Source organism: Coenobita brevimanus, chromosome 100, assembly GCF_032717465.1.
Source record: "Coenobita brevimanus isolate Jiangsu-jjx chromosome 100, ASM3271746v2, whole genome shotgun sequence".
NCBI classification, from domain to species: Eukaryota; Metazoa; Arthropoda; class Malacostraca; order Decapoda; family Coenobitidae; genus Coenobita; species Coenobita brevimanus.
In genome coordinates this window covers 11,779,517-11,851,605 of record NC_137053.1, presented here as the reverse complement: position 1 = coordinate 11,851,605, position 72,089 = coordinate 11,779,517, and positions in this window count along the sequence as shown.

Genomic DNA, 72,089 nt, shown 5'->3' with positions numbered 1-72,089 from the left:
TCTATTTAACAGTCTGTGTGTCTGCTCCTACGACTGTCTGTGTACCTACCTAAATGTCTGCCGGGTGGCTTTCTGCTTCGCCAGTCTTTCTTCCTGCCCATCTTTCCCTTTTGCATCAGACTGGGAAACGCATTTCCTGGTGCTTGGTAAAACTATGCACGAAATACTGTAGTTATACAGTCGAAGCCATTAGTTCCTATACACCGTATCGAACTGTGTCAAAATCTTATGATATGTTCTATCTATCTATCTATCTATAGCCCGACGCCCTAATCCCGCAAAGGGTGGTCGGAGACAAAACGCCTCCAAGTCATTCTGTCACCCACCATTTGACTCCCCTCCCCCCAACTCCCCTCCCCCTCCCTCATATACCTCTCAACTCCATCCCTCCACCTCATCCTCGGTCTACCCCTCCCTCTCCCTCCCTCCACCTCACCTACATACACCCTCTTAGTCAGTCTTTCATTCTCCATTCTCTCCACATGTCCAAACCACCTCAGTGTATTTCTCCTAATCTTTTCAACCACATCCACATCTACCCCACAACGTTCCTTCACTTCTTCATTCGTCAACCTGTCCCTCCAAGTCACTCCACATGCTCCTCTCAAGTAACTCATTTCCACTGCTCTCACTCTTGACTTGTTCCCCTCTTGCAATGTCCACGCCTCGCTTCCATACGTCAGGGTAGGGATCACAATACCATCATGCAGTGACTTCTTAACTTCCATACTCACCTCCCTATTTCTCATCACTGTTTTCAGTGTACCAACAACCTTCCTTCCCTGCTGTACCCTTTCACGTACTTCATCCCCCAAAGTTCCATCCTTACTCATCACACTACCCAAGTACTTGAATGCACTCACATTCTCCATATCCTCACCATCCAACCTCACTGCACACTCTGTGACTTCATTCCTCTCAAACACCATAACTTTACTTTTGTTTACATTAACTTTCAGCTTCCTCCTCCTACACACTGTCCCAAATTCATTCACCAAACCTTGCAACTCCCATTCATCTTCACTCAACAATACTGTATCATCAGCAAACAGCAACACCGGAAGCTTCCAAATCTCACCCTCATTCATTAGGGCCACCCCCACATCCACTGCCCTACCCTGTACCTCCTTTACAACCCCATCCATATATATATTAAACAGCCATGGATATGTTGATATGTTGCTGAAATAATAATATTCAGTGGATATGACATCCTGCTTCTATAAGTTAAAGCGTCAGATCTGTAAAAGAAATAACGAATGTGGCTTTACCACACACCGTCATACATTACCAATTAAACACATCTTTCGGAAAATAATGCACCATTTTTAGTGACATATATGTCAGGTCGCCTACTTAGAAACTGTTGTTATGATGGAACATATGAAGGACCAATGAAAACTGTTTTGATGCCTAAATCCTCACATTCCGTCCAGTACCTGGAATTAATTTCAATCTCCCTGCAGACCACAGTCAGTACCTCCAACCACCTTCGCAGCTTGGCCACCACCTCCGTATGCATTTTTTTTTTTTCGCCAGTGCGTATGCGTCTTATAATTGATCATATTGTTGCCTGTTTGATTGTTTGTAGACCTGCGTGTTTAGCGTTATATTCAATACTGCTTTACTTATACTTGTGCTGTTCTAAGTTTCCTTCATCCTTTTCTTGCTGTGTCTTTTCTGCTTACATTCCTGCCAGCTGGTATGTCTGTCAGTATAACCATCTCTTTGGCATATTATAGCTGCCTACCTTAACACTGACTTTCCAGGCTACTGAATGTTTCTCTTATTGCATGCATACTCTTCTGTTCTCTACATCTTTCTATCTCCATACATATTTCTTCATTTTACATGTTCTTCACTGCCTAACACTCCTCCCTCTGTCCTCATACCTCTACATTTTTTTTTTAATTTTTTGATCTACCAACGTGCACCTTTTTCTGCATACATTTTACATACCGGCATGTCTAATTTGCTTTTTTATCTACTTCATATTTTTCAGCTCACCTGGATGTCTCTTTACCAATACACTCATGTGCATACCTTATGACAGTCAATGTCCATGCTTGTTTTCATTCAGTGTGACTAATTGCCAGTCTTCCTACCTCTCTCATCATTTCCTTACCGTCCCCCATAATGTATTCATTTTGTTTTCCCTTTTTGTTAACACTTCGATCAAGCTACTTATTTCCTATCTTTAGTGTCCACCTACATGTCTGCCAGCTAACCTCATGCTTCCCTATTCATTCCCTGTGTACCATCCAATGTTCGACTTTTTCCGCTTTATCAGTTTATGTGTCCTACATGCCAGACTTCGTACATGGTGCTCTGTCAATAACCTTCCGACAGAATCTCCTTGTTTCTCTAAATGACTGCTCTACTATTTTTCTTCTCACTTAGGGTAGCTATATCCCTTCCATTCCTGATTACTCAAGTTCCCTATTTTCTTATTGTTTACCAACGTGTCTCTTCCAGCCTGTAATTATCCCCAGCATTGTTTCATCTGGTGGGGATATAGGAATCGCCTCTGTCCTCCGTCTGTCCATCTGTCCGTCTTTTTGTCCGGGCCTGTATCTCCGAAATTATCAGGTGGATTGGCTTCATAGCACACAGAAAGATAGAGTATGTGTCGTAGATGATGCCCATATATGTAAAATTGCCATTTTTATTTTTTTATATGTCCGACTCTGGGCATAGGCTTCACAGCCTGTTCCCAAGGCCCAGTAGTCCTTCTACATACCATACACCTCTACATGTCACCACTTCGGCGATAACACCCACCGTCCATATTGAATGCATGCTAGGGCTGTCTTATACAGGACTGGTGTATTGGTATTAGCGGGGGTATTTTTACGACATGTCGGCGGGTTTTCTGGTAGATTGGTAACGTCTGCTTTTATGAAATTCAAATCCATAAACTGTTCCCTGCCCTAGCGGGGATTTGAACCTGGGTCCGGTAGGACTGCACGCCACTTTTCTACCGATCGAGACACCGCCTCCCTCCTTTACTAGCTGTGATCATATAAGGAAAATTGTCTTGAGTTGTCCATCTGTCCGTCTTTCCGTCCGGGCCTCTGTCTCGGAAACTACCGGGTGGATTGGCTTCATACCATACAGAAAGAGTATGTGTTGTAACTGATGCCCATATATGTGGAATTGCCATATTTTCTATACTTTACGTGCTATGGCCATATAGGGGAAAAAGCTGTCTTGTGAATCCGTTTGTTAATCTTTCCATTCGGACCTGTATCTTGGAAACTACCAGGTGGATTGGCTACATGTAAAACAGTAACATGGAATATGTGTCGTATTTGAGGCCCGTATATGTAAAATTGCCATATTGTGTGTACTTTACGGGCTATGACCATAGAAGGAAAAATCTGTGTGTCCATCTATTCGCCTTTCCGTCCGGGCCTGTATCTCGAAAAGTACCAAGTAGATTGGTTTCATATGAAACAGAAAGATAGAGTATGTATCGTAGTTGATGCCCATATATGTAAAATTGCCACACTGTATTTTCTGAACTATGACTATACAAGGAAAAATCTGTTTTGAAAAGTTGGTTGTGTCTACCGGAGATTTCAATCCAACCTGTAAATGGAATCTGAAGATGAAACTTGGTGGACCAATTCCTATGCGTTTATTATTATTATTATTATTATTATTATTATTATTATTATTATTATCATCATTATTATTCTTTATTATTATTATTATTATTATTATTTTTATCATCATTATTATTATTATTATTATTATTATTATTATTATCCCCATCATTGGTGCACGAATCCAAGTTTATGCCCATTTATATGAAATTGCCATTCTAATTAGTACGTGTCTATATATTCTTTTCCACATGGTGGGGAATACGTCTTTGAAAAAGGCTTGTTTACCTCAAACCTACCCCCTACCTTCGTAGCCCTCCACCTTCTGCCATCTTTGCTACCAATGCCCCACGCTCTACCTAATATTTCACTGCCTTTCTTGTTGCCTCAAGAGTCCCCTGCTTCTTCATCTACGTGAATGCCTACCTGTATAATTGCCTACCTGACTCTCTCCAGTTTTCTACTAACTTTCTTCCTGGCTGCCTTTCCAGCTTTCTGCATTTGTCTGCCAAGGCATCTGTTTCCTTTCTTTCCTAGGTGCCCTGTTTCCTAACCTTTCTATATACCAGACCTGTACATCCACGAGCAAAAGTTCGCCGACAATCCCTGCCAGGCATATGTTTCCAAAAATAGCCCGTAGAGGGAGCAGTGCTCGTCCACCAGAGTATGGGAGAAGGTAGGAGACCAAGAGCGGAATGGGGAGCGAGGCAACGAGACAGGAGAGAGAAGGAGGCAAAAAGACAGGGGAGGGGGAGAGCCTATGGTGAGAGTAGATGCCATATATCTGATGTTTTATTATTATTATTATTATTATTATTATTATTATTATTATTATATGGGATAAATATAATAAAGAAGGACGTAATCCACCGTCAGCTTTTAGAAAACGGCCGACATTTTTTGTATTTTCTGTCTAATTCTGGACGATTTTTCTTGTGTGACGGAAGCACACAAAGGCTACAGGTTCAATAAAGTCTAGCAACCCGTAAACAACCGTTTAAATTTGATCCAGACTATCAAAGACGCCACAAAAAAAAAAAAAAAAGTCCGTCCAAGGGTTAAGGAAGTAAAAAATATTTTAATCGCGTCAGGTAATATGAAGGTGGACAGCGAGGTAGAGGGACGTAATCTAAGAGGCAGAGAGAGAGAGAGAGAGAGAGAGAGAGAGAGAGAGAGAGAGAGAGAGAACAAACAAGGACCTAGCAGGTTAAACAAATAAAGGGCAATCCTTTCTTAGTGGTATTTTAATTACATACTTCAGAAATGGGAGGTTGAAATGCGGTAGAATAATTTTATTGTTGATAGTATGAATTATTGCCGCTCCGATTGAACGGGATTGGTTCATCACTTTGAGGCGTGGCAACGCCATTGGTCGAATTGAGATGGTATATATGTGTGTAACATCAGTAATGTAAAAATGCAGCACTGACCCTGCCTTTACGTCATCAAAAGAATAAAGATTATTATGTTTAATACCATGTAAAGTTATCATAACAGTGAATTTATCAGCTTCTTTCATTTCCGAAGTATGTAATTATCTATCTATCTGTCTATCTATCTTTCTATTGCCAGACGCCTTAATCCCGTAAGGGATGGCCACAAACAAGTCGCCTCCACTCCGCCCTGTCCAATGCCACCTCACTGCCACGCTCCCAGTTCACACCCCGCTCTCTTTCATATACCTCTCCACTCCATCCTTCCATCTCATTCTTGGCCTCCCCTTCCCTCTCCCCCCCTCTAGCCCACTCACATACACTCCCCTTGTTAGTCTCTCGCTCTCCATCCCCTCCATATGGCCAAACTACCTCAGTGTATTTCTCCAAACGCTTTCTACCACATCCATATCCAAACCACAGCGCTGCTTCACTTCAGTCATATGTAATTATATGATTCTCAAATGCTTACCACCATGCTAGGCGTTGTCTTTAGGTGTTTCACTTGCTAACTCCTTGTTCTCTCTCTCTCTCTCTCTCTCTCTCTCTCTCATAGTTTACGTCCGTCTACCTCGCTGTCCATCTTCAAATTACCTGACGCGATTAAAATAATTTTTTACTTCCTTAACCCTTAGACGAGGATTTTTTGTAGTTTGTGGCGTCTTTGATCGTCAGGATCAAATTCAAACGGTTGTTTACGGGTTGCTAGACTTTATCGAACCTGTAGCCTTTGGACATCATTAGTGCTTCCGTCACACAAGAAAAATCATATAGAATTTGTCAGAAAAATACAAAAAATGTCAGCCGTTTTCTAAAGGCTAACGCTGGAATACGTCCTTCTTTATTATACTTATCTCATACATAATGCTAATAATAATAACAGTATAATAATTAGTAATAATAATAATAATAATAATAATTAACAGTAATAATAATAAAACATCAGATACGTGGCATCTACTATCACCACAGGCTCCCTCCCTCCCCTGTCATCTTGCCTCCTTTTCCCTCCCGTCTTGTTGCCTCCCTCCTCCTCCCACTCTCCTTCTCTCCCTTCTCCCTTACTCTGGTGGAGGAGCGCCGCGCCCTCTATGGGCTATGTTTGGAAACATATGCCTGGCAGGGACTTTTGGCGAACTTTTGCTCGTGGGTGGTACCTCTCTTCCATCTTTCCTCCCATTTCACCTTTCTACCTGCCCGGTTCGATGGTTCTTTGCCTCCTCCAGTCCTTGTCTCTCTTCCTTGTTGCTTATATATAATTCTGTAACGGGACACAAGTGGGCCACAACAACAGACAGTAAGTGAGAGTTGTGTGAACGTTAGCTGCTGATAAGATTACATAGATTAAGGAAAGAGACGGCACAGAGGGACAAAGATGGTCCACAGAGATAGAGATGGAGCGGAAGGAAGTGGTGGTTATCGTATATCTTCCACTTTCTTTTTTTTCTCTCTCTCTCTCCAAGTTGTTTTTAAGTTATCCTAAAAGCTGCCTTATTTTTCTTCTTTAATTGGTTTTTAATTGACTAATTTTAGCTTTACTTTTCTCTTCGTACATATGCCTATAGTATATGTTCCATGTCTGGTTCTGTGCTTATATGCGTTTGTCTCTCGATGCTTTACACCTGGCTAAGGACACGAATTGACTGCTATACACAGTGTAGTTAAATAGGAGGGTCGTCAGATGAGGAGAAAAATAGACAGATAACCAAATAAATGATGGATAATCAGTTATTGAAGATGTAATGACATGTCTAATCTTTATCATTCACCTTTCCCCTTAATTTTCATATGCATCCAAAATATAAATATTTCATTATTTATTAATGTTTTGTTAATTGAACTGTGGATTAAGTAGCCTAGTTTACTGACATAGGCTTAAGACACACACACACACACACACACAAGCTGGTGACAGGGAGAGGTGGAGCTCCCGTTTCACTAGCCCTCAGGAGCTGATCCTGACCATCTCCCTTTGCTGAAAATTTTCTTTGTTTTCATTTACTCACAGGGTAGGTCAGCATACTCTCTTAGTACCTCTACCATCAGTTGTCTACACCAGAGTTCATGCACATATCACACCTATTTCCGTTCCCTTTAGCAAAGGCTGCTGCATTAATATTAGCAAATGGGGTGGGGGAGGCGGTGGCTGAATCGGTGGAGAAGCGGCCTGCAGTCCTGATGGACCAAGGATCGAATCCCGGCTAGGGCAGGGAACAGTTTAAGGATTTGAATTTCCTAAAGCAGATTTTCCTGATCTACCAGGTGACCCGCCGACATGTCGTAAAAATACCCCCGCTAATACCAATACACCAGTCCTGTATGAGACAGCCCTAGCATGTATTCAATATGGAGGGTGGGTTTTTATCGCCGAAGTCGTGACATGTGGAGGTGTGGGAGGACTACTGGGCCTTGGGACAGGTCACTGCCCCCGGACACGTAAATAAAAATAAAAAAAATCTCGGATTGCCACCACCTGCAGGGTAGGGTTGGCTGCACAGGGTCCTCCTGGTCGCCATCAAGCAACTGTGCTGGCAGCGACTGTTGGAAGTTCTGTTCATGCTCTTCAGTGGAGAAGTGCAGGAACGACCTTATTCTTCACCAATATCCGTGGTCTTAATACCAATTTGAGTTTAGTTCATTTTTTCCTACAATCCGTAACCCTCTAATCCTATACCTCACAGAATCCCAAATCTCCCCCTCTACCGAAATATCCCCATTTTGTTTTCCTGGTTACCTTCTCTTCGCAAGCTTCAGTAACAAGGGTGGCACCTGTTGTTATATCAAATCTTAATTTGCAGTTGACACTGTTTTAAACTTCAATTCAACTAATTACGATTACTCATTGTATATACGGTACTACATTATCTAAATATTACCAGTCTGTTCAGTTTATTGCTCTCCCAATGCTTCTTCAGAACCCAGTATATATGACTCCATATCCACACAGTTGAGTAACCTTAACCTTACCCTAAGCACCAATATTACCATTTTGGGCTATTTTAACATACAAAATGTGGAGTGGTTATCGCATTTTGCAGGGACTGACGATACTGGACTAGAGTGCGAGCTGTTTGTAGAACCGTTTAATCTCGTGCAGTTGGTAACATAACCAACCATAGTACCAGATAATCCTAACCATAACTCCCATCTCTTGGATCTATTCCTGACAAATAATCCAGATCAGTACAGAATAGAAGTACTTCCACTGATTGGATCCTCCGACCACAATCTCATCAAAGCCTCATTAGTCGGCTCCCCCAAACCTCCCCATTCTGAACCTGTCATGGTGACCCGATGGTACTTTGATAGGGCAACCTGGGATGGATTTAGAAATTATCTTGCTGACATTCCATGGCAGTCTTCTCTAGCAGGGCTCTTGTTAACTGCCGATGGTTGCGAGCCACTTGGCTCCAAAGGTTTCAGATTTACGAGCCAAATAAATATTTAGTAGCCAAACTGAGAATGAGCCGCAATTTTGGTAAACAAACCATCTCGGGAACGTTCAGGCTTTAGTTTGGGTACGCTCAGCAGTGTTCGTCGGTCTATTTTTAAACATTCACAGTGGCGACAAGGAAAGACTTAATAATCGATCAAAACTTGTTTTATTGTTCATCTAAGCGAGATTTACTTATTCTGTAGTTTACTGGGTTTTGAAGTGGATGTATTTTCTCCTCGCCAAAAGGCGACTTGCATTTAAATTTGTCCGCCGAAGGGAAAAAATACTCGCATTTGCGATCTGTGGCTCACCAAAACAAGAGCCCTGTCTAGTGATGTCAATTCTACCCAGTCCCACATTAACCTCTTAACCGCGGGGATGTCTGTAGCACGCCGTGCCCCTCCTGCAGGGATAATCGCACTCTGACTAACTTTAAAAATATTTGCCAAAAATCAGTTATTAGTCCTAAAATATTATAATTACTCGTATATATGCATATGGTACATACCTTCAGCTTTCTCCTGGGATGTTTGTTGAGCCTTCGTCAACTACCGTAGGACTTGTGGAGACTTCTGAAGTTGGGTAACGAAGTCTCCACTTTATACTTCCCGATACCCCATAATATGGTTACCACTGCCTGACATTATCAGTATAAACACTATTCTATGAATTTCAAGTAGTTTGGAATCCATATTCTGAAAAAAAAAGAAAATCACTGTGAAAGCAATGTAAATTTCGAGCACGTACGAGCTTTCCACCTGCGCTCATTCCCCGCTGGTATTCTGAGGTGGAGCTGCCATTCATTGTTCATGAACACACACTTTATATTCCTAGTACTTTATACACTTATCTATATATATATAATATTTATCCATAAGTTTCCTTCGGTACTAGTAGTTTATTTTCACTCCAGGCATTCACTTTCTCGTTCGGTAAACTAGCGCAGAGAGCGAAGCTTTCACTTTCACTGTCATTACTCCAAGTATTTATATTCATATTCTTATATTACTAATTATTTACATTTCTATTAACATTTTCTATTTAATTTACATTATTTCTATTTTATTTACACTATGTTTTGCACTGTCACATGCAGTAACTTATAAAACTATTTTCCACTGTACAATTATATTTACATTCATTGCTTTCACTTGCTATTTACACGTTCTTTACCCTTTCCCACACAAGGTTTAGTTGGGGTAGAGGTCACAGGGCCCTTTGCAGTGGCCTCAGAAGCAGCGGAAGTGGACGGGCACGAATCAGACATGGTTTCACCTAAAAAGACGACAGTAAACTGAATGGTGTGGCATATATGGGCAGGGGAAGGGTTGACAATGTCAGTGTGGTGACAGCTGCTAATTTATATGCTATGGAATGATTGGCAGGAAATCTAGACAATGCATAATAAATTAGGTAGTTCCAGGTGAATGTAAATATCACTTAGGTTTCTCTCTTCCTTTCTTATATATATATATAGATAGATAGATAGATATAGATACATATATATATATATATATATATATATATATATATATATATATATATATATATATATATATATATATTTATTACGAGAATAGGTCATACTGCATATTTGAAGGGGAAATAAGCAGGGAAAATTAGCGAACGAGTGCACGTGGGGTGTTGCCAGATGATAATTAGCTAATTCCAGGTGTATGGCACTATCAATTACCTTTTTCCTTTTTTATATAGCCTATACTATTTTGTATAAGAATAGGGCATAGGGCACATTTCAATGGATGAAATCAGTGGAAAAATCTGGGCAGTATTTGCGTAGTGCGGCGCGGCTGGGCAGGCGGGAGCAGAGGGTAATGGAGGGGAGGTAAGGAGAGGGAGTCAAGGACAGGGAAAAATGGCTAAATTGTCAACAATCGAATGGGAATACAGATGACATTAGCAGCACTGACTATAGCTGGACACTGGCAGTACTGACAGATGATACAAGCCACCACATGAAAGCTCGGGTGAATTCACATTAACACAGAATCACAAAAGTGACGCCCCACTGTATGATCACTTGCGCCCGAGCATCACGAAAGTGATGCCCTTGCGGTTAAGGGGTTAATTACTTAATATTAGCTGGCATGGATTTATTCATACCAAGTCAACAGTTCACTAGGATCAAAATCTCCAAAATGGTTTGATAGCTGTTGTGCCAGGGCAGCGGCCCAAAAGTCATTAGCATATAACTCTTAAAATCAAAAACATCTGAATTACTCTGTCAGTTTAAAACTGCAAGGAACCATGCAAATGAATTCTCGCTAAATCTTTCTTCAAAACCAAGCGTCAAAAATTCACTAATTCATCTTCTTTCACTAATTTATGGAGAGGTGCCAATTTCCACATAATTTCCAAAAAAGGAAGTTCCCCTGACCCTTCTAATTACAGAACAGTAGTTATCACGTCTTCTCTTGGTAAAGTATTCAAAAGTGTAATCAATAAGCACATAGTTAAACACCTTGAATCCAACAACTTAATTCGTGAAAGCCAATATGGTTTTCACCACGAATGATCCACCACTGATATACTCAGTCTCCTGACTCATACCATCCATCAATCAATTGACCAAAATGGAGAAACTCATGCAGTAGTCCTCGATATTTCTAAATCTTTTGACTGTGTGTGGCACCATTCCCTGCAACCCAAACTCTCTTGCTATGAACTAACTTCATTTGTTCCTCTGATTTCCTCATATGTCAACAACAGAGAAATAGGATTAAAAGTAGATGATGTATTACCAATTTCCACTTAATTAACACTGGCGTGCCAGAAGGATCAGTTCTGGTGCCAACCCTATTCCTAGTTCATATTAATAATCTCTTATCTGTCACTCACAGTCCAATTCATTCATATAAAGATGACTCAATATTTCACAGCTCATTCACAATCAAACACCCACTTAGAAAGTTTAATATCTCTAACTCTCAACTCAGTGCAGCCTTCTCGCTATATCAACTCTGAACTAAGATCAATGGGGACAAAATAACCTCGTCTCATTTAATGCTAGTAAAACTACATATATACAATTTACTAATAGACAAATATTGCCAGATTCGAATTCAATGCCCCTATTATTCCTATATCCTAATATATTGAAATTCTCTGTGTTTCACTTAACAATGCCCTCAGCTGGACCTCTCATGTCAGATCACTTGCTAAAATTGCCTAATAGAAACTTGGATTATTGTACACTTCTTCACTGACGAGCAGTTAGCTATAATTTATAAGATTCATGTGTGCTGTCACCTAGAATATTGCTCACCCTTGTGGAATGGATGTGAAGAGGTTGCACAAAATCAACTACAAAAAATTCAGAACAAAGCTGTTGGAATTATTCCTAACCCTGCTATTAAAAATAAACTACCTCCCTTACAAGTAATAAGGAATGTGGCCTCCCTTGCATTATTTTACAGATACGTTTATAGCAAATGCTCAGACGTAGTTGCGTCCATTGTGCCACCTCTCCATGTCTTCCCTCGTGCTACAGGGCATCTGGTAGCGCTCATAACTGGAATTTCACACGGCCATATTGCAGAACTTTTGCTTATCAGAATTCTTTTATTCCCCGAACTTCATCTCCCTGGAACTTGCTTCCCTAGAGTTGTTTCCCCCCAGACTTCAACCTACAGCTGTTCAAATCCAACTGTTACTGTTTTTTTTTTTTTTAATGAATGGTGGATGCCAGTAATCTGGTGTATGAATTAATTATTTTTATTCATTTGTTTTTCCTTAGTTTGTTCTGTTATTATATATATATATATATATATATATATATACTGTATCTCTATCTATCTATCTATCTATATATATATACTGTATCTATCTATCTATCTATATATATATATATATATATATATATATATATATACTGTATCTATCTATCTATCTATCTATATATACCGGGTGTTTCAAAAAATTTGAAATCATTTCACAATCTAATAACGTTGCCAATTCTCGTTCAAATGACCGCAAATTTTAACAGCATGTGTAGAAACAGGTCAAAATTTTATGTTTTATGTTTTATGTTTTTATCTTTTCAAGTATAGGAATGCCATTCAGAAAAGGCATTTTGTGTGTTAGAGTATGCTCGAACACAATCGAACAAGACTGTGCAGCGTGCATTTGTGAGAGAATTCTCTAAATATCCACCAACTGCAATGCAGATTTGGACATTGCACGAAAAGTCCAGAGAAGAAGGGTGTCTGTGTAGGGCAAAAGGATCTGGACTATCATCAGCATTGGAAGAGACAGTCGAGCGGGCTCACGAAAAACTCTTGTAAAGCCCCAAGAAGTCCATAAGAAGAGCAAGTCTGGAAACCAAGATCCTACAATGACAGTTTGGCGTGTCCTAAGGAAACACTTGCGAATGAAGCCCTACAAGCTGCAGCTCGTTCAGGCCTATAACCCCTTAACCGCGGGGCGTCACTTTCGTGACACTTGGGAGCAGGGGATCATACCGCGGGGCGTCACTTTTGTGATTCTGTGTTATTTTGAATTCACCCGGGCTTTCAAGTGGTGGTTTGTATCATCTATCAGTACTGACTATGTTCAGCACTAGTCAGCACTCCTAATCTCATCTGTACTCCCATCCATTGTTGACAATTTAGCCATTTCTCCCCGTTCTTGACTCCCCTCCCTACCTCCCCTCCATTACCCTATCCTCTCGCCTGCCCGGCCATGCTACGCTAAGTAAATCTTCCCTGGAATTTTTCACTGATTTCATCCATTGAAATAAGCCCTATGCCCTATTCTTATACCAAATAATATATACAAGATAGAAATAAGGTAAGTGAGATTGCCATACACTTAGAATTGGCTAATTATTACCTGACAACACCTCAAGTGCACTCGTTCGATAATTTTCGCTGTTTATTTCCCCTTGAAATATGCTGTGTAATCTATTTTCATAATAAAAATATATATAAGAAAGGAAGAGAGAAGCCTAAGTGATATTTACATTCACCTGGAACTACCTAATTATTGCAGGCCACCACACTGTATTCTACGCTAAGTAATACTTCCCTGGAATTTTCCACTGATTTCATCCATTGAAATAAGCCCTATGCCCTATTCTTATACCAAATAATATATACAAAAAAGAAATAAGGTAAGTGATAGTGCCATACACCTGGAATTGGCTAATTATCACCTGACAACACCTCACATGCACTCATTCGCTAATTTTCGCTGTTTATTTCCCCTTGAAATATGCCGTATAATCTATTTTCATAATAAATATACATATAAGGAGGGAAGGGAGAAGCGTAAGTGATATTTACATTCACCTGGAACTACCTAATTTATTAGGTATTGTCTTGGTTTCCTGCCAATCATTTCATTGCTACATATTAGCAGGTCTCACAAGGCTAAAGTTGGTAGTATTGCACTCACCCAAGCCAGGCGGCAGGAGGCCACCACTATCAGTTCACTGTCGTCTTTCAGAGTGAAGGTATGTCTGTTTGCTCCTGCAAACTACTGCCGTTTTTCAGTCCCATGCAAAGGGCCCTGTGACCTTTACCCCCTACTAAACCTCGTTTGGAAAGAGGTAAAGGGCTGACAATTGATAAAAGAGTGACTACGATCTTTCTATTGAGTAAAACAGTGCAAGTGGATTGTAAATAATGTGTAAAGAGCAAGTGAAAGCAATGAATGTACGTAAACGTGAACAGTGTAAAATAGTTTTATAAGTTACTTCAAGTGACAGTGCATAACACAGAAATGTAAATAACGTAAATAAAATAGAGAACGTAAATAGATGTGTAAATGAGTAGTATTATAAGAATACGAGTATATACCCTAGGAGTAATGAAAGTGAAAGTATCACTCTAGCATGCATGAATACTATGAGTTATGAGAGTGAAGGTGAAAGTGACATTCGTTCTCAATGCTAGTATACAGGATGAGAAAGTGAATGCTACGTATTTTACTGAAAGAAATTGAATGCCTACAGTGACAATAAACTACTATTACTGAAGGAAACTTATGGATAAAGACTGTAGATATATATAAATGTTATATAGTAATAGAAATATAAACTGTGAGTGTTTTTATGAGTAATAAATGACAGAACACCAGCGGCGAACTAGCGCAAGTGGAAAGGTCACACGCCCTCGTAATTTTCATTGCTTACACAGTGTTTTTTTTTTTTTTTGGAGTATGGATTCCAAACTATTTGAGAATCATAGAATAGTGTTTCTAGTGATAATATCAGACTGTGGTAATCATATTACGGGTTGTCGGGAAGTGTAAAGTGAAGACTTTGTTACCCAACTTCAGAGGTCTCCACAAGTCCTATGGTACTCGACGAAGGCTCAACAAACACCCCAGGAGAAAGCTGAAGGTATGTGCCATTATGATTTTAATATGCTAGGACTAATAACTGATTTTTGGCAAATATTTTTAGAGTCTATCGAAGCGCGAATATGCCCGCGGGAGCCGCAAGAAAAAACAAAACAAGCCCGTGGTGTTAGGGTTAAGGCAGATGACAAGAGAAAGCACAAACAATTCTGCATTGATATGCAAGAGAAACTTGAAGAAGACGAGTCCGATGAACGTCTTGTTTTCAATGATGAGGCCACATTTCATACGAATGGCAAAGTCAACAGGCAAAATGTTCGCATTTGGGGCGAAGAAAATCCCCATGCCACAGTTGAACACGAGAGGGACTCACCAAAAATGAATGTGTTCTGCGCCAACTCTAAGAATCATCTTCATGGCCCGTTTTTCTTTGAGGGAAATGTGACTGGCGATGTTTATCTGCAAACGCTTCAGAACTGGCTAATAGATGAGCTCATTGCAAATGAACATGAAGACTTCATTTTTCAACAGGACGGGGCTCCATCTTACTGGAAGCTCACTGTGCAGGGAGATGGATCGGGCGTGCTGGCGATGGAGACAATATGCTATTGAAATGGCCGCCACGTTCACCTGACCTGACACCTTGCGATTTTTTTCTTTGGACCTATGTGAAAGGATTGGTCTTTGTCCCCCCTCTTCCTGCAAACCTAGAGGAACTCAAACAGAGAATCACTGCCACACTGGAGACTGTTACCCGATATATGTTGCGGCGTGTTTAGCAGGAGCTAGACTACTGACTTGACATGTGCTGTGTCAAAGGCGGCGCCTATATTGAAAATTTGTGAAATCGCTCATAGAATCCACATACCTTTGAATTTCTCATTCGCATTTTGATGAATAAATCTTATGTTGCTCAACATTAAGCCTGTTCAGTTTCACATGCCTAGACTATGTAGTTTCTATGATATTTACATCTCAAATGATATCAATTGTTTTGAAACACTGTATATATATACGTCTCTCTCTCTCTCTCTCTCTCTTTCTCTCTCTATCTGTATCTATCTATCTATCTACCTCTATCTCTCTCTGTCTCTCTACCTATCAATCTATATATCTATATCTATCTATCTGTCTATCTATATTTATTTATTTATCTATCTATCTATCTATATACCTATCTATCTATCTATCTCTACCTATCTATCTATCTTTCTCTCTATCTATCTATGTCTATGTATGTATGTATCTAATTATCTATATATATATATATATATATATATATATATATATATATACAGTATATTCGTATACACCCATGGCAGGATCCAACTGCTACCTGGCACGTCCCCGGGTCAGGGGAAGGCCTTGCATATATATTGGACTCCACCAATTATACTGAATAAGGAGGCGCAACAATTACATCTCATCATAAATTATGTGGCAGGGAGGTGAGATTTATATATATATATTTATTTTTTTTTTTCATGTGTCCGACTCTGGGCATAGGCTTCACAGCCTGCTACCAAGGCCCAGTAGTCCTCCTACATATCATACATCTCTACATGTCACCATTTCGGCGCTAATACCCACCGTCCATATTAATGACGTGCTAAGGCTGTTTCATACAGGACTGGTGTATTGGTATTAGAGGGAGTATTTTTACGGCATTTCTGCGGGTCTTCTGGTAGATCAGTAAAGTCAGACTTTATGAAATTCAGATCCTTGAACCGTTCCCTGCCGTAGCGGGGATTTGAACCTGGGTCCGGTTGGACTGCAGGCCATCTCACTACAAATTGTGCCACCTTCTCTCCCACAACTCCCCCACACCAAACCTGACTTCTACTTGTAATGGTTATTCGGGAGTTCCTGTCAGATTGTTGTCTACTAATGGTCCAACTGCACTTCCTCCAGTGCTTATGGGCAGCATGCCACCGAAAGTAAGTGGTTACTGTCTCGGAAAATCATAGACCCGGACATTAAACAAACTGAAATACATGAAGATCTACACATGCAATGTACTAAGCCATGCAGAATATTATAATTAAGATGCCTTAATTACTGAATTAGAAAATATTAGTTGGAGTATTGTAAGTCTGAGTGAGACCCACAAAAAAGAAGAAAAATAAATTCAGCTCCAAGACAGAAGAGGAAAAGAAAATGAAAGAGTTAGTGGTGTAGGATTTCTAATTAACAGAAATCTTACAGAGAACATTGTTAAATTCAGCAGTGTATCTGACAGAGTACCAAGGATTGTATTTTGACTAGGCAAAAGATACACCCTGAAAGTATTACAAGTATGTGCACCTACTTCTCAAAGCTCAGATGTAGCAACAGAAACATTCTATGACAACATCTCGCAGATTATGGAAGAATTAAAAACAGATATACTTATTGGAACTTAAATGCAAAAGTTGGGAGACCTAAAAACGGAGAAGCATGTATGGGAAATTTTGGAGTGGGAGAAAGGAATGAGAGAGGTGATATGGTGGTAAATTTTGCTGAAATGTATGAGGACAATGAACACATTCTTTCACAAAAGAACAGGGAGAAATTGAATCTAGAGAAGTCCAAATGCAAAAGCAAAGAATGAAATTGACTTCATTGTTGTGGATAATAATAACACCGTCATTAATGTTAGTTACCAACAAAGTAAATATTGGAAGTGACCATAGAATGGTGGATTGCGCAGCTAGATTGAATTTCAGAAAAAAAAAGAAAAAAATACATAAATAAATAGAAGCTGATAAAAAATTAAAATATATGCCTAATAAAAGTAAACGAAAATAAAGCATCCTTTCAGTTACAAATAACGAACAGATTTCATGCTCTAAGTTATGCTGAGTGTGACACTGATGAACTGAATGACATACTAAAAAAATAAGAGGATCGGTGGAGGTAGCAGGGAAAGCCAATACCTACACAACCGAAGCCATAAATCATCGAAAAAAGACACTCGAGCTCATGAAAAGAAGAAAGTTGATGAAAGTAAAAGCAAGGACAGATGAAAGAGAAAGTGCAGAATTAAATAAGCTTATCAACAGGAGACGAAGAGAAGAACAATGAAAGTGAAACAGATTGAAGAAACCATCAAAAAAGGAAAACAATCTGAAGCAGGTTCAAAGTAAAATAACACTAGGAAAGCAACAAAATATATCACTGAATGACAAAAACAGTGAAGTCATTAACTGCAGATATGGGATGTAATGAGAGTTAAAGAATTTTACAAAGAACTGTAGGCATCTAAGACAATAATATCAATTGCAAACTTTTCATAAATTTCACACAAGTGAAATGCCAGATGTACCATAAGACGAAGTCCTGGATGGATGTCGCAGTTGCGTCTCTCCATCCAGGTAACAGAGACACCATTGCAACCTCCACACCAAACCATTTTCTGTTTATGTGGTTGCCACCCAGCGTTTAAATTGTTTTCTGGGTTGCAGGAAATAATTAGGCTTGTCACTCAGTGTGGAGCAACCTCAAATGGAAAGAAGGATAATAAAAAATTACAGGAAAGGAAGAGTGAAGTAGGAAGAGAGGAGGAGTTCACAGTCGTGAACTCGTGTCGCAAAAATTTATATCTCGCACTTCTTTCTTGATTCTTTTTTCATGAGTCACTACTCCAAAATAGAAAGGCATTCAGGAATCAAGAGCATGCAAAACACCAACAAACTTCGTAGCAACAGGGGATGTGACTTTTCATATATACGAGGTGCTACCCAAAAGTTCCAGAAATTTAACTAAATTAGAAAAAAAAAAAAAAAACTCGTTAAGTCCTCATCACCACAGTCCCCTTCAAAGTAGTCTTCTTGGGCGTGCAGACATTAGTCCCGGTGCTTCTTCCACTATCGGAACAGCTTCTGAAAGTCCTTGAATATCGGTTAGTTCAGGACCACCTGCAATTTTCTCATGGATCTCCTCAGTGGTCTCAAATCTTAGTCCTTTCAGCTGGATTTTCATTTTTGAAAAGAGGAAAAATTCACAGGGGGACAACTTTGGTGAATACGGGGGTGGAGGACAACTGGCATGATTTTGATGACAAAATCAACTAAACAACAAAGGCAGTGTCCGCAGGTGCATTGCCATGGTAAAGCACCCATGTGTTTGTGCGGCACTTGTCTGGACGTTTTTGCCTCACTTCACCAGACAAAATGCGTTGGCATTTTCCATGCAATAGCCTAACAATGTCTCGAACATTGTGGATTGTCGTCCTGCCATCTTCGAGGATGATTGCATGATCTTTGGCCACATTGTCTGGAGATGAACTGGAAGGGCGACAAGAACATTCATCGTTATCTGCTGTCGTTCGTCCATTTTCAGAACACTTAAACCAGTCTTAGGTTTTGTGTAGCTCCCAAAACAATGTCACAAAACGTTTGTTTGAACAATTTATGAGTTTATACACCTTTCTTCCCGAGTTTCACACAAAACTTGATGCACACACGTTTCTCTTTCACATCCTCCATTTTTGAGATCACAAAATTCCCAAACTAACCCAAACTCAACAATAAAAAAAAAAAAAACACACACACAAACACATGCAGCGAAAGAATCCACCCTGCAAAACGCTACTTGACACACTAACAAAGGGTGCGTGCACTTCCACTAGCATCCACACACCGTACAGCAAGTGATTTCCACCCTGATTTCAAATTTCGGGAGCGTTTGAGTAGCACCTAATATATATATATATATATATATATATATATACACGGTCAGCCTTTAGGTGTACAGTACATGAGATCAGCTGAAACACTGGAAATAAACACTGGCTTCTCAAGTTCACTGTCTTTACTTTCCAAATATACACTTAATGCTTTCCAGTTTCACTTTACTATCCTCACAGGCACTGGAGCTATGCAAACTTTATTAACTGCAATAACATTTCACTGTTTGCCAACAACACTTTACTATTTTCACAAGTACCGAAGACAATCATCTCTAACTACAATAATATTGCACTTAATGCTTCCCAGCAGCACTTCACAAACTTCATTAACTGCACTGACACTGCACTATACTCAAACTGAACTGAAAACTAACTGAATTTGCTCTAGTCTCTTCCCCATCCATATATAACCTTCCTTGCTTCTCCAGCATTCTAGGGCACGGTGGTTTTGTACCTGCCCCTAGCAGTAACAGTTACCAATTCGGAGACATCCAAAACATTCCAGAGTTTTCTTACATTACATATCACTAAGTTATTCTGCATAGAAATCTTAATTAAATTACATAATTTAACAAGCAATCACATAAATAAAACATTATAAAGAAAAAGAGCACAACAATTAATGCATAAACTACGAAACAACTACGCTCACAAACAGCAGGCAAACTAGAAACTCTGACTCGTACAAGAACCTACGGTAAACACTGGGAAACTTTGAGAAGCTAATCGACTACCCAACTGGCAAATCTCACTTCTTAACATTACCCACTACCTAGTTCTTTGTTGTCATGACTAAACTACACAGTATATACAAACATTTACCTTAATCCTAATGAAGCATTTGACTATACACAAAATAATCCTTCAACTTATCAGGTCTTCTTCTACCCCGCTTCCGACGACGTCCTTGCTCTTTCGTACAGTCCACTCCTCCAGGAAGGTCTTGATCCTCTTCCTGCTTCACTTCTTCCCTCGGGAAACTGTCACCATCCTATTGCACTGCAGCTCCGTCGTCCTACTTAACATCCTCAGCTGCGGTAGAGCACGATTCTTCGGAGATGGTCTCAGCTGTACTGTCCTGGCCCATGGTACTGCCTCAGACCTTTGGGAGAGACTGTCTGCCTCCCCAAATCCGATACATTACATCTGATAGGAGGTCCAACACAGTGTAAGGCCCGTCTCATGGGCTCTGCAGCTTCGGTGACTGTCCCTTCTTTCGCTGAGGAGTATATAACAAAACTTGGTCACCATCCTTGAAGCTCACCTCACTTGCCTTGGCATCATACTTGCACTTCATCACCTCTCCTGAAAACTTGAGGGTTCCTCGCACTTGATTATGTACCTCAGCCAGCCTTTCCTGAAGGTGTTTCAAATAGCCAGTGGTGTCTGTAGGCAGCTCTTCACCGGGTGGTCTTCCCATTAAAATGATTCCCATTCCTACTACACTGCTTGCCGTTTGCTCTTCCATCTTCTCACACACTATTCATCAAGGTTCTCCTGCATTTCCTCAGTGGTGGGGCTTCTTGGGAAAAACTGGCTGGATGTTTCCTCTCATCACCAGCTTTCACTAATTTAACCTCATCCTTCTCATTTGGACACTCACAGCTGAAGTGTCCCTCCTCACCACATGTCCAACACCCGTTTGTTGCAGTCGTTGGTGTCCTTGCACTGTTCCATTCTTGCTCCTTCTTCCATTTGTAACAACCCACCTTCTTGTGTCCTGGCTTCCCACAGAACCAGCAACCCGCTCTGATCTCCTATCCTCTCTTCCACTTGTTGCAGTCCACTTACTGATGTCCTGGCTTTTCACAGTACCAGCAACTCCCTTCAAAATTTTCCACTTCACATATCTGCGCCTTTCTTGCCTTGAATCCTGAACTACGACCTGCCTGAAAAGTGGATATACTGGACCTGACATAGGACTCAAAATCTAGAGCCCTGGCAAGTGCTTCTTGCATGCATCTGGGTTGTGCCTGCATCACTTGCATTCACAATTCTGCACTATCAAGAGCATTAATGAACTGGTCCCTCAGCAGAATACTGTTAATAAGCGGGATTTCCTATTTAGGTGGTCTGGACTTTTCTCAGTGTTCCTGGTTTTTTACTGCTACAAGTCAGAGTTGCCAGTTAGCCTGGTATTGTGAGTGTAGTTATTTCATAAGTTATACATTAATTTTTCCTGCTCTTTATAATGTTGTATGTGATTGCTTGTCAAGTTATGTAATTTAACTTAAGTTTGTATGGTAAATGACTAACAGTGTTATGTAATGTAAGAAAACTCTGGCATGTTAGGATATCTCCGAGTTGGTAACTGTTGTACCCGATGCTCTCTCTTTCTCTCTCTCTCTCTCTCTGGAATACACGAGAACTATGGAGAAGCAGATAATTCTAGAACAATGCAACCTTATATAAGAATGAGGAAGAGACTAGTTCAGGTTGACTCAGTTTTCAGTTCAGCGTAAGTGTCAGTGCAGTGTCAGTGAAGTTTGTATATTTGACGGTACTTGTGAAAACAGTAAAGTGTTACTGAAGTTCATACATCATCGGTTCTTTTGAAAATAGTGAAGTGTTGTCAAGCATTAAGTCTAATTGCAGTTAGTAAAGTTTGTTTAGTTCCAGTGCTTGTGAGAGTAGTGAAGTGAAGTTGGGAAGCATTAAGTGGAATTGCATGGAAATTAAAGACAGTAAATTTTAAGAAGCCAGTGTTTATTTTCGGCTCAGTTGATCTTATGTGCTGTACACCGAAAGGCTGACCATAAGGAGAACAACTCACTGGGCAAGGTCCTTCCTGTACTTACTTACTGCTGTTGGAGCATGTGGCACTGTGGGGTGGGGATGTACCAATAGCCAACAGGTTAGGTACTGCTCCATGGTATGCCTTGTATGCCATACTCTCCAGGTCATGAGCAAGCTGCTGTAGGGATTCTTCTCGAGCCCGTACACGGCTCCAGAATCTTGCTCTGTAAACCTCAGACTGCTATATGGTCCCATATCTGCGCTCCAGCACGTCTACTAGGGACTGATAACTGTTCCTCTCCATCACTGACATCAGGCCCAGAATTTCCATTGTGGCACCCTTGAGGCTAGTAGCAAGCTGCACTGCCGTCTACCTATCATCCCAACCATTCTGATCAGCAAGTAACTCAAACTGTGCATGGTAAGCTTCCGAAGATACTCCACCATCAAATTCCTGAGGTTTCTTTTTAATTGGACTCCCATTATAGCCATGCACTTCACTGGTTTGGGGCCTAAGACTGGGACATCATTAATTATTGCCAGGACTTATAACTTCTGCATTCTTATTATTGAACCCTGTAATGCTGCCTTTGATGTCTGGGATCCATCAAGATTCACCATACACTGTCCATTTCTTTCATATGCTCCCTGTACACTAACCTTAGATTCAGCAGTGCAATATTTCTCTACAGCCTCAATTTTCTCGCTAAATATCTTCACATGGTCGACTACATGCTTCAGCTGGTTTTCTACATGCTGTCTGCACTCCATCACAATTCCCTCTCTAATCTTCAGCTGGTTGTCCACATGCTGTTTGCTCTCCATCACTATTTCCTCACTAATTGACTTCAACTGGTTGTCTACATGCTGTTTGCACTCAGTCACACTATTGCATACCTCACACTTCTGCTGCCATAGCTCAGCGTATATCTTCCTCAAGTGTTCATGTTCTTTCTTCATTTCCCCCATAAATGCATCCAGTTGTCCTTGCATCCAGAGTTGTAATTCCCTCTGTTGCTCCCGTAATGCCCCTTGAAGTTGTTCCTGTCATTCTTTTTGTTCTTCACATTGTGCCTGTAGTTGTTCACTCCGTGCTTGCAATTGTTTTTTTTATTTTTTTCTATCCTTCAATCTGTGCCTGTAATTGTTCTTTGAGTTCTTTCTGTCCTTCATTCTGTGCCTGTAATTGTTCCCTGAGTTCCTTCTGTCCTTCATTCTGTTCGTAGTTGTACACTTTGTGCTTGTAATTGTTCTTTAAGTTCTTTCTGTCCTTCGTTTTGTCCTTATAATTCTTCTGTGAGTTTTTTCTTTGAAGCTTGTAATAGCCTCATAATTGCAGCCAGGGACACCCCCTCCTTATGCTCATCTCGAGACTTTCTCTGCACACCTGCTTTCATGTCGAAGGTTAGACTCAGCACTTAAATTATCCACACTCCTAACACTAATGTTACATCCCCATCCCACACTGCCATAGGCTCCAACAGCAGTAGTATAGAATAGGAAGCCTGTTGCCCAGTGAGCTGTTCTTCCTATGGTCAGCCTTTAAGTGTACAGTACACGAGATCAGCTGAGGTATTGTAAATAAACACTGGCTTTTCCAGTTCACTGTCTTTACTTTCCAAATAAGTACACCTAATGCTTTCGAACTTCACTTTACTATTCTCACAAGCACTATAGCTATACAAACTTTACTAACTGGAATAGCACTTCACTTTTTGCCAACAACACTTCACTATTTTCACAAGTACTGAAGGTAATCGTCTCTAATTACAATAATATTACAGTTAATGCTTCCTAGCAACACTTCACAAACTTCACTGACTGCACTGACACTGCACTATACTCGAACTGAATTGAAAACTAACTGAACTTGCTCTAGTCTCTTACCCATCCATATTTAACCTTCCTAGCTTCTCCAACATTCTAGGACATGATGGTCCTGTACCTGCCCCTAGCAACAACAGTTACCACTTTGGAGATATCCAAAACATTCCAGAGTTTTCTTACATAACATACCACTGTCAATTACTTTGCATAAAAGCTTACATTACATAATATAACAAACAGTCACATAAATACAATATTATTAAGAAACAGAGCACACACACAAAAAAAATGCATAACATAAGAAACAACTAGTTTCACAAACAGCAGGCAAACTGGAAACTCTGACTCATACCAGAACCTATGGTAAACATCGGGAAACATCGAGAAGCTGCTCGACTAAAACTGGCAAATCTCGCTTCTTAACTGTATATATATATATATATATATATATATATATATATATATATATATATATATATATATATATATATATATATATATATATCTCCATCACCCAATCCTACATTGCCCCATGAGGAACGTAGGAGCCCGGGGCTAGGCAGTTGGTCCCGACATTTAAGATGATAGTGACCAGCCTCACTCAGCCCTGTGGCATTACATGAGCAATCAACCCCAATCATCCCTTGGATATAAACCTTCACCGGCTGAATCTGATTGGAGCGCAATAATTACCCACTAAACCACCAGGCACAAATATTTGCTTATATGGTTACCATCCAACATAGTGAATCATTTCCTGGTGTACAGGAAACCATTTGGCTTGTCACTCAGTGTAGAGTCACCCACAGGCAGAAGGAAGAGGAAAGAATGAAGGAAAGAGAGACTGAAGAGGGAGTGTAAAGTTACTCATTGGCAGATGGAAGGAAAGTATATATATATATATATATATATATATATATATATATATATATATATATATATATATATATATATATATATATATACACAGTATATGTCCTCAAGAACTGTGCTTCTGTGCTTACCCCAGCCTAGGTAAACTCTTTCGCCTTTGTCTATCAGCTTGTACCTTTCCTTCTTGCTGGAAGTTTGCTCTCATTCAGCCAGTCCCAAAGAAGGGTGACCATTCCCAACCCGCTAACTATCGTCCAATTGCTTTAACATCCTCTGTCTTAAAACTTTTCAAGTCAATTGTAAACAGAAAAATTTTAGCATCTTTCCTAACACAGCCCTCTTTCTGAACGTCAGTATGGGTTCCATCAGGGACGCTCCACTGGCGATCTTCTCATCAACCTTTCAGAATCCTGGTCATACACATTTTAGGACTTTGGCGAAAGCTTTGCCATTGCACCTGACATCTCAATGGCTTTCGATCGAGTCTGGCATAAATCTTTAATTTCCAAACTGCGCTCTGGTGGTTTCTGTCCTTGAGTCTATGCCTTCATCTATAGCATCCTTTCTGGTTGTTCTATAGCTGCTGTTGTGGACGGTCATCGTTCTTCTCCTAGATCTATCAACAGTGGTGTTCCTCAGGGCTCTGTCCTATCACCAACTCTCTTCCTTTTATTCATCAACGACCTGCTAAGCTGTACATCTAACCGTATCCACTCATAGATTAATGATTTCACCCTTTACGTTTCCATTCGGTTCCTGCAACGTGCATCTCAGTAGTTACTTCAACAAACAAGGGACGAGGCTATGGTACACCTAATGTCTGACTTGGCTCATACTTCTGACTGAGATAAAAGTAATCTCGTTTTTAATGCAACAAAGACTCAGTTCTTACACCTATCAACCCGACAAAATCTGCCACAGGAGTATCCACTTATACTTGATAAGATCCAGCTCAATCCTGCATCATCCTTGAAAATACTTAGGGTTTCATTCTCTCCGGACTCATCTTGGAAAGATCATATTGCATGTCTTGTAAAATCTGCTTCCAAGAGATTGGGTATGCTAAGCCGATTTCATACCTTCTTGTCCTCAGCGCGGTTGTCTTTATACATGGGTTTTATTCGCCCTTGTGTAGAGTACAACTTTCATGTCTGGCGAGTCTCCCCACATACAGCTCCTCTCAATAGGGTGGAGTCAAAGGTTATTCGTCTCATTAACTCTCTTCTTCTTATTGGCTCCCTTCAACCTCTGTCTCATCGCCGCACTGTTGCATCTTTATCTCTTATCTATTGCTACTTCAAATGGTCACTGCTCCTCTGAACCGTCTGCTTGCATCCCACAACCACCACGACGGGTGCGTAGCACCCGTCTAGCAACCAACTCTCATCCCTTTTCTGTCCAAGTATCTAATGCAAGATTTAACCGTTACTCCCAGTCCTTCATTTATGCAACAGGTCAGCTCTGGAATGTCTCCTCTGTCTATATTTCCTACTTCCTATGATCTCCAGTCTTTCAAACACAGTGTGTCCAGGCATATCGAAATGAATAGATCTTGAATTTGGCTGTCTTTTGTACTTTTTTGTTTTCTTGAAAGGAACGCTCTACGGGATCCTGGCCTTTGGTTCATTTTTCCTTATAAAAAAAATGTATATAAGAATATATTTAACCCACTGGATCCCAGGGGTGCTGGGCGAGGCATGGCACTGGGTGGGTACTAAGTGTACCGCCCTCCGCCTATCGGCTCATAGTCGCGAAGCTCATAGGTCCCTACCCGGGGGTTCCCTACTTTATAAAGACTTGAAAAATCCCAGTTCTGTCCAATATTCCGGACACCAGGCTCCAATAGGATATATATATATATATATATATATATATATATATATATATATATATATATATATATATATATATATATATATATCTTGCCAGACGCCATAATCCCGTAAGGAGTGGCCGTTTGATTTTGAGTTGTTTTACGGGGAGGGGCACTAACCCTCCACCAACCCAATTGTTGACACGCAGGGAGCACGTATGGTTTGGTTATATGGTTACCACCCAGCTTTGGAAATGGTTTCTTGGCTTACAGGAAACCATTTGGCTTGTCACTCAATGTAAAGCCACCTGTAAAGGAAAGAAAAGTAATAAGAAGTGACAAGAAAGATGGGAGAAATAGGAAGAGAGGAGGGCAGGCACAGAAAAAAAATGAAAAAGGCTAAGGATGAAGTAGGCAGCACTACATCAAGTGAATGGATGATGGTCGCCACCACCTACCACTATGTATATATATATATATATATATATATATATATATATATATATATATATATATATAAGTATGTGTGTGTGTGTGTGTGTGTGTGTGTGTGTGTGTGTGTGTGTGTGTGTATCATAATCATCATCTAATCCTGTGTTGCCCCAGGCTAGGCAAGTTAGTCCTGATATTTAAGATATAGAGTGACCAGCCTCACTCATCCCTGAGTGGCATTACATGAGTAATAAACCCCAACCACACCTTGAATATTAACCTGCACTGGCTCAATCCTATTGGATCGCCTTAATTATTCACTAAACCAAAGCCGCCATAATTTGTTTATATGGTTACCACGCAGCATAGCAAATGGTTTCATTGTGTACATGAGACCATTTCGCATGTCATTCAATGCAGAAAGAGTGAAGGAGAAAAAAAAAAAAGATAGAAGTGAGAGTGCAGAGTGACCCGCTGGCATAAGGAAGACGAAAGAATGAAGGAAAGAAAGATAGAAGAGGATGGATGGAAAGAAGGCAGGAAGAATGGTAAGAGTCATATTTCTGTTTGATATAGATCCTCATCATATTTTATTTTGATATAATCCCCAGTTTGAAGAGTAATTTGTATATCAGTTCTTAATACTTAGTAAATCTTAGGTTAAGTCATTTTGAGTTTGAATTATGCTATCCTCCTAGGAGTGGTACAGACGAGGTTGAGTGGCTCGCAAGGTGTGCTGATATCTAATTACTCATGTGTTCTCTAATAAGATCACGCTACCTCATTTCTCATAAAGCCATATATTCTCAAATAAGATCACGCTACCCTATTTCTCTAAAGTGTCTAAAATTCTCGGCGTTACACTGGAGGTATCTAAATTCTGATAATTACACTGGTGACTAATCCTCAACATCATATTGGTGGCATTAGAAGTATCCAAATTTTTCTTGCAATACATGTGTGTGTGTGTGTGTGTGTGTGTGTGTGTGTGTGTGTGTGTGTGTGTGTGTGTGTGTGTGTGTAGATGGCAGTAAGCTCACATTTATCCGTCGTCACACTATCCAGTCCAATGCAATATCCAGCGCTTTTTTCTAGGCCCTATTAAAACCATATCCCGCAGACTTCGACAGCATCCAGGGCCCATAACAGATGCAATCGACGGTGCTATGCATTTTTTGGCGGCAATGTGCATTTTTTGCTTTAGACACCAGTCCCAATCGGCCCACAGGCAGACCCCCAGCACAGCTACACACGCCAGCCAATCAGAGTGCATTGTAGAGCTGCCATCCCGACGTGTCAAGCCAACCATCCCCCTCCCCCTCGTTCTTCGTCCGTTGCTGTAGTGCTATGAAATGTACTCAAGTTCTGCATGGTGGCTGAGTTTATGATTTTTGTGGCAGTGCCAACATTAAGTGGGTATGATAATGATTTTATAGGTACAGTATTGCTGTACTATATGTACACTCACGAGCACTAATTTCTGCTCAGGACTGCCTCCTTCCTATCCCTGTATATCCACGGAAAAGGAGAGGGGGGCATGAAATGAGCTGCACCTACCTCTACCCTATCTCCCCGCCCTCTCCCATACCTCTACCCAAACCCACTTACCAGTTATTCATAACTGGCAGTTTCCTCTCAAACTGACAGCTTACTAAAAATTCTTGGTCACGCTACCATTACAAAAATATAAAACACTAGGATATATAAAAGGTATTTTAACTATCAACACGCTGCAACAAAAAAATAATGCATTACAATGTTGACACTGAAACAACATCGCAAACAATGGTCACGCCAGGCCTCATTAGTTGGGCTTGCTGTTTATTTTGTTCACACACACACACACACACACACACACACACACACACACACACACACACACACACGTGCTCACATGTTAGCTCAGCCACACATGCATACGCATGCGCAGCGAGGCACACATGCACGCAGTCATACAGATGCACTGTCTGTCTGTCTGTCTGTCTGTCTGTCTGTCTGTCTCTCTCTCTCTCTCTCTCTCTCTCTCTCTCTCTCTCTCTCTCTCTCTCTCTCTCTCTTTCTCCCTGTGTGTGTGTGTGTGTGTGTGTGTGTGTGTGTGTGTGTGTTTGTGTGTGTGTGTGTGTGTGTGTGTGTGTGTGTGTGTGTGTGTGTGTGTGTGTGTGTGTGTGTGTGTTTACATATGCTTGTGTGCTTGTATGTGTGTGTGTATTTGTGTGTCTGGGTATGTGTGTGCATGTCTGTGTGTGTGTGTGTATGTCTGAACATAATAAAGTGCGAGTCTAACGCATGAAGCCTGAGGTGTCTGTTGTTTACGGTACTGTTATAGTCTCAACATTACAATGCATTAATTTCTTGCGCATCGTGTTGATGGTTATATATTTTTACATGTCTTAGTCCTTATGTTTGTATATTAGTAGTGTGAGCAAGAGTTTTAAGTATGAAATCAGCTTGAGACGTAACTGTAAGTTAAGAATGACAGGTGGGGAGTTGGATAGGGGTAGCGGGAGGGTCGGGAGCTCGAGAAGTGGTGGGTGTGGGCTCGTTTCGTCCACGCCTCTCCTCTCTTCCCTCGGTATACACGGATGGGAAGGGGGCACCCCTGAGCAAGAAGTTAGTGCTCGTCAGTGTACTGTATCAATATTCTACTGTATTTTATGCCTGGTTTCAATGTTTTACTCATAAGTAATATAGCAGTTAAAATTTTAGGATTTGAGTTGAGAGAGTTGCTGTTGGAGTGATGTCTCCTAATACTGGAGAAGAAAATGTTACTGCACTGACGAGCATTTTGGGGGCGCCGCGACACTGAAGGTAAAGATAATATAGTATTATCCTGATGCTTTTATTTTTTTGGAAGATGGTGCGAAACGAGAGGAAATTGGAGAAAGAAGAACTAATATGAGATGAATGGAAGCTCAGCACGAAATCAAACAGCAATAGACTTTTTGGTCCTTTCAAATATGTTAGTTAAGGAGTATATTTTTATTGCATCTTTTCCACGATTCGATAATAAGGACTGTAAAATAAAATTCTCCCGGTTACCAGTCTCTCCAGGTAAGGCAGAGAGGAAAATGTGTGATCTATTCTCCATCACTGACACATTATCACCAATATTTTCATGGGTAAAGAACTGAGTAAAAAACATCTACACTACCTTAACTGTAAGAGAAAGATTCATTAACGCTGTTGCCGTTTTTTTATGGATAAGAGTCAATGTACAGTAAGAGGGTAGCAGCTGCTACATTCATTTGCAATTGGTTCCTTATGTTACAACCTTGCTGATGAAATGTTTGTTTTATATAATTGCCAGCATTTCCAGATGATTCTATAATCTTAATGATTATCTCTAAAATAACGGGACCAATCCACTGGTAAATAACTATGAACTGTAATACTTATGGCCACTTGAAAATCTTAAACTTAGGGATTTCACACTCACACTGTGACTGACGTCGTTAAACAAATTGGCCAGTGTGTGTGTGTGTGTGTGTGTGTGTGTGTGTGTGTGTGTGTGTGTGTGTGTGTGTGTGTGTGTGTGTGTGTGTGTGTGTGTGTGTGTGTGTGGATGGATGTGTCTGTTCCTTTAATGATATATTTATCCGATGAAACATTGCTGATGGTGATTATTAATCAATTCCAACTCTACTCCCGTATATTCACTTAAAATTTATAACTTCCCCCATCTCTCAACGCTTCCATCGTTTCACTCACCTCACATCAAACTTGCCTTCTCTTTCAATCTCATCTCCTCCCCATTCTTTTCTTCCCATCCTCTTCTCTCTCAGTATCACTCCCCTTCACTTCTCTCTTTTCCATTTTTCCTTGTTTTGCTCTTTTGCGTTTCTTCTTTACTGTTTTACATTTCTTTTCATTGTTTTTTTTATCTCATCTCTCTCTCTCCCTCTCTCTCTCTCTCTCTCTCTCTCTCTCTCTCTCTCTCTCTCTCTCTCTCTCTCTCTCTCTCTCGTTATCGAGCTTGTTTTTCCTCTATAGTCCACCCCCAGCTTCTCCTCCTTCTACTCTCGCTTTTCCCTCCTCCGTCATATCATAAACTTCCTCGACATGCTGACTTAATATCTTCTGAAAAGAGAAATACTGAGAACCAGCGGTGAGTGAAAGGACCAATTACCTCCATGAAGCAAAAGTTTGTGTGTGTGTGTGTGTGTGTGTGTGTGTGAGAGAGAGAGAGAGAGAGAGAGAGAGAGAGAGAGAATCAGACAGGACGACAGAACAGTGGAAAAGAATAATTGGAGCTCAATATACACACAATGAATGAGTAGGAACGAAGCAAGAAGGAAGAAGAAAAACTAAGAATACAGTTTAGGAAAGGGCGTGATAAAGTAACTAAAAAGAAAGAGATTTTTGAATGGAGAGGAGAAGTAGAAGATAATTACAAAGAGTGATATAAACAGAAAGAGTCTGGCAGGGACGGAAAAAGAGAAGAGTAGGAATGATTGTGAAAGAAAGAAAAGGTTGAGAGAGAGAGAGAGAGAGAGAGCGAAACGCTCAAGTAAAGTGTAATGGAGATGGACGTCGTATCTGTATCTATGTGGATTTTAATAAATTTGTCTGGATATAACTAAAATTATGGCTGTTAATTACTTAGCTATAAATGTACAAAGAATCTGTGAGAGGATGAAGAGTGGATGACAAGAACGTGATTAGAAAAGAAAATACATGACAATAAAACGAATAAGACTGGTGGGAGGAAATGGAGATGAAAAACAAAACAGGGTTGATCACTACCGATTTCAGGTTTCTGACTTCAACCCCGGGTGTACAAGCTGAACTCTGGATAAGGAAGCAAGTAATCAATATACAAGTAGAGTGCACAGGAAAACATTATAACCCGTCAGTGTGATGACTTTCATGCATTTTACTTACACTTCTCATGTTGATTTACTATTCAAATTAGGATGGGTCTTCATTAGTGAAGGATTTAATCAGGGCCATATCTGATGCATCCAGATATAAAAGCCTCTCCTATCATAAATTAACTGTTGTGGAAAGGCGCCATTCGGAGGAAAGTGGCGAATCCTTTCTAGCATGTGGGAATGGAAAAGCAAAGCAAAATATGAGAGGAAAAATACCACACGTCTTCCTCATCATATCCCTTACGTACTTTCACCAATATGATATATAGTCAAACAAACGATTATTTATGTTTAAACAGGATATTTTCCTGCAAGAATATCAGGAGGAGAACAAGAGCGAGCGCTATGATAATGAGTAGTTTGGAAACATCACCAGCAATATCATGTTACTTTTCAACATTATGTGACTAGTTGAGGAATGAAAAACGGTCGAAAAGAGTAGGATGTGTAGAACACAATTCCATTTGGTAGACCAACCCTTTTTGACGACACTCGTCAATCCCTCCCACTGTATCATCCTTGAGCAAGTCATACGCTAAATATGTCTCAGCATCTATCAAGGATCACATAGGTTGAAAGACTCTCCTCCCGTCTTTGCCTTCACCCGATTTTCCTCCAGCATTACAATTTGTCCTTTCATACTCCTGTAGCAAATCCTTATTTAACGTCATCTCTCTCATCCATTTCTTCCGGTCGTTCTTCCTAAGCTAATACTCTGTTTCATGTTCCTCGTCAATTCTTCCTCTTTTCCCTGTCATTCCTCTCCCCTCCATATATCCGTCTCTCTTCCAATAACTTTCTCCCATTATATCACCCTTTGCCTTATTCCACCTCATCTCTCCTCCTGGTGTTCCACCTCTTCGTCCCTATTCCGTTTCCTCTCGTCCTCCATCCCACTTTCTCCTCTCGTCATTGCTCTCCTTCACTTCCTGTCCAATATTTCATCTCGTCCCCTCGCATTTCCTCCTTTTCATTCTTCTGATTCTTCTTCAGTTCCCTCTCTACCGACTGTCTCTTTCCTTCACTTCTCATTTTTTTTTGTCTTTCCATTATTCGTTTTCTTTTTCTTTCCTTCTTTCTTTTCATTTTATAGTTCATAGCTTGAAAGATTCAAGTACAGAATAACATCATTACGTCATTGACTTATGTCACGATCCTTTAAAATTAGATATTGTAATATATCATTTTCTTTCACTTTTACCAATTAAATTTTCAAGAGATCTTTTCAGTGGTGCATCGTCGTCCTTCTCACCGTTCCCTGCCAGCTTCGACTGGAGGAGCAGGTGGGCGGAGGGAAGCCTTCCTGTTCTTCTATCCACGTCTTTAAATCAGAATAGTTGTTTTAATTGTTAACGTCCCTATTAAAACATCCACGAAAGGACCAACAGTACTTTCATTGTTTGCATTCATATGTACACCACTGTACTCCTTTACATTCTCATTCTCTTCTCACCTTTGTTTCCTCCACTTTTCTCTGTCCCTTTCCATTTCTACCTCCCGTCTTTCCTTTCCCTACTCCTACACTTCTTTTCCTCCGGGCCCCCTTTCTTCCTAACCATTCCCTCTTCTTCCTTTCTTCCTCCCTCCATCATCCCTTGTCTTTCCATTATCGTCCTCTTTTAACTCCCCCTTTTTTTTTCCCCTTTTCCCTCATTTTAACCTTCCTCCCACCATCCCTCCATTTCTATCACCATGTCCCTATTCCTTCATGTTGTACATTTCATGCTTTTCTCTTCTACATTTTCCTCCTCAATTAACCTTTAATTCCTTTTACTTTTCATTTCACTTTCACGTCTCTCAACTTTCTTTTCTTTCTCCTACTAACCTTCCTCACCCCCCGCACTTGTTACCTAATTCTTTTCTTTTACTTTGCCTTCTCTCCCCTCGCTGCATACTTTGTTTCTCTCCTTCCTCCCCCACCATCCACCTTCTCATCATTCCTAATCCGTTCCTTTCTAGTAAAGTTTGTGAGTAATTTGCTCACGTGTTGTTCCCTCCCCTTCCCTTTTGTCTCCCTACACCCTATAGCAGCCCCCTCTCATCGTCTTTCATACCCTCACACGGGCACATACTGTCCCCTTCTCCTTTGCCACCTACACACCTTTCCTTACCCGTACCCACACCCATTTATACAAACCCCACTCACGTACTCTTGTCCCACCTCCCATCCGTTCATCTTCACCTATCGTGACGCAGATACCTTTCCTTTTCAAACTTAACCACATACACATGTCCCATCTTCTTCATTTAACTTCAACTTCATCCATAGACTTTTTTACCTCCCTTCTCGTTACTTTCGTCCTCGCAGTTACAACCACACATTACCAACCCATCCCTACCTGTCCCCATCCACGCATCTTCCACACATCTCTCTCATACACAATTAACCTTTACACTTCTAATATTCAAACTCTTAATCCCCAATCTTCTCACTCTCTGCCCTATTGCACCTTCACTCCTGCCAACTGTATCTCACTCAGCATCACCCACACGCCTTCCAGCATTCACACCCTCCTACATGTACCTCATCCTCCCTTTCTTGCTCTTTTAACACCTATAAGCCCACTCTCACCGTAATAAAACAAATCAACCTATTCTCACCTACTGACCTTACCACAACATAAGTGCATAAGCTCTCATCTCACCCTTCTTAACTTCTGTCTTTTCTTCACCTACCATCATATTCTCCTATTCCCACTCCTTCACACCTTCACTTATACAGTAGCCCTTCCCACTTCGTTTTTTCTCACTTTCACCCCCCCCCCCCTTCCAACCCCAACTTCTCCCCTTCACCCTCACCCACACTTTATCTAAGCTCCACATCCATTCCCATCCTCTTTCACCTTAATGGACACCCCGTTCAGCCCCTCATTCCGTTTTATTATGGTGATGTAGTAATTTGAAAAGTTGGTTGCAAACCAAAAGAATTGAGTTTGAGAGAAGGTAGTGGCAGGAAACAGTTCCATTATCTGAACTGCGTTAAAACAGATTTTACTTTATTTCTCATAAAACCCATCGACATAAATTAAAAACGACCGTGTTGATGCCATTACTCTCAGTCTGAATGGGGTTGCCCTAGTATATATGGACGGCAATTATACCGCCGTCGTGAAAACACTTAAAATAGTGTGGCATGAAGGACTACTGGGCCTTAGAGAAACATATATCAAATTTATACCTAGAACTGGAAAAACGTTAAAAAAAAACTCTCATTCAAACGCATTCTAATCCCTCACACACTCTCACCTTCCCACGGTCTCTCTCTCACGTCCTGCACACCAAGCAACTCTCATCCACTCTTCCCCATCTAACACATCACCCATTCTCACTCTGTCTTGCTGTTATGCCCGTACCACACACACACACACACACACACACACACACACACACACACACACACACTTTCTCGCTCCACCGATCCAAACTTACGTGTGTGAAACTAGGTGCTTGTTTGTCAGCAAGATATTATCAGCCAGACTGTCTTTTGTCTGCCTGCCTGGATGGAAAGGCTAGGTAGAAAGGGACTGACGCCGTAGGTAGAGGGGAGGAGAAGAAGAAAAAGAAGATGAAGAAGAAGAAGAGAACAAGGAGAAGGTGGAGAAGACAAGAAAATGAGAAGAAGAAGAAGAAGAACAACAACAACAACAACAACTACAACAACAACAAACAATCTTGATCCACAGCATATTAGAAAACTACGAAAAAATTCTCTCTTTCTCTCTCTCTCTCTCTCTCTCTCTCTCTCTCTCTTAATACGTACAACCACTGAAAGTCTACTTTGCCTAAAGCAATATGAGATACGGAGTTAGCGGAAGGAGTTGTTATGAGAACGTAGAAAAGAAAAAATGAAGAGAAAGAGATTACGAAATATTTCTTAAATGATAGAAAAGCATTCGGAAGCCGAATGCTAATCGCCCGCCAGAACATGCTGTTGGCCAAGTCCAATATTCTGGCCGTATCTTGATACCCTGAAAGTTTCATGTTGATAGCTCAAGCCGTTCATTAGATATAAAGGTGCTAAAGGTGGACAGTAAAAACTAGTTAACCTTTGGCAGCCATTTTGGTGATCTTGACCTTGACCCCGAGTACTCATTTTCAAATAAGGCCAAAATTTTGGCCATATCTTGATATCCTGAAGGTTTCATGTTGACAGCTCAAGCCGTTCATGAGATACAATGGGAACACACACACACACACACACACACACACACACACACACACACACACACACACACACACACACACACACACACACACACACACACACACACAGAGGAGGGCAAATACATTATCGCTACGCCTAGTAAAGGCAGGCGATAAAAACGGGGAACTGAATGAAATAAGAGAAGTGCAAAAGCAGTGACAGAAAAGACCAACAACAGGATAAGGTGGACAGAATAGACACGAATATATTGATTTGAGAGAGAGAGAGAGAGAGAGAGAGAGAGAGAGGAAGGGGGAAATATATAAGATAGTTCATCCTAATGAAGCCACAGCAATTCTGGGTTTCATTCAGTAATGCATTATTATTAGTTTGATTTTGCGTAAACCTGTAATTATAAGAGAGTTTTTAGTGCGTAGTTCGAGTTCATATGATTATGTGCTTAACGGTGGTTGTTGAACTTTGAAGTTTCTGTGTGTGTGTGTGTGTGTGTGTGTGTGTGTGTGTGTGTGTGTGTGTGTGTGTGGTTACCATCCCCTCCTTTATCTCGCTTTCTCTTTTCTGTTATCTCATTTTCTCTGCCTTTCTCATCATGGCACTCTTCCCTCTACCTTTCTTCCTGCCTTTCTTGTTTCTGTTTCCCTCCATTTCTCCAGCTCTTTCTACCTGTTCCTTCAACCCCTCTCCCTAAGTGCTGGTATGAAATATAGGCCAGTAAGAGCGAGCCGGGAGTTTGGTCGCTGGGAAGCTTATGTTAAAGCGAAAATTCCCTGTTAAACTACAGTAGGTGTCGCGTGTGGATGGGGAAGCGTTGGTGATGGAACAAATTGCAGGCCCGTATTTCTGCAAAATGGTGGGCAGGTGGATGGGTAGGTTGTGTTGGGTAGGTATATAGGTAGGTGGGTAAGTAACCTGATCGCCAGGGAGGCAGGCAGGTTTGGAGGTAGGCAGGAATGAAGGAAGGGAAGCAAGTTGGCAGAGTGGTCGAGAGGGAGGGAGAGAGGGAGTTGGGGATGTAGCTCTGTAGGATGGCAGACAGGAATGTTACTGGTAATTTATACTATTTTACACCGTTTATCATACAAACACTCGATATATACGAGCATATACGAACACATCTACTTATGTGGAGTGCGGTGGCGGTGGTGTGCGCTGCTAGCCTGTGGCATTCCGCTAACGATATACTGACTAGTTGCCAAAGTAACTTCCACAGGCAGCTGTTGGTACATTAATGCCCCACTGGGCAGTGGTTGCTGCCTTTCTCTAGTAAGTCAAGAGCAGAACTTCCACATATCCTAATGACTTCTTCACAAACAAAAAAGCAAACAGGATGAAGACCTTCTTCTCCAAATCCATGTGACAATACGACTTACAATTACTGAACGGGAAGTAAGAGAGGGAGGGAGGGAGGGACGCAGTTAAGAAAGCAGGTTGGCACTAGTACAGTTGTTGACAGGGAGATAAGCACGTATGGAGAGAGTCAGGTGGGTAAGGTAGGTAACCAGGGTTATAAATAGGATGGGAAGGAGAGACCTGGTTAAGGAAGAGTCGGTGCAGTGGTAGACAGGGTGCTAATTAAGTAAGGAAGGAGAACGATGGGCAGATGACCAAGACGGTAGCCGGGAAGTAGGCAACATGTACGCTCAGTACTTCACATATTTGGAGCGTCAGCAGTGTTGTCACTCACCGTTCACTTAGGATTTTATGCCTTATACTTGAACACTGGTTACAGCATTTCTTGAGATGGGGAAATGTTATGCAGTACTGTGTATTGACCACAACAGGGATATTTTATTGAATGTTGATTCTGTTTTAGAAATGAACTGAAATTACTGCACAGTTTCAGCATCAATAGTTGATGAGTGGGGTGTGCCTGCTGAGATAGATGAGAATGGAAGTGCGTTAGTGGACATTTGTGCTGGGAGGGGGTTGGTGATAGCCAATACCCTCTTCAGGCATAAAATGATCCACAGGTATACATGGCGAGTGATGAGAAGGGTGGGTAGTGAACTGAATGAAACGAAGGCAATGATTGATTATGTGTGTGTGGATGAAAGGATGCGAAGATGTGTAATGGATGCAAGAGTTTATAGAGGTTGGGAGAGTGGACTTTCTGACCACTACTTGGTGGTGGCCAGAATTAAAATTCAAGTAAGATGGAGGAATAGAAGAAGGGAAAGACGAGAGGAAGTAGTTGCAAGGAGAGTGGAAAGGTTACAAGAGGATGAGAAAAAGGCAGAGTATAAGAGAGAAGTGGAGGAACGATTGGGCAAATATGAATTGGAGCAGATGGGAGACGTGGAAGGTGTGTGTAGGATATTTACAGAAGAAATATGTGCAGCATGTGATGTGGTGTGTGGAAGGAAGAGAAGACGGAGGGGGGTGCAAGGAACAGCGTGGTGGACTGAAGAGGTGAAACAGGCTGTGGCACAAAAGAAGAAAGCATACAATGAATGGATGAGAAATAGGGGCGTGGAAGAAGATGAGAGGTGGAAGAGAGCGTTATATGCAGAAAGAAAGAGAGAGGTGAAAAGATTAGCAAGAGAGAGTAAGAAGAGAGTGGATGTGGAATTTGGAAGGAATTTGAGTGTAAAGTGGAGGGACTGTAAGAAAATGTTCTGGAGAGAAGTGAAAAGAGTAAGACAGGGTGGAAGTGAAGTTAGCAGGGGAGTGAAAGATAAAAATGGTAGATTACTAGTGGAGAAGGGAGAAGAAGTGATCAGATGGAGAGAACACTTTAAGGAATTGTTGAACATACAGGATGGAAGTAATGCGAGTATAAGTGGCTGGGGAATGGCTGGGAGAAGGAAGGAGGTGAGAACACAGGAAGAAATCAGTAGGATAGAAATTGTGGAAGCAATGAAGAAAGTTAAATCGGGGAAAGCCCCAGGAATTGATGGAGTGTGTGGTGAAATGCTGAAGCATGGGGGAGAGATAGTAGTAGAATGGATATGGAAGATGTGCAGATTGGCCTGGGAGAAAGGTAGAGTCCCGGAGGATTGGAGGTCAGGTATAATTATTCCCTTGTACAAAGGAAAAGGGGAAAAAGAAGTGTGTGGTAATCATAGGGGCATTTGTCTTCTTAGTATAATAGGAAAAGTGTATGGTAGGATACTTATTGACAGAGTTAGAGAAAGAACAGAGAAATTAGTTGGAGAAGAACAGGGAGGCTTTAGGAAGGGAAGAGGTTGTGTAGATCAGATATTCATTCTTAGATCTTTAGTGGAAAAGTTTCTAGAGAAGGGAAAGAAGTTGTATGCGGCTTTCATGGATTTGGAGAAAGCATATGACAGGGTGGATAGACAAGGATTGTGGAAAGTGTTAAGAATATTTGGAGTAGATGGGAAGTTGTTGAATGCTGTAAAGTGTATGTACGATGGTGCGAAGGCTGCAGTGCGTGTGGATGGTGAACTAAGTGAATTTTTCTCTTTGAAAGTTGGTTTGAAACAGGGATGTGTCATGTCTCCATGGTTGTTCAATCTGTACGTGGATGGGGTAATAAAAGAGGTACAAGGTAGGGTAGTGGATGTTGGAGTGGCCCTGGTGAGAGAGGATAGTGTTTGGAAACTCCCTGTACTGTTGTTTGCAGATGATACTGTGTTGTTGAGTGAAGACGAAGGGAAGCTGCAAGGCTTGGTGGATGAGTTTGAAAGAGTGTGTAAGAAACGGAATCTAAAGGTGAATGTAGGGAAGAGTAAAGTGATGGTCTTTGAGAGAGGTGAAGTCAGCGAATGTACAGCGAGGTTGGATGGTGAGGAATTGGAAAATGTGAGTACGTTTAAGTACTTGGGTAGTGTGATGAGTAAGGATGGAGGTTTGGAGGGTGAAGTGCTTGAAAGGGTACAGCAGGGAAGAAAGGTTGCTGGTTCTTTGAAAGCAGTGATAAGAAACAGGGAAGTGAGCATGGAAGTGAAAAGCTACTACATGACAGTATTGTGATACCAACTCTAACGTACGAAGTGAAGCTTGGACGTTGTTGGAAGGACACAAGTCAAGAGTGAGAGCAGTGGAAATGAGTTATTTAAGAGGAGCATGTGGAGTCACATGGAGAGATAGGCTGACGAATGAGGATATAAAGGAGCGTTGTGGTGTTGATGTGGATGTGATAGGAAGCGTTATGAGGAACACACTGAGGTGGTTTGGCCATGTGGAGAGGATGGAGGGTGAAAGACTGACGAAGAGAGTGTATGTGAGTGAGGTGGAGGGGGGAAGAGGGAGAGGGAGGCCGAGGATGAGATGGAGGGATGGGGTGGAGAGGTATATGAGAGAGGGGGTGTGAGTTGGGAGCAGGGCAGTGAAATGGCGGGGGACAGGGCGACTTGGAGGCGATTTGTTTGTGGCCACCCCAAACGGGATTGAGGCGTCTGGCAATAGATAGATAGATAGACAGAATCACATCAATAGCTCCTCTTGTGCCGCTTGTATTCAAGCCTGCGTTATTAAGCTGCCACACATCTCTTAGAAAGTATGGTGGTAGTGAGATGAATGTAGACTGGTAGGGAGGGAGGGGGGAAGGCAGATGGTGGTAAATAACACGCTGGCAAGATGAGAAGAAAGCTCAGACTGGCAGACTGGCAGTGGCACGGAAAGACTGGTTGATTGGCCGAGAAGCATGTGGGAAGACATATGGAAAGGATTAAACGGAGACTGATAGACAGATTGATACGAACTGTAGAATTTTACAGATAGGTAGAGAGATAGAAGTTAGATAGATTTATAGGAAGTTAGGTATGATAACGGGTAGGTAGTTTGGAAAAATGAAAAGTAGGTAGGATGTAGGTAGGCAATTTAGAAGACAAATAGGTAGATTGGAGGATCGGGAAATTGGTAAGCAGGGACACAAGGTAAAAAAAAAAAAAGTACCGTTGCACAGTATGTGAGTAACATTATGATTCCACAGAAATATTGCCGACCTACCACACGTTGGTAGTCCTGCTATTAAATGCATGCTGTATATCGCCAGGCCAGCTAATGTATCGGACCTTCTGTGCACCAAATACTTCTTTTTTTTTTTTTACCTTGTGTACCTAGGCTGATAAGCATGGATGCAGAAAGGTAGTCTTGGAAGGTAGAGGCGTGTGGTGTGCTTTGTATTTATGGTCGTGTGCTTCTGTGAATCAGGGTAGGATGACTGGTGAGAATGAACGCTAAAAGTTCTTAGAAAATTACACTAGAAGTATGGTGAGTGGGTAGAACGTTAGGAATGCAGGCAAATATTCAGAAAAGTATGTAGGAACGTGAGTACCCAAACAAACAGAGTGGTAGCTATGTGGACATACGGGCAGGTAAATGAAGACACAGGTAAGTAGGCGGACAGGTTGGGTAAGTGGGTGAGCACGTACGTAGGTGGTAATTCAGTCATAGATGTGAACAACATAGCCAGTAACTGGTGAAACGGACAGGTAAATAGATAGAGTGGTGGGTAAGTGTATAGACATGTAGGCAAGTTCAGAGACTGGTAAATATGTGAATAGTAAAGTAAATAACGGTTGAGGTAGATACGTAAGTGGATAGGCGGCTAGGTACGTGGACAGACGGGTAGGTAAGGGTATAGTAAAGTAAGATGAAGGTGGAGATAGATGAGTAAGTTAACAGAAAGGTAGGTATGAAGGTAGGTAGGCAAGTAGATGATTTGAAAGGTTTGTAGGCAAAAAAAGGTAGATAAGTTACTAAAATTAAAAACAAGTGACAGCTGTTGTCATTGACTAAATCCCGATACGTCTGTCCGACCAGATCCATAAAACACAGACAAACAGCTGTCCTTGTAGGGTCTCGCCAGAGCGAGGCCCAGGGAACATTGTGGAGGTTTGCCGTATGGACTCCGCATCTGCGACGCACCAAGTAGTGAACAGAGTCACCATGATAGGCTCAACATCACTTTATTTGATTATATGTTTACATCCGGAGTTATAAATGGTTACCTGGGTTACAGGAAACCCTTTAGCTTTTCAGTAAAGTAAGTGGCAAAGCAGGAATCTATATAGACAGACTACATGGTTATAGGATAGACAGGTGAGATGGTGGGAAGGTGTGCGCATATACTAGAAGACAATAAAGTAAGCTAAAGGCTAGGTAAAAAAAAAAGTTACATGGATACATTGGTAACTGAGTGGAAGAGCAGGAAAACAAGTTGTTACCATGAAAGGAAGTTGGCGAATCAGCTGGAAATGAAAAAATGGGGTAGGCAGGCGACACACTCACGTAGGAGGAAAGACAGGGTTCCTTAAACACAAACTGTGGTTAAAGGAAAAAGAACTGGCTGCAGGGGAGATGTCCGCGACACACACACACACACACACAGGCCACCTTTTTTAAACACTTGTTTGATATCCGTTTCAAGAAGTCAGTCGCTGTCTGCGAGTGAATTAGATCCAAATTAAAGATTTTGAAGCTACCTGAAAATTTAACAATGTGGCATTTCCCAATGGATCGGTCCAATAATACTTAAGATACTCGTCATGATAATAAAACTATTCACACACACACACACACACACACACACACACATCAGCGTTTCCCACAACACACATATACATCATAAAACGCACCAACACGTAACACATTTCAACAACAACAAAAAAACTTCCACAGCCAACATCCCTAAGCACACACCCACGCACCACAAATCAAACAACAAAACACACCCGCACATCACAAAATGCCATCCACACAATACACCCACACATCACAAGATGTACCGTACCCATGCACCACACAACACAGAACACCCACACGCTACAAAGGACATCCTCACACAAGAAAACATTCACACACTACACCACAAACTACGCCCATCCACCATGTTTAAATATAAAACACACACACACACACACATATATATATATCAGCAGCAGCAGCCGTTGAGGTCCACTGCAGGACCGGCCTATCCCTACCGAAGCAGGGACGATACAGTCAGTGTATCTCTACCCAGCGGCTTTGGCTGTCTGGTAAAGACTGTATGTAGGGTGAGAAGAGCTTGTGAGTGTGATCGTATTGTTGTAGTGGCTTTGGATGTGTGTGTAGTCTGTGAACCAAGTGTAATCGGCCCACCTTAAGCTGATTGGGTGCAAGCATCCTAGTATGCGACACTGATTCAACCACAGCACCCCTTGTGTCCGCCAAAGTAGCAAGTGGCATGCTGAACGCTTCCCAAAGTTTTTATAACTCTGGCGGGAGGCGAACCCGCGCTCACCAGCGTGCGAAACACACACTGTACCACTGTACCTCCATATATATATATATATATATATATATATATATATATATATATATATATATATATATATATATATATATATATATATATATATATAAAGAATAAAAAAACAGAACAGCATACATCACAGCCACACCACTCCCACACAGACAAAAAACAACACTCCTACACACCACACACACACAACACAAGCACAACACTCCCACACACACCACACACACCTTTTTGCGGCCAACTCAGCATAAAAGCATTTCTTTGAGTGTAGAGCTTCAAGATTGCCACGTATATTGCATTATTTCTGTGTGTGAGACTGTGTGCCTGTGTTGTACGTGAATTTGTGTGAGTGTGGATGTAAGACGGGGAATCAGTGGATGTGAGAGGAAGACAGTGTGTGTTTTCGTAATCTTATTTGCATATTTTATATTGTGTGTGAGTGAGTGCATGCGTGCATGCGTGTGTGTGTGTGTGTGTGTGTGTGTGTGTGTGTGCAAATATGTTAGACTCTCTCTCTCTCTCTCTCTCTCTCTCTCTCTCTCTCTCTCTCTCTCTCTCTCTCTCTCTCTCATTAGGGCGATTCCACACGTGTACTCGAACATCTGTTGACAACACAGCTGGCAACATTTAATCAACAGTATTTGGAGAGATGCATGGAAACATGTTACAGTGCAGCATCAAACCTGCTGGCAGCAGAGGTGATAAGTGTGTACACTCGGTAAAAAAAAGTATCGGTGCACAGAGGGTTCGATGTCTTCCGAAAATATTCACTCACGTGCTGGCTGTGTGGGAGGGTTGGTAACTTGTTATGCCTGGCTGTAGCAGGTTCAGAATGTTTATTTACTGTATATTTTAGCGAGGGGATAGTATACGTTATATAACACCTCCCAGCACGTCGGACACAAATATTTCAGAGACCTTCGTACCGTGATCCAAAATTTTTCGTCAATGTTGTGCACCGATACTTTTTTTACCGAGTGTACTGTACATACGAGGCAGTTGAAACTTCATCATAATGTTCCCAACACGATCTGGACGCTGCTGTTCCCTGCATGTTTGAGCTTGTTCGATATTGTGTTGTTTACATGTTGCCAGCACATGTTCTAGCACACGTGTGGACACACACTTAGGTCTACAATAAAACTCCTAGGAGACGGAACGCCTCACTTCACCACCCTCACTAAATACAAGTATAATATATAATACGAGAAGGAACCAATGACCCAATGTTGCAGTTGGACAGAGGATAACAAAATAAGGAAAAGAAACAACTTCAAGATATATTCATCCGAGGATGACAGTCTTGGGGAAGCCAACGAGAGACCGGTGATTGAAATATACTTGAATGTCACATACTTTTGGTGGCAATCAAACTATGTTTACTGAGAGATTTAAATTATTCGTTGACAGAGTGAATGAAAGAAGATGTTTAGGAAGAGAGAGAGGGGGCAAGGTGCAGTGAGATGCTGTTTGGAGGAGGAAATGTGTGTGTGTGTGTGTGTGTGTGTGTGTGTGAAGGTCGTGAAGATACGGCAGGGCTAAATGACGAGAAGAGAAATGGGTATAGTGTCGGGAAAGTACAAGTGTGAGAAAGGATTTTTAGACACAGTAATGTACTGGTGTCAGCGAGAGGAAATATATTTATCCGCTTCATCAGATAACATGTTTGTTGCTTGTTTTATTTCTGACACCACCAGTTGACATTTTTTTAAATGAAGAGAACCATTTTATTTAATGCAGGAGTTAATGAAGATTATTATACCCTTGTAGTTTGGAGTGTTCCGAATGCTTGATAAATTGTCTCGGTAGTAGGCATAAAAGAAAAAAGAAGTCGTTGTATTGAAGGGATTCAGTGGGTAGGGAGTGTTAAAGGTGATCCAAAATCGTGCTGGGTCAGTGCACAGAAGTGAACGAAGGTGAAGCAGTACAGACGATGGAAGAGGGAGAAAATGCAAGCATAACTGAAAGGGTTATGTGATAGCCCAGACAACGCAAGAATTATAAAGTGAATATACAGCATGGTGTTGGCATGCAAACTGTGATACGAGTCAGTGTCAATGATTTTAACTGATACGAAGTGAAAATGCGTGTGAAACAATATTGCACTGCAAACAGAGGTATATAATTGCTGTTTAGCTAACTGTTTGTCACATCCAGAATATATTTATAAAAAGGAGCTGCATTGTTTTTGTTTGTCCTTCAGTCACGCACAAACCAAGGGCCAGAGACCCCCACACCCATATATATCCTGAATCAGGGTGACCCAAGGATGGTTTTAGGCTGGTCAAAATTCAGATCTGGTTCATTTGAGGTCACCGGTAGAGTGTTAACCTTTTTGGCCCAGGCAACGCCGGGTACCCCTGAAGGCCAATTTTTGTCATGGAGACTTATATGACCTCCAGATTGGAATAAGGCTATGTAAGGTTGACCTCTGAGGCCATTTGAGGTCACCAGTCGGAGGTCATTTGAGGTCACCGGTAATACATGCTCGATCGACTGGACCCAGCAGCCCAATTTTGGGCATGAAGACTCACATGACCTCCAGTTCGGACATAGGTAATATGAGGTTGACTCCGAGGTCATTTGAGGTCACCAGCAGGAGGTCATTTGAAGTCACAGGTAATACGGGCTCAAACATCTGGACCCAGTTGCCCTATTTTTGGCATGGAAACTCACATGACCTCCAGTTTGGACATAGGCTATGTGAGGTTGACCTCTGAGGTCATTTGAGGTCACCTGTCGGAGGTAATTTGAGGTCATCGGTAATAGTTCACAAGTGCTCAAACATACTGAGTTTACTGAAACTGAGAAAGTTCCTGGACCTCCTATAATCCTTTTTTAAAAGCATAAGAGGTACATAGTCTTTCTGGAGTGGAAAGAAAGACTGAATTAGGACTAATATGGTTACAGTGTTCGCCTTTCTGGCCCGGCAACGTTGGGTACCCTTGCTAGACTATATACTCGTACATAAAGAGCCGTGTTGTTTCCTGTTTGTTTGTTTGTCCTTCAATCACTCCCAAACCAAGGGCCAGTGACCCCCAGACCCCCAGGGTGATCCAAGGATGGTTTTAGGGGGGTCAAAATTCAGATCTGGGTCATTTGAGGTCACCGGTAGAGTGTTCGCCTTTCTTGGCCCAATTTTTAGCATGGGCACTCACATGACCTCCAGTTCGGACATAGCCTAAATGAGGTCGACCTCCGAGGTCAATTTGAGGTCATGGTTGGAGGTCATTTGAAGTCACAGGTAATACACTCTCGAACGACTGGACCCAGCAGCCCAATTCTTGGCAAGAAGACTCATATGACCTCCAGTTAGGACGTAGACTATGGGAGGTTGACCTCCAAATTCATTTGAGGTCACCAGTCAGAGGTCATTTGAGGTCACTAGTAATACACGCTGGAATGACTTGATCCAGCAGCCTAGTTATTGCCATGGAGACTCATATGTCCTCCAGGTCAGACATAGGTTATGTGAGGTTAATCTCCGAGGTCATTTGAGGTCACTGGTCCCAGGTCATATGAGGTCACCAGCTATAGTAAACAAGTGCGCACATATACTGTCCGTTAGTCTTCGAAAGCCGAAAAAGATAGTTGCTGGACCCCTTATAATCCAGCTTCAAAAGCATAAGAGGTACATGGTCTTTGTGGATTAGAAAGAAATATTGAACTAGGACAAATAGGATTAGAGTGTTCGCCTTTATGGCCGGACAGCGCCTGGCACCCTTGCTAGTACTGTATAAAGTACTTGTCATCCACCCTTATCATGGAAAAGATGCAAGATAGTGGAACGTACAGCCATTAAAATGGCCCTATCACTGCGAAATTTCTCCTGCGAATAAAGGCTAAAGAGACTACGTATGTTTCTCGAATACAAAGTCGACTCAGAACAGATCTTTATAATACAAGTATATGAAATTCTTTTGATTCGACGGTCACTTACGGTAATTTGTTGAAAGTCAAGAGAGATATTAGTAGAAATAATGGAATGAATGTCAGTTGCAAGAGATGCAACAATATTATGTGGAAGAATTACTTCAGTGTTCGTGTGGCGGAACAGTGGGATAAGCAATTAGAAAGTGTAATCAGTGTAAAAATTACAGACACGTTTTAAATTCGACGAGACAGATATTTAAAAATTAAGGGCTACAACACATTTTTGAGTGTTGCTTATTTCCAGGTGGACGTGTATGCTGACGATAATGGGGCGATTTCCAAAGTATGAGAATATTCTGCGACTGTGCCCTTTTAAATGTAGATTTTCTCAGTTGCCTTTTCTTTAAAAAATTTTCCTGTTTGTTTTTTCTAGCTCTAAATTCTTTTTCCTACTCTTTTCCTGTCGGACTTTGTTGTTGGATGGTGGGGTGGGTGGGAAACAGCCTTCCGCATTTTTATCCTTTTTTCGTTCTCAGTGGTTAGACCTCAGTAGATTTTTTTCCCAACGGATAACCTTGCTATGGGTCAATAAGCCTCCAGTTATTTGTATTTCTTATGCACTCTGGTGTACTCCCTACCATCTGCATCCCTCGACCTTCTCTCAACTTCCACGCCACAACCTGGAGGCTGTGGTTGAACTGGTAGAGAGGTGGCCTGCAGTCCTAATGGACCCAGGTTCGAATCCCGATTGGGGAGGGAACAGTTTAAGGATTTGAATGTCATTAAAGCAGTTTTTACTAATCTGCCAGAAGGGCCGCCGACATGCCATAAAAATATCCTCTCTAATACCAGTACACCAGTCCTGTATGAGACAGCCCTAGCATGTCTTCAATACGGACGATGGGTGTTAGCGCCGAAGTGGTGACATTTGGAGGTGTGTGGAATGTAGGAGGACTACTGGGCCTTGAAAACGGGTTGTGAAACCTATGCCCAGAGTCAGACTCAAAAAAAAAATAAATAGAAAAGAAATCTCCACGACCTCTCCACCACCCAACACCCTCTCGTCCATGCCTTGACACCCTCTCGCTCCACCACTTCAGACTCACCCTGCCACAACTTCACACCCTTTACACAATTCCACACCCACTCCATCAACCACCCACATTCCTTCCACCACCACTATTCACCCTCTCCACCGCAGCTCCATCCTCCATCACCACTTCACACCCTATGCACCACCACTCCAGACCCGATCCATTACCACTCCATACCCTCTCCACTGTCACTCCAAGCCTATCCAAGACCACTCCAGACCCGACCCATTACCACTCCACACCCTCTCCACCGTCACTCCCCACCCTCCCCACCTCCACTTCCCTTCTGCCAGCTTCCACCAAACCCACTACAAAATGCCATACGGGACGCGGAGACATTACACATCCTATGAATTTGCAGAGAGAACAGCTTAATCCAGTCTCTCTCTCTCTCTCTCTCTCTCTCTCTCCATCCCATTGGATCCCAGACTTGCTGGGCAAGGCGCTGTTCCGAGGGCCCTAAGCGTACCGCCCTCCGCCTATCGGCTCACAGTCGCGAAACTCATAGGTCCCTACACGGGGGTTCCCTACTGTATTAAAGTTCGAAAATTCCCAGTTATGTCCAAGACTGTGGACACTGGGCTCTAATGGGATATATATATATATATATATATATATATATATATATATATATATATATATATATATATATATATATAAATTTATACATAATTTTATATATATACTCGTCTATAGAAAGAGCGAGCGAGAGAGAGAGATAGAGAGTTGAATATATATATATATATATATACATATATATATATATATATATATATATATATATATATATATATATATATATATATATATATATATATATATATATATATATATATATATATATATATATATATATATATATATATATATATATATATATATATATATATATATATATATATATAGGTTGTGTAATCACGTGTCCATCTGCCTATCTGTCTACATTTCTTTCTCCTCGTTTATTTATGTCTGACTTTCGGTCCGTCTATAACACACACACACACACACACACACACACACACACACACACACACACACACACACACACACACACCATTCTTTATCAGGGCATAAGATAACAGTTCAGGAAAATAGAACAATAGTTAATCGCAGAAACACTTCAAGTTACCCCCTTTTAGTTTTCTCTGACCTACTAAATTATTTCTATTCCATCTACATGTAGTGTAGGTCTGATACGGCCAATCTTCCTCCTCTTCTTTTTTTACCCTAAGCAATCATCACTTGTCGTTTATATGCGCAGCTGAGGAATTATAATTTGAATGAAAATGATTTCAGAAGCACTGCTGCATCTGCCTAGAGAGAGAGAGAGAGAGAGAGAGAGAGAGAGAGAGAGAAAGTGATTTATGAGGCAGCAGAAATAGCACCTTCCTTTCTCCCAGTACCGTCTTGCCAGGGCAACACTAATAACCTAGCAATCCTGGCTGTACGAAATGTCAGTGTATTATTCACTGTTACTACACATACAAAATACGTTAACGGTTAACTAATGAATGAGTGATTTTGGTATTACTGTGTTACCCTTGTAACAAAGGCCCGTATTTTCGTCGGCTAATGATGCTTCCTTGCACCCCTTCCTTGATTATTTATTTTGCTATCATCTTTCTTCTAATATGTTTATATAGTCATATATTGCATGAATAACACACATGAATATAATAAGAGAACACAATCAGATGTATACCGGTAAGGAAGAGGTGTTAGCTTCCAAACTACACTTGAATACCACCCTAGAACTAGATGATTGGTATCACACATAAATGAGCAGCGTGTTTGTGCAAGCCGAACGTGTTTGGGTCGAAAGGTTCTTGACTGAAATGGTGATGAACACAGATTGTAATTATTTCTATTACTTTCCTCAGTACCTTTACATTATACTGTGGATGCAGTGACTTTGATTTTGTTATTTGTTTTCGGGGAAAGATATAAGTGTTACCCCTGTCGTAAATGTCACCATAACTCTAATTCGCACGCATTGCGTATAGCGACAGCGGTGCCTGACATCTCCAAACAAAATCGGTCACATGTACTCTTCCATAAAATCGATATTTCTGAACCAGCTATCATTTGAATGGCAAATCCTATGCTTTTGTAGATGCCCAACAAATCAGCTGCCCTAAAAGATACTAACGTCAATAAGTTTAGTGCTATGATAATTTTAAGAATACGTTATGCATTTTTTGAAAAAAAAAAAAAAAAAAATCTCCCTCTACTGACTTATCCCTATTTTCTGCTAACATTGACTACTCATGATACGAACTAAATTACCTAAATAAAACCAGATATATCTGTACAGTTTATTGCTCCTCCAATGCTTCTTCAGAACCCAGTGTGTTTGACTTCACATCCACACAGTTGACCAGCCCTAACCTCCCCTTGCTACTGATAATTAGGCTACCATTTTGGATGCTTTTAACGTTCATGATGTAATATGTTTATTTCATTCTGTCAGGACTGACGATACCGGCCTAGAATCCGAGCTGTTTGCAGAATCATTTGTTTTCACGCAACTGGTAATAGAACCAACCTATACTAGATAATCCTAACAATGGCGCCTGTCTCTTGGCCCTATTCAAGACAAATAACCAAGATCAATAAAAGATTGAGGTACTGTCATCACTTGGGTCCTCTGACCACAATCTCATCAAAGCCTCATGATTCAGTTACCCCAAATCCCCTCATTCTGAACCAGTCAGGGTGACCAGATGGTACTTTGATAGGGCAGAATGGGATAGATTTAGAAATTACCTTGTTGATATTCCATGGCAGTCTTTCTTCACCACTGACATCAATTCTACCCAGTCTCACATTAATGACTTATGTGCAATACACTCTGGTATGATATTGTTCATACGAAGTAAAAAATTTTATGAAAGATTGGACTCCCCCAAAGGTCTCCACAGCAATCGTGCTACAACAACGATCCAAGAGTCTTTAGCATAAAACCCTTACTGAAAAGAAAAAAGAAAAAAGCTCAGTCAATTTAAATTTGCTAGAAACCACGCAGAAGCAGTAATAAATCTCGGCAAAATCAATTTGTCTTCAGAACCTAAAAGCCTTGCTGAAAAGAAATAAAACAATCAATTTATATGGCTAGAAACCACTCAAAAACATTAATAAATCTCGCAAATCAACCTTTCCTCACAACCAAGTATCCAAACTATTAAATAATCCTAATGACAATAGGATCAACTTTCAGTTGTTTCAATAATAATTTTAACACTCATTACTCCATTAATGCTTTCAGATGGAAACATTGTTAATGATCCTCATGAAAAAGCAAAGTTCCTTGCCAGTACATTTGCCAGAAAGTCTACCTTGGAGGAAATCAGCCAGAACGCTGCAGTGCTAGAACTTGACTCCCCAGAAATTGTTCCACGAAAGATACAGACTAGATCCTTTAAATCTATCCTAGGCAATTTACCAACCAATAGTACTCTAGGTACAAATGGAATTCCTCTCGTTGTTTTGAAAAAGTGTTCCCCTTTCTAGTTAAGTTATTCAGACTATATGCATATGTACCGGTAATTATTCATTTCCTACTTCATGGAAAGAAACCAACATCCACCAGTTTTCGATGAAAGGAAGTTCCTCTGATCCCTCTGATTACAGACCAATAGCTATCACATTTTCTCCTGGTAAAGCGTTTCAGATTGTTATTAAAAAGCACAGTCTGCATCACATTCAAATTTGCTGCCCCAGAATAGTTCCCCCCCCCCCCCCAGCTTCAACCTACAGCAATTCAAGTCCAACTGTTGCAGATTTTTTTTTTTTTTTTTTTTTTTTATGAATGAAGGACAACTGTAATCTGGTGTATGGGGATTATTTATTTTTATTTGTTCTTCCTTCCTCTGTTCAGCGTCTGGAAAAAAATATTAAACAATCTTGAACACAACAACTTATTTAGCGACAGACAGTATAGTTTTAGCCACGAAATATCCGCTGGTCATATACTTAATCTCTTGACTTATTCTGTACCATCCATCAGTCAACTGACCAACATGGAGAAATCCATGCAGTAGTCCTTGATCTTTCTAAAGCTTTTGACAGAGTGTGGCATTGTTCTCTGCTGTCCAAACTCCCTTAATATGGCCTATCATCTTTTACCCCACTGATTTCCTCATATCTCAGGAACAGAATGGTAGGAGCAAACGTAGATGTTGTTTATCATCAACTCCACTTTGTTAATTCCGGTGTGCCAAAAAGATCATTCCTTGCTCTAAACCTATTCCTAATTCATATTAATGATCTCCTGTCTATTACCCATTATCCCATTCACTCATAAGCTTATGATTTAACACTTCATCCGTTCTTTGCACTTAAACACCCATTCATAAAATGCGATATCTTTAACTCCCAAATCAGTACAAGAATCTGCATAAATCAACACTTATTCAAGGTCAATGAATATGGACAATACAGAATTGTCAAATTTAATGCTAGGATAACCAGATATACTTATATACAGGTTACTTACAGATTTTGCTTGATTCCTATAATTATTACATTCAGTGCAACCAATATTCTTATCTCTAAATGTATTGAAATTATCGGTGTTTTAGTCAACAGTACAATCACTTTACCTCTCATAATACGATCACTTGCTAAAACTACTTCAGTGAAACTTGGATTATTGTACAAAATCCGTAACTTCTTAACTAACAAGCAGTTAGCTTTAATATATTACAGTAACGTGTGCTCTCAGCTCGAATGTCGCTCTTCCTTGTGGAGTGGGTGTGGAGAGGTTGCACTAAAAAAAACGGACAAAATTTTGAACAAAGCTATAAGAATTATTAATAACCAAGCCCTTTGACATGAATTACCTCTCCTACAAATAAGATAGTGGTAGGTGGTGGCGACCATCATCCACTCACTTGATGTAGTGCTGCCTACTTCTTCCTTAGCCTTTATCATTCTTTTTCTGTGTCTGCCCTCCTCTCTTCCTATTTCTCCCATATTTCCTGTCACTTCTTATTGCTTTTCTTTCCTTTACAGGTGGCTTTACACTGAGTGACAACCCAAATGGTTTCCTGTAAGCCAAGAAACCATTTACAGCGCTGGGTGGTAACCATATAACCAAACCATACGTGCTCCCTAAGTGTCAGCAAGTGGGTTGGTGGAGGGTTAGTGCCCCTCCCCGCAAAACAAATAACTCAAAGTCAAATGGCCATCCCTTATGGGATTATGGCGTCTGGCAATAGATAGATAGATAGACAAACAAGATGGAATATTGCCTCCCTTACATTATTATGCAGATACTCAGGCAAAAAAGATGCATCCAGTGTGCCACGTCTCCTTGCCATCCTCAGTAATACACTGACAACTGGTAGCGCTCATCTCTGGACTGTCACACTGCCCCATTGCAGAACTTCTGCCTTTCAAAATTCTTTTATTGCCCGAACTGATGGGTAGGTAAGATATAGTCATAATTATCCCCTTCCTTATCAGAGGCACAGAAAATAGGCAGACGCTATTCTGGCTTTTAACCGCAGCGCTTATCTTACAGTACGCTTGAGTTTGAATGAAACTGTCTGATGGTAACAAGAGTAAGGCAACAAGTACACAAATTACTTGATGCGGGAGCACAGGGCCCTTCGGAAAATGCCCTTGGTGTGGTGTGGTGTGGTGTGGTGTATGTGGTATGGTGTGGTGTGGTGTGGTGTGATGTGGTGTAGTGAGATTTTTTTTTTTTTTTTTTACTGCTTGAGAAGGCGGTGTGGTGTGCTTTCACTGAGGTTTTTAAAGTCTTTGGGAGTACAGGAGCTCGCATCAAAAAATCGTTTGTAAGAGTCAGAGGAGTAGATTGTAGCACCAGTCGAGCAGGGCAGTACTCCCGAGGTGGATGGAAAGCTGATGACAGGGAGTGTTGGAGCTCCCGTTTCATCAGCCCTCAGGACTAGTTCCTGACCATCCCCCTTTGCTGAACTTTTTCAGTGTCTCAGTTACACAGAGAGTAGGCCAGCATGCTCTCCAGTACAAATTTCTCTAACTATCTACACCAAACTACATGCACAGTACACACTACACTTCCTATTCAAAAAAAAAAAAAAAAAAAAAAAATGGCGTCTTCACCAAGCCTCGGAGTCCCCAGGGGGGGGGGACCATAAATGCCCCCACCATCCGCCCCTCTCCCGGTGATGACTCGAGGTGCCTGGAACCACTGTCTGACTCTCTTCTTCTTCATTTCTGCAACATTCGCAGCCTTTCCTCTAACTTTCGCTCTGTTGAGCACCACCTGTCCTCTAAACCTCACCCTCTTTTTCTAACGGAGACTCAGCTGTCTGAGGCAACTGACAGCAAACCCTTTTCTGTATCCTCCTACTTTCTCTATAGTCATTTCAAAGCCAAAGGTGGCTGTTGTGTATATATACGCAACGACTTATCTTGCTCTCGTGTTCCTGAACTCGATTCTTCTGAATTCTCCACACTCTGGCTTCGGCTTTCCTGTCATTCTCTGACTAAATATATCTGTGCTGTTTACTTATCCCCTAATTCTACTGACTATCAAAAATTCTTCGACTATCTTACTTCTACGATGGAAGACATTCTATCCATTTCTCCTTTCTCTGAAATCTCCATTCTAGGAGATTTCAATGTTCACCACCACCTTTGGCTCTCCTCTCCTTTCACGGATCCGCCTGGTGAACAAGCCTACATCTTTTCTATCATTAATGACCTAGAGCAGCTTGTACAGCACCCTACCCGTATCCCTGACCGCCTTGGAGAGAGCTCCAACATACTTGACCTCTTCCTCACAACTAATCCTTCTGCTTACTCTGTTAATCTTTTCTCTCCGTTGGGCTCCTCCGATCACAATCTTATTACCTTAACCTGTCCTATCACTCCGGTACGGCCTGTGGACCCTCCAGGGCAGCGTCGTCTGTGGCATTTTGGAGCCGCGGACTGGGAGGCCCTCAGGCTGTACTTCTTTGATTTTCCCTGGAATGATTATTGCTTCCATGGCCGGGAGCCATCTGAGTGTGCCTTGCGCATTACGGAGGTTATTCTCTCGGGCATGGAAGCATACATTCCTTTCTCATATCCTTTGACTAATGCAAGAAAGCCTTGGTTTAATCACGCTTGTTCTACTGCTGTCCACAACAAGGAGAGGGCCTACAAAAGGTACCGGAGCCAACCCACCACTAAATCAGATCATCTTTACGTTTCTGCCTAGAATCGTGCTAAGTCTGTTCTTCGCTCTACTAAAAATAATTTCATCCATACTAAATGCTCTCAACTCTCCAACTCGAATTCTTCCCACTCCTTCTGGCACCTTGCCAAAAATCTTTCTAACAACTTTACCTCATCATCCTTCCCTCCTCTTTTCTACTCTGATGGTTCTGTAGCTATTTCTTCTACTGATAAAGCAGATCTCTTCACACAGACTTTCTACTCCAATTCCACCTTAGACGATTCCGGTGCTGTTCCTCCATCACTTCCCCCCTCTGACTTCCTCATGGCTGACATTAAAATTTCTTCAGTTGATGTATTTTCTGCCATCATTGGCCTCAGTACTAACAAGGCATATGGGCCTGATGGGGTCCCTCCTGTTGTTCTCAAGAACTGTGCTTCTGTGCTTACACCCTGCCTAGGCAAACTCTTTCGCCTTTGTCTGTCAACTTGTACCTTTCCTTCTTGCTGGAAGTTTGCTCTCATTCAGCCAGTCCCAAAGAAGGGTGACCACTCCCAACCCTCCAACTATCGTCCAATTGCTGTAACGTCTTGTATTTCAAAAGTTTTTGAGTCAATTCTCAATAGAAAAATTTTAAGGCATCTTTCCTATCGCAGCCTTCTTTCCGATTGTCAGTACGGGTTCCGTCAGGGACGCTCCACTGGCGATCTTCTCACCTACCTTTCAGACTCCTGGTCATCCTCCTTTCGGGACTTTGGCGAAAGCTTTGCCATTGCACTTGACATCTCAAAGGCTCTCGATCGAGTCTGGCATAAATCTTTAATTTCCAAACTGCCCTCCTACGGTTTCTATCCTTCTATCTGTGCCTTCATCTCTGGCTTCCTTTCTGGTCGTTCTATAGCCGTTGTTGTAGACGGCCATCGTTCTTCTAGATCTATTAACAGTGGTGTTCCTCAGGGCTCTGTCCTATCACCAACTCTCTTCCTTTTATTCATCAATGATCTTCTAAGCTGTACATCTAACCCTATCCACTCATACGCTGATGACTCCACCCTTCACCTTTCCATTCAGTTCCCGCAACGCCTATCTCAACAGTTACTTCAGCAAACAAGGGGTGAGGCTATGGCACACCTAATGTCTGACTTGGCTCGTGTCTCTGACTGGGGTAAAAATAATATGGTTGTTTTTAATGCATCTAAGACTCAGTTCTTACACCTATCAACCCGACAAAATCTTCCACAGGTATACCCACTAATGTTTAATAATATTCAGCTTAATCCTGCATCATCCTTCAACATGCTTGGGGTTTCATTTACTCGGGACTTATCTTGGAAAGATCATATTACATCTCTTGTAAAATCTGCTTCCAAGAGATTGGGTGTGCTAAGCCGACTCCGCTCTTTCTTTACCCCTGTACAATTGTTGACTCTATACAGGAGTTTTATCCGCCCCTGTGTGGAGTACAACTCTCATGTGTGGGGAGGCTCCCCACATACAGCTCTTCTCAATAGGGTGGAGTCAAAGGCTTTTCGTCTCATTAACTCTCCTCCTCTTACTGACTCCCTTCAACCTCTTCGCCGCACTGTTGCATCTTTATCTCTTTTCTATCGCTACTTTAATGGTCACTGCTCCTCTGAACTGTCTGCTTGCATTCCTCCACCTCTACGACGGGCGCGTAGCACCCGTCTGGAAGCAAACTCTCATCCCTTTTCTGTCCAACTCTCTAATGCAAGAGTTAATCGTTACTCCCAGTCTTTCATTTATGCAACAGGTCAGCTCTGGAACTGTCTCCCTCTGTCTGTATTTCCTGCTGCCTATGATCTCCAGTCTTTCAAACGCAGTGTGTCCAGGCATCTCAAAATGATCGGATCTTGAATTTGGCTCTCTATTGTATTTTGTTTTTCTCTTGGAGGGAACTGTTACTGCGGGCTTATGGCCTTTGGGTCCTTCTTCCTCGCATAAAAAAAAAAAAAAAAGACTTGCCGCTAGAGATGCTTCCGAAAAAATAGTCATAAGCTTATTTGGATTAATTTCATTCAAACTGCACTCGGGAGAGTTTTTAAATATGAATGAATTGAAAAAAAGACTGTGCAGAGTTGAAACATGTAGGTAAAGACGAGGGTTGTAGATTGTTTTTATATTACAGATACATAAATAGATATAGAAGGATTATAAGCAGTTTACAAATTTCAAGAGATGTAGGGAGAACCGGGTGTTGAAAAATCCTACAAAGAAATGCCACGTCTGTTAAAGTTTTGATCAGCAAAGACCTCATTTTCCTTTTACCTACTGTTAATTATTTAAGGGCAGGGGGGCTTACCTAATTGTTTCCCTGGCTCTGCCCTTATAAGTTTCTCTTCTTAATTAGTTTACTTGTTTCGTTTTAGAGCTGCCTTATATGTAACAGAGTTTGCCTTTCTTTGTTATAATGTGTGTGTGTGTGTGTGTTAATAGGGTAGATTTGTCTGCAGGTAGGTAGGTAGCTCGGTAATAAGTGGATAAGGTAGAGAATAGTTGCCACCGATGTCGGTATCTTAAGAGTACCTGTATCATAGCTTTCTGCTGCTGCCAAATGTAGATAAAAGTCGAAGCTAGGAACTGTAGACTGGCAAGGCACCTCTGTCACCAATGGTGTGGGCTGCTACCAATATAAAGTCGTGAGGTTTTGGACAGCTTATAGTGAGTTTTATCTTGAGGTAGGTATTTCTCTGTTTCCCTTGCCCCTCCATCTACCTTGTATCGAAAGTGAAGGTGAGGTATAGACACTCCGGGGTTATGGGGTCTTATTGTGACACAGTTATGTGACTGACAGAGTGTCTTGACCCACGTATTGTCAGCGTGACGGCAAACCTCCTACTATACCCTATCTCCCAAGCTTTCATCTCTCGTCTCTCCAAACCCCTTCTGCCTTCTCTGGTTCTCTCTGGCTCTGTGACTCTCACCTCCGACTTCCTGGGATATATGACTGCCCAGATTCCGGTGGGATGACGTGTGTATGTGCGAGCGTGCGCGCGCGTGCGTGCGTGCGCGCGCGTGCGTGCGTGCGTGTGTGTGTGTGTGTGTGTGTGTGTGTGTGTGTGTGTGTGTGTGTGCAATGTCTGGTACATTTCCATCACGTGAGCTAACAGGCTTTCGTCAGTTACCCCATGTGTCTGAAGCATACATCATGAGATTCTTGATCGGTTGGTATGAGTTTGCCATACATCATGTGTCTGCATTCTGGCCAGAGGATGTGTACGTCTCCACATGAACACCAAACATTACATACTGTGCTATGATACATTAATGCCTATAACTATCACATGCCTAAATCTATTAGATATTGTGTTATGGCATAATTAATGCCTATATGTTTCTCAGTCTTGCCAAACTGTTGTATCTACGACATATCTTTGTATTACAATCTGCGCAATATATAGAAATATATTACACTGTTGTATATCTACTTGTAAATATATGGCATTTGTTATAATACTGTATAACTTAATATAGTAACACATTTGTAGGATCATAGTAAAATTGTTGTGACAAAACTGTAACATAAAATATAACTGTTCATGTATAATAGATAGATAGACAAATATGTTTACATTTATACAACAGTAATGTAATGCAATACAATGGCAAGTCTACAGTAGTCAATAGTATTAATAAAAAAATGGACATATGTGAGGTACAGTACTGTACATGCTATCTTTTTTTTTTTTTTTTTTTATGCGAGGAAGAAGGAACCAAAGGCCAAGAGCCCGCAGTAACAGTTCCCTCCAAGAGAAAAACAAAATACAATATAGAGCCAAATTCAAGATCCGATCATTTTGAGATGCCTGGACACACTGCGATTGAAAGACTGGAGATCATAGGCAGCAGGAAATACAGACAGAGGGAGACAGTTCCAGAGCTGACCTGTTGCATAAATGAAAGACTGGGAGTAACGGTTAACTCTTGCATTAGAGAGTTGGACAGAAAAAGGATGAGAGTTTGCTGCCAGACGGGTGCTACGCGCCCGTCGTAGAGGTGGAGGAATGCAAGCAGACAGTTCAGAGGAGCAGTGACCATTAAAGTAGCGATAGAAAAGAGATAAAGATGCAACAGTGCGGCGAAGAGACAGAGGTTGAAGGGAGTCAGTAAGAGGAGGAGAGTTAATGAGACGAAAAGCCTTTGACTCCACCCTATTGAGAAGAGCTGTATGTGAGGAGCCACCCCACACATGAGAGTTGTACTCCACACAGGGGCGGATAAAACCCCTGTATAGAGTCAACAATTGCGCAGGGGTAAAGAAAGAGCGGAGTCGGCATAGCACACCCAATCTCTTGGAAGCAGATTTTACAAGAGATGTAATATGATCTTTCCAAGATAAGTCCCGAGTAAATGAAACCCCAAGCATGTTCAAGGATGATGCAGGATTAAGCTGAATATTATTAAACATTAGTGGGTATACCTGTGGAAGATTTTGTCGGGCTGATAGGTGTAAGAACTGAGTCTTAGATGCATTAAAGACAACCATATTATTTTTACCCCAGTCAGAGATACGAGCCAAGTCAGACATTAGGTGTGCCATAGCCTCATCCCTTGTTTGTTGAAGTAACTGTTGAGATGGGCGTTGCGGGAACCGAATGGAAAGGTGAAGGGTGGAGTCATCAGCGTATGAGTGGATATGGTTAGATGTACAGCTTAGAAGATCATTGATGAATAAAAGGAAGAGAGTTGGTGATAGGACAGAGCCCTGAGGAACACCACTGTTGATAGATCTAGGAGAAGAACGATGGCCGTCTACAACAGCGGCTATAGAACGACCAGAAAGGAAGCTAGCGATGAAGGCACAGATAGAAGGATAGAAACCGTAGGAGGGCAGTTTGGAAATTAAAGATTTATGCCAGACTCGATCGAAAGCCTTTGAGATGTCAAGTGCAATGGCAAAGCTTTCGCCAAACTCCCGAAAGGAGGATGACCAGGAGTCTGAAAGGTAGGTGAGAAGATCGCCAGTGGAGCGTCCCTGACGGAACCCATACTGACGATCGGAAAGAAGGTTGTGAGAGGAAAGATGCCTTAAAATTTTTCTATTAAGAATTGACTCGAAAACTTTTGAAATACAGGACGTTAAAGCAATTGGACGATAGTTGGAGGGTTGGGAGTGGTTACCCTTCTTTGGGACTGGCTGAATGAGAGCAAACTTCCAGCAAGAAGGAAAGGTACAAGTTGACAGACAAAGACGAAAGAGTTTGCCTAGGCAGGGTGTAAGCACAGAAGCACAGTTCTTGAGAACAACAGGAGGGACCCCATCAGGCCCATATGCCTTGTTAGTACTGAGGCCAGTGATGGCAGAAAATACATCAACTGAAGAAATTTTAATGTCAGCCATGAGGGAGTCAGAGGGGGGAAGTGATGGAGGAACAGCATCGGAATCGTCTAAGGTAGAATTGGAGGAGAAAGTCTGTGCGAAGAGATCTGCTTTATCAGTAGAAGAAATAGCTACAGAACCATCAGAGTAGAAAAGGGGAGGGAAGGATGATGAGGTAAAGGTGTTAGAAAGATTTTTGGCAAGATGCCAGAAGGAGCGGGAAGAATTCGAGTTGGAGAGTTGAGAGCATTTAGTATGGATGAAATTATTTTAAGTAGAGCGAAGAACAGACTTAGCACGATTCCGGGCAGAAACGTAAAGATGATGTGATTCAGGGGTGGGTTGGCTCCGGTACCTTTTGTAGGCCCTCTCCTTGTTGCGGACAGCATTAGAACAAGCGTGATTAAACCAAGGCTTTCTTGCGTTAGTCAAAGGATATGAGAAAGGAATGTATGCTTCCATGCCCGAGAGAATAACCTCCGTAATGCGCAAGGTACACTCAGATGGCTCACGGCCATGGAAGCAATAATCATTCCAGGGAAAATCAAAGAAGTACTGCCTGAGGGCCTCCCAGTCTGCGGCTCCAAAATGCCACAGACGACGTTTCCCTGGAGGGTCCACAGGCCGTACCGGAGTGATAGGACAGGTTAAGGTAATAAGGTTGTGATCGGAGGAGCCCAACGGAGAGAAAAGATTAACAGAGTAAGCAGAAGGATTAGTTGTGAGGAAGAGGTCAAGTATGTTGGAGCTCTCTCCAAGGCGGTCAGGGATACGGGTAGGGTGCTGTACAAGCTGCTCTAGGTCATTAAGGATAGAAAAGATGTAGGCTTGTTCACCAGGTGGATCCGTGAAAGGAGAGGAGAGCCAAAGGTGGTGGTGAACATTGAAATCTCCAAGAATGGAGATTTCAGAGAAAGGAGAAATGGATAGAATGTGTTCCATCGTAGAAGTAAGATAGTCGAAGAATTTTTGATAGTCAGTAGAATTAGGGGATAAGTAAACAGCACAGATATATTTAGTCAGAGAATGACAGGAAAGCCGAAGCCAGAGTGTGGAGAATTCAGAAGAATCAAGTTCAGGAACACGAGAGCAAGATAAGTCGTTGCGTATATATACACAACAGCCACCTTTGGCTTTGAAATGAGTATAGAGAAAGTAGGAGGATACAGAAAAGGGTTTGCTGTCAGTTGCCTCAGACAGCTGAGTCTCCGTTAGAAAAAGAAGGTGAGGTTTAGAGGAGGAGAGGTGGTGCTCAACAGAGCGAAAGTTAGAGGAAAGGCCGCGAATGTTGCAGAAATGAAGAAGAGAGTCAGACAGTGGTTCCAGGCACCTTGAGGCGTCACCGGGAGAGGGGCAGATGGTGGGGGCATTTATGGTCCCCCCCCCCCTGGGGACTCCGAGGCTTGATATAACGACGCCATTTTAGGTAAATTTTGAATAGGAAGTGTAGTGTGTACTGTGCATGTAGTTTGGTGAAGATAGTTAGAGAAATTTGTACTGGAGAGCATGCTGGCCTACTCTCTGTGTAACTGAGACACTGAAAAAGTTCAGCAAAGGGGGATGGTCAGGAACTAGTCCTGAGGGCTGATGAAACGGGAGCTCCAGCACTCCCTGTCATCAGCTTTCCATTCACCTCGGGAGTACTGCCCTGCTCGACTGGTGCTACAGTCTACTCCACATATCTATTCACATGAGACATAATTACATAATATAAAATGGATGCATGTATTGTAGATACATTCTGTTGCACAGTTAATTTTCAGATTATTACTATACTATATGTAACCCCATATTTTGTTGCTTTATATAAAATATTTATCCTATACAATAATTACAATATTTACAAGATTTACTCAGTTTGTCTCTTTTGCAAGTCATATCCTTTGAAAACTGATTCCAAATTCACAATCCTAGCTTAAATTCTGCGCACAGCCAATATTAATATAGCAATATGTTGGAGAAAATTATAAGGATACCTGGAGCTGGGCTATAAACAAAATATAGATTGAACATAAACCTACTATATTCCTCCCAAGACTGCATTGTTTGATTGATCAATTGCATGCCTTCAAACTTAAGTGAAGTTAACTTGACCCTCTCACATCGGATGACACGGCGACATGCCACTAAGGAAATGTCTATAGCCATCGGGCAGCACGAATACATGTCCTGGACTTTTTCTATTTGCCCCCGTGAACTAGTGGCCCAATAGTGGTTCAGCATCAAAAGGTGGCAAGACTGAGGAGTTGCCATTGCCGGAGGATTATGGTATTTTATTGTCTGTTATTTTTGTGATGTTATGAAAAATATGTCGAGGCAAGCGGTACGAGATGTTTTGCTGCCATTCATATTCCTTGTGCTGTATCAAAAGGTGGCAAGACTGAGGAGCTGCCACTGGGGAATATTTTATTGTCTATTATTTTCGTCACGTTATGAGAAATACGTCGAGACAAGCGGTACGAGATGTTTTGCTGCTCTGGATTTTTTTTTACTTATATATATATATATATATATATATATATATATATATATATATATATATATATATATATATATATATATACTTAAAACACAACATTCTACTGTACCTATCATATGGAACCAGTTCTTTTGGCCCGGAAACGAAATCTTTAATCCCGGCCAGCCGCCCAACACTATGGACGGACACCTACTGATCCCAGTGATAACAACGCACTCCACTGACATGACAGGTGGAGGGTAAAAATATAATATGAAAGACATCACCGTAGCTACTGTGTTAAACTGATTCTGATGTTACACCGCCAGATCTATTTCAGCCATCATCAGGTATCAGTTTTTGCTTCTCGCCTCCGCATCCTTTGCTTCTCTCTCTCTCTCTCTCTCTCTCTCTCTCTCTCTCCAAAGCTCCTAATTAATCTTGCTTATTTCCTTTTCCCTACCCGACTTTCTCTTCATTCCTTCATTCTGCCTAAAAAGATTATCCTCTCCTGTGCCTCCCCTTTTCTCCCTCCTTCTCGCCGTATCACCCCTGGCTTCCACATTCTTATTTTACTTTCCTCCCTTTCTCATCTCGCCCTTCTAACATCTTCCTCGTCTTTTCAGTCGTATCCTACTTTGCCTGATATATATTCTGTTAATTTCGTCTCGATTTTTCCTTTCTCCCTCGCCTTGACAGTTTTCTCCTTTCCTGCTTTTTTTTTTTCTCCCTCACTTAATTCCTCCCTTCCATTTCCCTATTCCTCCCAGTGTGTGTAATCCCTTGCCTTCCTTTCTGGTCTCCATCTGTCTGTCTCGTCTCTTACTCTCGTTTTCCATTCACATCTCTTTACCCACTTTCCTTCATTATCTCTTCCCAGCTTCTTCCTACCCTCCCTCTACCCTCCAGCCTTCCCTCTTTCTCCCCTTCCTTTTATCTTCTCTATTCCCTTTGTCTTCCCTCCCTTCATATCTCCATCTCTCCTCTCCCCCCCTGCTCCTTTCTTCTCTATCCTTCCATCTCTTTCCCCGTCCTCTCTACCTCCACTCCCTTCCTTCTCTCTCCCTCTCCTCCCTCCTCTCTCCCTTCTTCGTCATGATCACACTATGTCTTTTGTCATGGTGTATTCGTGATTTCCCAGTGTCTCGCCGTGTGAAGTGCTCTCTGTCTCTCGCTCTTTCTCTGTTTTTCTCTTAGTCAGTGTGTCCGACCCTATACCATTCTCCAACTCCCCTTTTGCGTCCGTATCCGATTCTGTCTTGCTTTATATGTGGCAGTCTTAGCTGCCCCCCCCCCCTTCCTCTCTCTCTCTCTATTATACACTCAACTAATCGTTTGTATTTTCTTTTTCTATGTCTGTTTTTCACGTTCATTGTCTAATATCTTGAGTTTATTTTCAGTACTCTTTTACTTCTCTTTTATTACCTGTTGTATGTACACATGATTTCCTCTATATATTGTCATTCATTTTCTTCATTTCCTTCACATGTTTGTATTCATATGTTTGTATATTATTTCAAACCCTGGTTTGCCTATCTCCACTAGTCAGTTTTTCATTTGATCTTTTGCACTCTTTTTTCACTTTTTTTTTTCCTGCCATATACATACTCCAACACCAATGCAATTAACCACTTTCGCATTCTCACTCTTGCTCATTTTCATTAACTCTCACTCTTTCTCAAGTTTTCTTTTTTTCGTTCAGTAACTAAGTCGCCATTTTATTCCAGCATCAATTTTGACTCTTACTATTTCTCATCTTCACTAACCTTATCAGTTCCACTAACTCTTATTATCACTCCATTTCTTGTTCACTCCATAGCTTTCACTTTCATCCTAACTGTCACTCGCAAAGTGTTATTTTCATCTCACTCACTATCTCCTTCATTTACTTCCACCCTCACTCACTGTAACCATCATTCTCATTCTCGTCCTCATTCAGTTTCAGTTACCAACTGTAACTCTGAGTCTCATTCCTACACTCATTCACTATCGCAAATTCTCACTCGCCCTATTCATAACTCCTCCTTGGTTTAGCAAAATTTATTAGATGTAGCAAAAAATTCTGCCTTTTTCCCGCCAGCAAAGGATATTGCTAAATTAATGAAATCAGGTTTGCCAGCTCAGCAATATCTTGCTGTGGCAGTTATATGATCATTTGCCAATACAATATATTTTGTTAATGTAACATTTTTTTCTACAAAATGCATTGCTAAGAAGTAACAAACACATTTGTTTATGTGTACTCTCTAATACTCTTACTGACTCCCATTTATCATCACTCACTCCCACCCCAGCCTCACTCTCTCACTCTGTTCCTGTAGCTCTCTCACTGAAGCACTCCAGCTCGTCATTGAAGCAGATTTGGGTTCATTCAGGGGAGAGAGGACTGGGACGGAAAATTGAGACCCGTTTGTCTACGAAATTAAATGAAATGTTGAGGGAGAGTGAGCCAGAGGAAAGAGGAAGCAATGGGTGGGAGAAAATGGGAGAGGGAGAGGTGAGATGCGTAAGACAATGGGATAATGAGAAGGTGGGTGAGAGAGAAGGAGTAAAAGAATGGAAGCAAGCTTGTAAAGAAGAGAGAGAGAAGGTGGGTGGAGGAGGGATGAAGAAGATGGGATGATCGGAGGGTGGCAGAAATGAGTGAGACAGGAGAAAATGAATGAGAGAAAAAACAGAAGAAAAGGAATGGAATGAAACCCGTAAAAAGAGGGCAAAGGATGTATGACAGAAGCGTAGGTCACGATAAAATGCGATAAACAGATGAATGGACAGAGGTATGAATGTGACCAGAAGACAAAAAATAAATTCTTCTAAAATGATTGTTAAGAAGTAGGAATGGCAAAAGTGAACAAATAAGAGGTAAAAAAAAAAAGCACACAGAAATAGGAGACAATTCAGGGTGGGAGTGGATTTGGAGACCTATACCCATTACTACATTCCACACTTTAGCCACAGACTTTTAGCTGGTGGAATGTAGTAAAGAGTATAAGTTTCCAAATCTCCTCCCATCCTGAATCCTCTCTTGTTTCTGTTTTTTTTTTTTTTTTTTTCCTCATCTCTTATCTGTGCACTTTTGCCATTCCTAATTCTTAAAAATAATTTTAGATTTTTTTTGTTTCCTAGTTTTATGATCTTTTTGTGGAAGTATAATTATGCATGAAGCAACTGTTAAATTTAGATTGTTACATGCATAGCATACTGAAAGACTAAAACGAGGGCGACTTCCAGTGAAAAGAAGTGTTTTGATACCTTCTTTAACTGTTGGCGAGCTGTAGCTAACCCAATGCAAAATGCCGCACTTACATGTGATCGCGATGCAGTTTTCAGGCCGTAACTCGCGAACCGTAGCCTGACTACTTTTCTAAATATCTACACTTGACAAACAACATTTTGGTGTATAGTACGCTCACGTACGCCTTTTTGTTTTGGAGTTATGACTGTTGAAGAAGAAAGAAAGAAAGAAGGAAGGAAAGAAGAACAAAATCGATATTTTTGCTGTTCGATTTTGACTCCTACGAAGGTTAGCAAGACTTTACGAGTAGTTTTGCATTGAATAGCGAAGGCATTTTAGTTCATAAGCTTAGACCTAAGCTTTGCGACCGTTTTCCCGCAAATGCTCCTATACTCTGTAGGAGAGGACGCCACTCTGAACCTGCGCCATTCCTACTTACGGAGTGCTCACTCCGTGATTATGAAAATGAGAGTGGAATAAATTAAAAAAAAAAAAAGGATACAAGATAAAGCGAGAGAAGGGAACGTGGGGAGATAAGACGGAGAGGAACTGTGGGTGTAGATGGAGATGATGAGCGGAAATGAACGGGAGAATGAACGATACACTCCAAAGGAAAACGAGTTAGGAGAGAGAAAGAGAGAGCTAAGGACAGTGAGAGCAATGCTGGATGTGAAAAAAGAATGAAGGACTGGGGAAGAACACTTGGGCGAATAAAAAATAAATTAATAAAGAAGACTGATGAGCAGAGTTTTATTAGGGGATTTTCGGTGAAATAGGGAGCGAGACAGGACAACAGAACGAGAATGAAGGGACAAAAATAGAAAAATAAAACAAGTGTAGACAGAATCAGAGAAGTGGAGGTGGAAGTGAGTGGCTTGGTTGGAGAGAAAAAATGAGTGGAAGGAAATGATGATGACATGGGAAAAAAGGGAGTTAAACTGGAGTGGGAAGGAAGGAAAAGGGTGGGGGAGATTTGGAGAGAAAACAGTGAAACAGAGAAGAAAGTAAAGAGTATTAGACTAATACGGGTATAAGGAAAGAATAAAATAATTAACAGAATAAGTAATACCTAAAATAAAGCAAGTGAACCAGGTAAGTAATAGTTCGGGAACGTACGAGACTGAGTTGGTTAGTACTAAAGTGGAATTGGAGAACAAGAATAACAAAGATCAAAAGAATAAGCAAAATCATATGAAAGGAGATCAGCGGTATGGAGTGGAAAAAAACGAGAGGAAAATGTCTTGATCAAAAATGGAATGGATAAAGCTGAGGAAGAAAATAACACCGTGGAAAAGTATTACTGTAGAGCAGTCTAAGAAATTGGCAATCAGAAAAGAAAAAAAATGAAAGATAAAAAAAAAAAAGGAATAATAAAGAAAGCGGCACAACACAAACTGACAGACCGAACAGAAATAAAAAAAGAAGGTCGATGAAAATAGAAACAATAACAAAGCCCTTAAGGGAAAAAAAATGAATAAGGAATCAATGAGTCGAGAGATGAAGACACTATACGTAGAGTGACGTAAAAATCTAGGGAAGGGAAAATTATTTTAAAAATATGAACCACAGAAAAAGAAGGAATTATGATAAGATAATCACTTAGCAAAGAAGTTTATAGTAAAGAAAAAAACAGAAAAGAGAAAAAATGAATGTGCAAAAACTCTTAAGCTGAAAAATACCGTATATACTTGTACTTCTTATGAGCAGCAGCCGCAGAACAACCACCATTGCAAGACCACTGCTGAACCATGACATCCCCTAACTCTGCCATGAAATTCTTGACTGAGCACTCTATGTCACGTCTCGCCCAATTTCTCTATCTCGTTTCTCTACCTCCTGTCTGGAATTCTGCTACGCATAAAATCTCTTGCAGTCCAGTTAGTAAGCCTCTTGCTCCATCGGATATCCCTTGTTCTTGCTTCAAATCCATTTCTGCTCTTTTATAAAGTTCATAAAGTTCCTGAGGTGAAAGAGAGAGAGATTGTCCAGGTACTTGAGGGTGCGAAAGTGGATGTATGTGGAATAACTGAAACAAAATGGAGAGGAGAAAGTGTGAGAGAATGGGGGTATGGATGGGGTATATGTGCAGGAGTAGGTGAGAATGAGCATAAGACAGTATAGATCAGTTGGGTCAAGGATTGTGTGGGTAAAGTTGAAAGTTGGAATACAAATGTGGGCGATTGTGTGTGTGTATGCGCCAACGCAAGATCGTGCTAGAAGAGTGAGAGAAGAGTTCTGGACAAATGTAGAAGTGTGCATGGAAAAGTCTGGAAGGAATGAGAGAGTGTTTTTGATTGGTGATATGAATGGTAAAGTTGGGAATGTGAAGGTGGATGGAATAGTTGGTGAGTGGGGTGTGCCTGCTGAGATAGATGAGAATGGGAGTGCGTTAGTGGACATTTGTGCTGGGAGGGGGTTGGTGATAGCCAATACCCTCTTCAGGCATAAAATGATCCACAGGTATACATGGCGAGTGATGAGAAGGTTGGGTGGTGAACTGAATGAAAGGAAGGCAATGATTGATTATGTGTGTGTGGATGAAAGGATGCAAAGATGTGTAATGGATGCAAGAGCTCATAGAGGTTGGGGGAGTGGACTTTCTGACCACTACTTGATGGTGTCCAGAATTAGAATTCAAGTAAGATGGAGGAATAGAAGAAGGGAAAAACGAGAGGAAGAAGTAGTTGCAAGGAGAGTGGAAAGGTTACAAGAGGATGAGAAAAAGGCAGAGTATAAGAGAGAAGTGGAGGAACGATTGGGCAAATATGAATTGGAGCAGATGGGAGACGTGGAAGGTGTGTGTAGGATTTTTACAGAAGTAATATGCGCAGCATGTGATGTGGTGTGTGGAAGGAAGAGAAGACGGAGGGAGGTGCAAGGAACAGCGTGGTGGACTGAAGAGGTGAGACAGGCTGTAGCACAAAAGAAGAAAGCATACAATGAATGGATGAGAAATAGGGGCGTGGAAGAAGTTGAGAGGCGGAAGAGAGAGTTATATGTAGAAAGAAAGAAAGAGGTGAAAAGATTAGTAAGAGAGAGTAAGAAGAGAGTGGATGAGGAATTTGGAAGGAATTTGAGTATAAAGTGGAGGGACTGTAAGAAAATGTTCTGGAAAGAGGTGAAAAGAGTAAGACAGGGTGGAAGTGAAGTTAGCAGGGGAGTGAAAGATAAAAATGGTAGATTTCTAGTGGAGAAGGAAGAAAAAGTGAGCAGATGGAGAGAACACTTTAAGGAATTGTTGAACATACAGGATGGAAGTAATGCGATTATAAGTGGCTGGGGAATGGCTGGGAGAAGGAGGGAGGTGAGAAGACAGGAAGAAATCAGTAGGATAGAAGTTGTGGAAGCAGTGAAGAAAGTTAAATCGGGGAAAGCCCCAGGAATTGATGGAGTGTGTGGTGAAATGCTGAAGCATGGGGGAGAGATAGTAGTAGAATGGATGTGGAAGATGTGCAGATTGGCCTGGGAGGAAGGTAGAGTCCCGGAGGACTGGAAGTCAGGTATAATTATTCCCTTGTACAAAGGAAAAGGGGAAAAAGAAGTGTGTGGTAATCATAGGGGCATTTGTCTTCTTAGTATAATAGGAAAAGTGTATAGTAGGATACTTATTGAAAGAGTTAGAGAAAGAACAGAGAAATTAGTTGGAGAAGAACAGGGAGGCTTTAGGAAGGGAAAAAGTTGTGTAGATCAGATTTTCATTCTTAGATCTTTAGTGGAAAAGTTTCTAGAGAAGGGAAAGAAGTTGTATGCGGCTTTCATGGATTTGGAGAAAGCATATGACAGGGTGGATAGACAAGGATTGTGGAAAGTGTTAAGAATATATGGAGTAGATGGGAAGTTGTTGAATGCTGTGAAGAGTATGTACGATGGTGCGAAGGCTGCAGTGCGTGTGGATGGTGAACTATGTGAATTTTTCTCTTTGAAAGTTGGGTTGAAACAGGGATGTGTCATGTCTCCATGGTTGTTCAATCTTTACATGGATGGGGTAATAAAAGAGGTACAAGGTAGGGTAGTGGATGTTGGAGTGGCCCTGGTGAGAGAGGATAGTGTTTGGAAACTCCCTGTACTGTTGTTTGCAGATGATACTGTGTTGTTGAGTGAAGACGAAGGGGAGCTGCAAGGCTTGGTGGATGAGTTTGGGAGAGTGTGTAAGAAACGGAATCTAAAGGTGAATGTAAGGAAGAGTAAAGGTATGGTCTTTGAGAGAGGTGAAGTCAGTGAATGTACAGCGAGGTTGGATGGTGAGGAATTGGAAAATGTGAGTACGTTTAAGTACTTGGGTAGTTTGATGAGTAAGGATGGAGGTTTGGAGGGTGAAGTGCTTGAAAGGGTACAGCAGTGAAGAAAGGTTGCTGGTTCCTTGAAAGCAGTGATAAGAAACAGGGAAGTGAGCATGGAAGTGAAAAAGTTACTACATGACAGTATTGTAATACCAACTCTAACGTACGGAAGTGAAGCTTGGACGTTGTTGGAAGGACACAAGTCAAGAGTGAGAGCAGTGGAAATGAGTTATTTAAGAGGAGCATGTGGAGTCACATGGAGAGACAGGCTGACGAATGAGGATATAAAGGAGCGTTGTGGTGTGGATGTGGATGTGATAGGAAGCGTTATGAGGAACACACTGAGGTGGTTTGGCCATGTGGAGAGGATGGAGGGTGAAAGACTGACGAAGAGAGTGTATGTGAGTGAGGTGGAGGGGGGAAGAGGGAGGGGGAGGCCGAGAATGAGATGGAGGGATGGGGTGGAGAGGTATATGAGAGAGGAGGGTGTGAGTTGGGAGCAGGGCAGTGAGATGGCGGGGGACAGGGCGACTTGGAGGCGACTTGTTTGTGGCCACCCCAAACGGGATTGAGGCGTCTGGCAATAGATAGATAGATAGATAAAGTTCCTGGCTTCTGTCTGCCCTCTCATCCAGGTTGACCTCTTCTTGTCTCTCAATGATGCTCCTAAAACTTTTTTTTTTTTTTTTTTTTTGAGCTTTGAGAACGGATTAGTTTGTTTTCCATTGACATTACCAGTTTCCAGGTCTCACAACTGTTTGTCACAACTGGGATTATATATTCATTTTATACTTGTAGTTTCATGCATTCTACCAAGCTACTTAAGCTACTTATCAGAATGCTTCTATGTTTCCCTGCTTTCCATCCAATTATAATGCTCATCTATCTATCTATCTATATATATATATATATACTGAATGAGGGTGACCGAAGCATGGTTCCAGGCTGTTCAAAATTCAGATCTGGGTCATTTGAGGTCACCTGTAGAGTGTTCACCATTTTGGCCCGGGCAACGCCGGATACCTCGGCAGCCCAATTTTAGACATGGAGACTCACTTGTCCTCCAGTTCGGAATTAAGCTATGTGAGGTTGAGCTCCGAGGTCACTGGAGGTCACCGGTAATTTACGCTGAAACAACTGGATCCAGCAGCCCAATTATTGGCATGGGGACTCAAGTGACCTCCAGTTCGGACAGAGGCTATGTGAGGCTGACCTCCGAAGTCATTTGAGGCCACTGGTTGGAGGTCATTTGAGGTCACTGGTAATAGTATAC